This window comes from Hevea brasiliensis, chromosome 13 (assembly GCF_030052815.1).
Source record: "Hevea brasiliensis isolate MT/VB/25A 57/8 chromosome 13, ASM3005281v1, whole genome shotgun sequence".
NCBI lineage: Eukaryota > Viridiplantae > Streptophyta > Magnoliopsida > Malpighiales > Euphorbiaceae > Hevea > Hevea brasiliensis.
This window is the reverse complement of record NC_079505.1, coordinates 80,366,564-80,424,165: the sequence shown is the minus strand read 5'-3', so window position 1 is coordinate 80,424,165 and position 57,602 is coordinate 80,366,564. Positions and strand designations below refer to the sequence as shown.

General features: G+C 32.3%; 4 protein-coding genes and 1 pseudogene across 5 annotated transcripts; 2 read left to right on the top strand and 3 right to left on the bottom strand.

The window, feature by feature from the left end:
- Positions 1-8,807: 8,807 nt before the first annotated feature.
- On the bottom strand, positions 8,808-12,728 carry LOC110639185 (uncharacterized). 2 transcript variants are annotated; one of them, XM_021790022.2, is made up of 3 exons: positions 12,394-12,728; positions 11,925-12,047; positions 8,808-11,839 (listed from the first exon to the last, which is right to left on the bottom strand). In XM_021790022.2, exons 1-3 carry the CDS (start codon positions 12,629-12,631, stop codon positions 11,715-11,717), a joined length of 486 nt encoding a protein of 161 aa, XP_021645714.2. In that variant the 5' UTR covers positions 12,632-12,728; the 3' UTR covers positions 8,808-11,714. The 2 variants fall into 2 exon arrangements, with proteins under 2 accessions (XP_021645714.2, XP_021645713.1); XM_021790021.2 differs by having other exon boundaries at positions 8,808-9,337; positions 12,394-12,721.
- Positions 12,729-13,493: 765 nt separating this feature from the next.
- On the bottom strand, positions 13,494-15,374 carry LOC110639183 (eukaryotic translation initiation factor 5A). Its single transcript, XM_021790020.2, has 5 exons — positions 15,193-15,374; positions 14,586-14,708; positions 14,437-14,493; positions 14,266-14,340; positions 13,494-13,837 (listed from the first exon to the last, which is right to left on the bottom strand). The coding sequence occupies exons 1-5, from the start codon at positions 15,313-15,315 to the stop codon at positions 13,736-13,738; spliced, it is 480 nt and encodes a 159-aa protein (XP_021645712.1). The 5' UTR covers positions 15,316-15,374; the 3' UTR covers positions 13,494-13,735.
- A 2,788-nt stretch (positions 15,375-18,162) lies between these two features.
- Positions 18,163-19,265, bottom strand: LOC110639201 (uncharacterized protein At5g01610-like; annotated as a pseudogene).
- Positions 19,266-22,565: 3,300 nt separating this feature from the next.
- On the top strand, positions 22,566-24,625 carry LOC110639199 (protein WEAK CHLOROPLAST MOVEMENT UNDER BLUE LIGHT-like 3). Its single transcript, XM_021790044.2, has 2 exons — positions 22,566-22,710; positions 22,794-24,625. The coding sequence occupies exons 1-2, from the start codon at positions 22,600-22,602 to the stop codon at positions 24,417-24,419; spliced, it is 1,737 nt and encodes a 578-aa protein (XP_021645736.2). The 5' UTR covers positions 22,566-22,599; the 3' UTR covers positions 24,420-24,625.
- Positions 24,626-30,238: 5,613 nt separating this feature from the next.
- Positions 30,239-34,383, top strand: LOC110639182 (probable LRR receptor-like serine/threonine-protein kinase At1g74360). Its single transcript, XM_021790019.2, has 2 exons — positions 30,239-30,833; positions 31,051-34,383. The coding sequence occupies exons 1-2, from the start codon at positions 30,770-30,772 to the stop codon at positions 34,290-34,292; spliced, it is 3,306 nt and encodes a 1,101-aa protein (XP_021645711.2). The 5' UTR covers positions 30,239-30,769; the 3' UTR covers positions 34,293-34,383.
- The last annotated feature ends 23,219 nt before the right edge of the window (positions 34,384-57,602 follow it).

The following is a 57,602-nucleotide window of genomic DNA, read 5'->3' as shown; positions in this document are numbered from 1 at the left end:
TTTATATAAAATAAAGTAAGTATAAAATTTTTTATATAATTTATATCATATGAAATAATAAAGAAATAATGTGATGTGTTAAAAATAATAGATTTGAAAACAGTGGTTAGCATAATTTGACTCGTCATATTTATAAATAAAATTAATATATTAAATTTTTTAATTAAATAAATATATACATTCGGGTGCACGTAAAGATCACTCTTAAAATATTATGTAGTTTATGTGACCTTGGAGTGGTTTTGGTATCGGGTCCTTGTAGTTGTTGACTTAATGTGGACATTTGACGTGTTATCTTTCTGTATTATTATTATTATTATTATTATTATTATTATTATAAAAATTATTTTTTTATTCATGCCTTGCCTGGTTGTAAGGGAATTGATGACAGAGGGGGAAGAGAGGGAAAATTTTAAATAGGAATTTAAAAAAAAATTACTAATAACGTATTTTTGATAAACATTATAACAAATCACAGTAATTCAAAATTAATGATATAGTAATTAAAAAATTATGTTTAATATTAAATTAACAATATATATGAATGAGAGGAAAGAAAATAATAAAGAAAAATAAAAAAATAATAATTTAGATGTAAAATAATTTTTTCTAAAATATCAAAAGAAAAAAGAAAAGTTACTTTTTGAATAATAAAATTTTAATTTTAATTTTAATTATTTTAAAAGAATTTAAAAAATATAAAAATATTTTTATAATTTTAAATATTTTTCTTAATTTTTTAAATTTTATTTATTCTCTATTTTATTCTTATTAAAAGAAAAGGAAAAGGCTGGAAGGAAATAAAGCAGAGAAAAAAGAAAGAAAGAAGTAGTGTGCCTTCTTTTTTGTTTTTGTTTTTTCTTTATCTTTATTTCACAGTGGTTCCCATTTCTGACATAAATTTCATTAGTATGCATCAAATGGTGGAATGGGTCCACAAGGGCATCTTCTCTAAATTCGCATTCAAATATATATTCTAATACCTTATTATTACTTTTTTTTTAATATAAATTATTAAATAATTCATTAGAATGCTGCACACTTTTGGATGCTTGGGATTGGTGAAGCCTTTTTAAGATTTGATACAAATTAATGATGGAAGAGGTCTCCTTTAGTGGACATTGCATTGAAATTGGAAGTCTCATTTTTCATTAATTTATTCTAGCTTGGTTATATATATATATATATATATATATATATATATATATATATATATATTTATTTATTTAATTGTTTTTTTTTTTTTTTGGTTCAGAGTCAGGCGCATTTAGGGCTTTGAATGGCCAGAATTTTTCACACTTATCGGCCATTAAATGCACAACTATATGGGTTTGGGTTGGCCAACTCTCCACTAATTTTGCAACTAAGGCTTGCTTAATTATTAATGGAGATGACAACGGCGGCACTACTTATCCATTCATTGCTAAACAGTGTAATTGGATTTAACCTCTCAGATTTGTTATTTATGTTCTTCAATCAGATGTATTTTCTTCAGAATTTTTAATGTTATGGGTCATAGGATGGGTATATGAGGTGAGATTATTGATCTGAGTTACAAGTATTCAGTTTAATTTATAAAAATAAACTTTATAAATTAATTTTAATTTATAAATATTTAAAATTTTAAACAGTCATACGTGTTTAGTTAAAATACTTAAAAATGACTTGATAAATGATTAATATATTTAATAAAAATTAATTTATAAATATATTTATTATTAAAATGAAGTAAGAATTTAGATTTTTCTAGATAACCAATAAAGTATCCACTTATAGTTTGAGAATCTAATTTCTTTTTATGTGGATTATAAATTATTGCTTCCACTCGACAACCCCAAACATGCAGGTGCCTTAAACTAAGTTTCATTCCAGTCCATAATTTATAAGGTGTTTTTGAGACTGCTTTACTAGGAATCCTATTTAACAAGTATATAACAGTTTTAAGTGTATATATCCACAAAGATATAGGTAAATAAGATTTACTCATCAAACTCCTAACCATATTCATTAAAGTCCGATTTTACCTTTCCGCCACCTCATTTTATTAAGGAGTACTTGGCATATACCATAACTTTCTAAAAACTTTACAAATAGACCATGGCATTATCCCATTTCAGTGTGTTTTCCATAGTATTCACTACCTCTATCTGACCTTACTATTTTCACTTTTCTATCTAATTGCCTCTCAACCTCATTTATGTACACTTCAAGTGCATTTATTGATTGAGATTTTTTATTGAGCAAATAAATATGTTCATAACATGAAAAATCATCAATAAAGGTAATAAAGTACTTTTCTCCACCAAAAGATGGTGTATCAAAAGGCCTACATATATCAGTGTGTATAATTTTAAGAAGCTGACTGCTTTTTGTGGCTTCTTTCTTATTGTGTTTGATTTGCTTTCTCTTAATACAATCCACACACATCAAGATCAATAATATCTAAACTCGGTAGAATCTCATTCTTTATTGACCTTTCTAGTCTTTCTTTAGATATGTGACCCAAACGCTTATGCCACAAGAAAATAGAATTCTCATTTAGTCTACTAGGCTTAATTTCAATATTGCTAAGAGTGACAAGCAAGGATTCAGTAAAATTATCACCAAGTTTCAGTATATATAGATCATCAATAAGAATTCCAAAAACAATAATGGAATTATCATTATTATTAAATAAACTGAAACATCCATGCCCAAACTTAACATTGAATCCAAATTCATCGATAAAAATGACATTCTTAGAAATTGAAAGCACATAGAAGATTTTTAATAGGTCTAGTTGATAGCCATTATCTTAGACCAAAGTGTAAGTCTCTATGCCTTCAATTAGAGCCTTCATATGGTTCCCCATAAATAGGAAGTCTTAGTTGGGCTTTCTGTTTGGACCATAAGGAATTCTTTCATCACATTGGAGACATAAATAGTAGCATCAAAATCAAGCCATCAAGTATTATTAGGAACTTCAAATAAGTTTGATTTGAAACATACATAAGCATAAAGATTACCTTTATTTTCAAATCAAACTTTATTTTTCAGGCAATCTTTTTTATAGTGTCATACTACCATTTATTCCTTTCCTTAGCTTAAGTAACATTTGAAGATCCTTTCTTTTTCTTTTTAAACTTCTAAGCTTTAATTTAAGTCCCTTATTAGCTTCTTGACCCATAATGTTGACAGAATGAGTCCCTTGATTTTTCAACCTTATTTCCTCCTAAATTAGTTTATTGGCCAATTCATTACCATTCTTGGGTTTATAAGTTGACGGTTCGTAACCCCTAGTGACGGGTTTTAAAACCGTGAGGGCTTCGGCCCAGAGCGGACAATATCACTAGTGGGCCGGGCCATTACATTTGTGGTATCAGAGCCTTTTAAAACGTGTCACTAGGGGTTACAAACCACCAACTTATAAACCCAGCATCTCTCCCGTGTTTTGTCGATGTGGGATTTGCCTAGGGTGTTACAATCCACCCCCCTTATGGGACTCAGCGTCCTCGCTGAGGTTTGCCCCACCATCATTCAAGTTTGCACGCGAACCTGGCTCTGATACCACAAATGTAATGGCCCGACCCACTAGTGATATTGTCCGCTCTGGGTCGAAGCCCTCACGGTTTTAAAACGCGTCACTAGGGGTTACAAACCACCAACTTATAAACCCAGCATCTCTCCCGTTTTTTGCCGATGTGGGATTTGCCTAGGGTGTTACAATCCACCCCCCTTATGGGACTCAGCGTCCTCGCTGAGGTTTGCCCCACCATCGCCCAAGGTTGCACGCGGAGCGGCTCTGATACCACAAATGTAATGGCCCGGCCCACTAGTGATATTGTCCACTCTGGATCGAAGCCCTCACGATTTTAAAACGCGTCACTAGAGGGTTACAAACCATCAACTTATAAACCCAGCATCTCTCCCGTGTTTTGCCGATGTGGGATTTGCTTAGGGTGTTACAATTCTACTTATCCTCAGTAGTGTTATAGTTAATTTGAAATGGCTCATATTCAAGAGGTTAGGAATTCATAATGAACTACACCAAGAGGGAATCATCAACCGTCATCCTTAAAGTCTTTAGCCTTGCTACAATATCACTCATTTCAATAATGTGCTTTTGCATACTCTTTGATCCATCATACTTTATGGTCATAAGTTATGCCATTAGAGTACCAGTGAGTGACTTAGCTTCATAATAGAACATATCTTTCATAAGTTTAAGGTATTCTTTTGCATTTTCAGTTTGTGGAATTGTAGTCTTAATGTCATTGGCAATAGTCATTCGCAAAAACATAAGGCTCAATTTGTTTACCAATTCCTATTGCTTATGATATAACTTCTCTTCATCACTACTTGTATCCATAATAATAGCGAGTTAACTTTCCAATAATGCGAAGTCAAGGTTCAAGACACCTAAATAAAACTTGACTTCTCACACTATTCAAAGAAGTTCAACCCATTAAAACAATAACATGTTAAGCTTGTGAATGAAGAGAAAAGCTATAATATTATATTTATATGCTCAAAATAGATTCAGATAACTTTAACAATTAGAGTATATTATAGTTCTCCTTTGGGTAGATACTACAATATACTATCCTGAATTAAATACCTTTAAACTTGATTGGATAATAATTAACTTATATCAAATATATATATGTTGTCTTTGGACATCCAATATATATTTGATAAAATATTATTGTCCTCATAATTCTCACTATCATAGAATAATTGATTTACCTTTGGATAAAATCCTTAAGTTCTGATGACTAGTAAGTATCAATTAATCAATTTTTCATCATAGGCATCTATATGGATATTTGATAATTTTTATATCCATGTAAACATTATTTTATTTTAATTTGGCCACTTTGGTGACTAATAAATTAAAACAAATATCATAAAACATGCATATAAAATATGTATCTTAATAAACCTAATATTTATTCATTCATTAGGTTTAATTATAAATCTTAATTAGATTGGGTAGAAAACATAATTTTTTTTTTCTTTTAATTTATTTCTTTTGAGAAAATATGATCTTAAACTTAAATCATTTTATAACACGATTTTTCATCGTGTTAATAATCTTCATGCCTAAAATTTAATTGGGTCAAATTTTATTAATATTATTTTAATTATTTTAATCATTAATATTAATCATAAAACTTTCACGATCTACACTTTAATCCTACCTATATCTAATAACAAGTAAGATCTTTAATATTATGTTCATCACCATAAATTTAATGGAGAAATTTAATTATTCAAAACCTAGGGCTCTGATACCACATGTAAAATAAATCTTAATAAATCATAACAATCATAAACATAATGTGAATAATAAACGTAAGATTCAACCATCACCCTAATAATGGATATTGAACAAATAAATTCTCACAGATTTAGAAAGCATACCTGTTACTTAGTTTAACTGAGTCATGATAATAATTGAGAGGGACCATTTGATTCAATAAACTGATTTCTCCCTCTTGACCCTTCTTGATTCACACACAAGAATTTAGTGATGGAAGACTTAAGACTTTATGAAAGAGAATGTGCGTGACCTTATGGGTAAAGAGAGGACAAGCTCATTTATGGGTAAAGAGAGGACAAGCTCATATATATATATATATATATATCAAAGACTTAATCTGATACGTCTATCAAGTATCCTTATATAATTAAAATTATGATTTATTTTAATTAGAGTAATTCTTATACAATTAGGATTTGTATTAATTAAAATAAATATCAATTACTATTGGGTCACATTAAAAGAATTGATTTTGGCCTATATGTAATATTAATTACTGGACAAAATCTTACAAAATGAACCAACAAGATTAGTATGAGTAGTAAAAAATTTTGTATCTCTTAAATAAAATTGAGTGTTCAATCCTTGTGAATGGAAAAAATTCATATTGGGAGCGTTTTATCCTCATAATAAATCTCCTGGCGTGAGCAAACCTAATCTAGTAGGTTATGAGATATCTGTGATTTACCAAAAAAAAAAAAAAGACTAAAAATGAGATTTATGGTAAAATTTTAAAATTTAAATAAAAATAAAATAATAAAATACTATGAAATAAAAAATTAATCTCTCTCAACTTATTTTTTCTTTAGTTTATAAGTCAAAAAAATTATAAACAAAGAGATAAATTTATTTTTAGAACTTAACCTATTTTATTAAATTTTTCTGAACCTTTTATATAGAAATTAATTTTAATTAAAAAAAAAGGAAAACAAAAACAAAGCCTTAACTCCACTTGGATGATCCTTTCCCTTATAAAATTTATACATACATACATATATATATATATATATATATATATATATATATATATATATATATATTAAAAAGAAGAAAAAAGGTGAAGGCATTTTGCTTAATTGAGTGCTTTAAAATTTCATTATTACAAACAATGCCAATTTTAAATTAAGGTGATCTTACTAATAAGAAGTAGATGGGGTAGGAATGAGATGAGACCATGATGATCATGTACCTAAAATTATTCTTTTACAATAAACATGTAATTTAATTTTAATTATACTTAAATTGTTAATAATGTGAAATTATAAGTTTATTTATTCAATTTACAACCAGATTGTAATATTTAATACTTGTGCTAGTTTAACACATTGGATGGGTGTTTCAGCTTTTTTTGCTGGATTTATTATAATTACAAGGTTTATTTTAGGATTTGGCATGTGGCTTGAGGCACTGCTAGTCCAATGGACCACTGCTACTGCTCTCATATTAACCCATGATGGCTGCCTCCCATTATCCCTCTGCTAGTATAAAAGCATCCCATTTCACTCATGCACTTCCAAAATATTATCATAACCCCGAAGAACCCTTTTCAGCAAAACAACATTATTATTTCCCTTTCTTTTATCAAGAAGCATCTACCAAGTCAATCAAGAAATTAATCCCAATGCTTGTGTTTCAAGAGTCTTGATCTTGTGCCTTTTTATGCATTTTTCATTATTCGTTATTTATGTTATTACATTCTATAGCTCTAAGTAAAAAGATTTCATAAAGTTGAACCTACCAAAACCAATTTAAAAATGGGTAATACAGGAATCAATCAACTATGGAAAAAGAGAGGGATGATGGGGTAAGTCAAAGGTAGGTCTGGTAGTGTCAACATCCAAATCATTGTCTTGTCTAACAACTTCACTGTCATAAGTAGTTCAGCACTTAAAGTTGAGCTTAAAATCAACTGTTTTAGTTGGAGAATGCATTAATTTGGGAGTATGCACACCCATTATTAGCTAGAATCCTAGCTCAATTACCATACAACAACAGTGAAGTGATAACTGATGAAAATTAGGATAAAATTATCAACAAATTAATGGGTTAATCCCCATCATTTAAAAAATATACTGCTTAACAACATGCATAGAGATTCTTTTTGTGTTTGTCTACCTATTGTGCTCATCAAAATGATTGGCCAAAGATCTTTTCATTGTTTTTGGACAAATAGAGGAGGATCTAGATTAGTGTTGGCAGGTTCTTTTATCTTATATTGTCTTCTTACTTCCCCTGTAATAGTTTTGGTCAATGATCATTGCTTAAAGATAAAATTTGGACTTCCAAAGAACAATGGTAGCCAGGCTGGGTATCATTATTGTTTATCATTACTATGATTCAGAGAACGAGGAGGTGAGTATTAAAGAAAGAAAATGAGGAGCAAATTTAGGTGAATCAGACAGAATAGAGTAAAAGGATTCATATAATTGATTTCAGTTGTTTGGAATCAAGAATTGATTTAGTTTAGTTGAATATGAAAATTTTAAGGGGTAAAAGAATGGTTTTAGAAAGGAGACAAGTTGAAAGAGCGGACTTTCAAGGCCTATGATAAGGATTTATTCCCATATATGGTCAATGTAAACCCCTTAGTCAATACCCAAAGCTCTCTCTTTCTCCACCATTTTTCTCTATTATATTGGAGGTTTTAAGACTTTAAGCATGGTGGGTGGTTGGAATGGTCACAATCTGTCCCCTAATCACTTAAGAAATACAATTTTCTTTTCTTCTCTAGGTGGAAATGCCCATTGAGCTAGTTTGTGAGTCAGTTTCCAATAAACCCAATGGTCTATTTCACATATATTTCCATTCATGATTGGAAGGTAATGATGTCTTGTGAAGAAGCTCTTTCTAGAGGAGAAAAAGGGTAAACTAATTGTCATCTTTCATTGAAAGATATTAAGCATCCAACATGAACATCTTCTTTGCCTTTGCCTTGCTATTAGCCTCAAGTGAAAAATTCATAGCAACCAACACGTAGAAAATTTTCCCTGGTTGCTTTCCTTTCTCAAGAACACTTGATTCGTTCTTTAGTTCTCTGGTGTTGACGGCTGACCTGATGACCCTGCTTGCCAAGTGCTGGTCATTTTCCAGATTAAGCAAAAAGACAAAGCAGCGTAAAACCCACGTTTGTGGCATCATAACTTAAACTTGCCCAACTCTACAGGCATGTATGTATTATCAAATAGGTCAATTTGTTGTTTTGCATGTACACTTTGATCGTAGGAAGAATCTTGTCACATTCATTTGAAATGTATAAGCTAATTTCATAATTGTGAAATGGGAATGAAAAATTCAACCATACCCACCTAATAAATTCACTAATTTGTATTGTTTATCAGAACAGCAAATGTGCCTTACATAATCCAAAAACATAGTAATGCCGATTGCTATCATTCATCTCAAATCGAATCCACAGCCAAAAGAGAATGATTAGCATATCCTAAATTAACATACTCAAATAGTTTTTGTTCTGACTTTTTCTTTCTCGATGTTTGCAATAAAAAAATAAAAATAAAAAACTTTTGGTACCATTCTCATTGAGGCTTACAACTGATAATAGTCTGCAAAATATGCAAGTAAACCCAATTTCTCCCATCTTCACTAACCCACCATGGCCTGCGTTACAAAGTTAAGACACAGCCCAGGGTGATTTCGCTGTTTTGTTATGAATATTTCACAATTGGGCTTAAATGTTTCAAATGCTGCATTTTTTTTTCTCTGAACTTAAGGGATACCATTTCAGTCGATGGAAATGCCTGTGTCAGCTGCATATGAAGGTGTCATATGATCTCGGTAAGATTCATGAATTTAAAAAAAAAAAATTCATAGAATACAACATCCAATTTATTGCAGTGAATTTCCTTTTTGATGCTTGATGCTATAGCGATTCCTCACTGTATGGCAATTTGCAAGCAGCAGCACTATCTTTTGACTTGTATTGGCCAAGCATTTCAGCAACAGTTCTGCATCGACACTGGTTTCCAGGGCGAATCACATTCCCGTAAACAGCCATTTCAATTATGTCAAGCTCCTTGTCTGCAAGTTTTGAACACATGATGTTCTGATCATCAGTCGAGGTGTCAGAAGGGCAAAGATACAAACACATAGCACACAGCAAGATCACCATTTTGAAAGAATGATGTTGCAGGTAAGATGAGAGCTGCCCTTTTGGGCAGAAGCAGCAAGAGGCTGCAGGCCAAACGTGAATACTTGACAGGGCCGGAAAAAGCCTTCAGTTGAGACATCCTACCAACACTATCGTGTTCAACCTTTCATACTTCTGCAATTGCTTGTTTCTATTAAGACAAATAACCCAAGACACACTGGTAGTCTGGCACACCTGGTGTATCTCAAAGGTCGAAAGTGACACAAGAACCTTTGAATACAACTCAATTTTAAAAAATGCAGAAATTCATTTTTAGCAGTGCGCACCATAAATTCACTCTTTGAATTAGGGGTATAATCACTTTATACGTACGCATAGAATTTATCAGAATAAGAAAAAGGAAAGTTCTCATGACAAATATGTAGCCAACTAGCTATTTCTCTAATGATTTGGACAGAACATAAATGACAAAATGAGGTAAACAGTCTCAAGCATTTATATTTCGACAGAACATAAAGGACAAAATAATATGAACAGTCTCAAGCTTTTATAGCTTCCAAGTATCTCGTAAATGCATCTGATGATCACCCTAACAGACTAAAAATAATGCTGGATAAGGGAAGAAGATAAGAAGTAGCGCCATTCTTTCTGATTCTCACATGATGATTGAAAGGTGAAAGCAATACAACAGAAAAATTCAACAGAATTTTAATAGTTATACTCTTGATGCGACATATCATTGGCTACATTTGGGTTTTAACATAATGCATCAGCAGCCATATGTCAAATTTGGCTGTAACATTAGAATTTTCATATTTGAAAATTGATATAGAGACAAACAACTCATTATCTACTTCATAAATTCTACTTCAACTTTTCATCCATTTCACTGTCTATATAAAGGAATACTTTTCATCTATTTTAGGCTGCAAACGGAGCCAGAAAATATTCAGTATTACCAATTATGCAATGTACTTGATGCACTAGATAGAAAATTTCTTCTGTTTCAAACTTAAGGAGAATAATAGAATGCTAAGAAGACAGATAATAGAAGGAACAAAGAACTCCCGGACAAATTATGAACTGAAAATTTTCTCAAACTAAGGACTGTTGCTTGAACTGTTAAACACGTGCCAGAAATGAACAGGGTTCTACTTAAAACAATAAGATGTGCATGTCTATCCAAATTACAGAAAAAAAATATAAAAGGAACTTTAAAAGTAGAAAGTCCTCCAGCCTGGCTAAAGTAATAAGACCTTAGCCCTGAGCCTATTTAATAAAGATGACAAACCTGATCATCAGGAGGATGCTGATTGCCTGCAAGTTCTATCATGATCAGGTTTATCATCTTCATTGAACAGAAACAAAGATCTATTTCTTATCCAAAATTACATGAAACTTATTGAACATCTAAAAGCATTCTAAAATAAGATGACTGAAATTTAGATCCACAGAACTGAGAATGTTTAGAGGGGCATCCTGAAAGGATCTAGAAACAAACGAACAGTTAATTATGAGTTTTTCCTAGACTATTTACTTTGAATGAGTAAATCAACTGCATAAAAATAAAGTAAAAGGAATATGTGTGTTGAAATAGGGAATACCCAAAAATTTCAACAAGTACTAGCAAAAGATTTGAAGTTGACTTACTGTGTAAAGGATCATAGAATGAGACATATAAAAGCTGAAAGATTTGGTTAGAAGATCCCCAAGAAAACAAAGAATACAGTTTATTTTATCCAGTAATGGACCTTCCATGACCTATCCCTCTACCAGTTCCTGCATGAAGGCACTAGTTCTTCCAATTAACAAGAGACCGAGAGAGCAATTCTAATCTAAGACACATAAAAATGGGGGTGAGAACTAGAATTTTAGTATACGTACAAGATACAGTACTGCCCCAACGTGTGAGCGCCTTAAAGTGAAATGGTGATGCAGTCAAGGAATACTAGATGTAAAAATTATTTTTATTTACTTTTAATTGTAAAATTAAGATCTTTAGTCAGATTTTATATTATAATTAGAAAGTTTAGGCTTTATTATTTAGAAAATTTAATTAGGAAGTGATATTTTAATTATTCAGGAATTCTATTGTCTAGAGTTTCCTAGGTAGTGTTGATTTTATATTCCTACTTAGATTGGTTTAATGTTTTTCTTCTTTTGGAATTCATATTTACAGTAGTTGTAGGATTTGTTGTTAGTTTACGAAAAAGTATTTTCCTAGACAGCTTATTGTGATTATTATTGACAATTGAGACTTAATGTTTGGGATTAAGGTTTAGTTGTTGTTGCATTAACAATTAAGACTTAATAGAAAATTTGAGATTTATTTCTCTTCCCTTTTGAGTATTCTTTGTGTCCTACATCAGATGGGTTCCAAACATCATCCCTTACTGATAAGATTACTCCAAGCCAAATGGGCAGATGTAAACCTAAGAACAGACACAGTTACACAATCACAAATCACAATCCTTAGAAAAATACTAAAGAATAGAAAAGAGAATGAAGCAAACACACCAGTGAACTTTAGGTCACACGAGTAACCTTTCAATTGAGTTTTGTCCACCTCCTCTTTATCCGACTTATAATTATTGACCCTTGTTTGAAGTATTTGACAATTTTCAGCTGTAGATTCACCGCCTATAACACAAACCCAAATTCAAGCTGTGAAACCTGAGATTACTTTACAAATCTCTTTCTGGATAATAAGAAAACAGAACACTTGGAAATTATTTCTTGGACTCCATTAAACTTTATTAGCACAGAAACTATTTACATATTCTGAGGATATTGGAAATTTCAGACTTGAATTCGTTTCTATTTTGCCAAGGATGAGAGAGAGTCAAACAAGATTTCAGCTTTATTACAGCAAGCAAGTAAAGATTATGTTCAGTTGCAGTAATTCAGAAGGTAAAAACCCAGCAGCTAGAAATTCTAAAGGAGAAAACCAATAAAAAAATTATAGAGAAGCGTAGGGGAGGAGGACCTTTGGAGAAGGGTACGATGTGGTCGTATTGGAAGCAGAGGCAGCCATGGCAATTGCACAAGCGCTTGCAAACGATGTTGCCAGCAGCGTCTTTACGCCACCTCTCAGGGTGTCGACCAGGTACTGTTTCGGCGTTAGCCCAGCATATCTTTTTGGCATTGTGATCGAAGAATCTCGGTCTCCCCTCCCCACCGCTGGTGCTACTGCCATCCCGAGACCGGTGCGGCGAAGAGCTCATATCTCCCTGGGTTGGGAGAGAGAGAGGGCTTTCGATGGGCCAATGCCTATTGGTGATGATGTTGGAATTGGGTGATTACTGGAGAGCGCAAAATTCGTTTCACTTTTTTGAGGAGACCGTTGAATTGAGGCCAGCTGCCCATTGGGCATAGGCGCAAAGAGCAAAACTTTTGAGTGAAATCGAGTTCATTTTTTTATTAATATTGTTATTGTATATGTAATATGATATATAATACAAAAAATACTTAAAATTATATTAAAAAATTAATACTCAACCCCCCAAACGGGTAACGTTCGAGTTTGATTGAATTTTTATTTTTTTATAAAAATATTTTTGAAGCATTGAAAAAATAGATCAGAAAAAATATTTTTTATAAAAAAAATTAAATTAAAAGAAAATTACTTTTTAAATTTTAATAATTTTATTAAAATATAAGACTATTGTAACTAAATAATAAAAAAACATTTTTTAGAAAACCTATTTTTACAAAATTATTTTTATGTAAAACATTTTCTTATAAAGTAATTTAAATATAAAACATTTTTTAAAAACAAACGAAGCTCAAATCAAATTCAAATTCTACTTCACATACTGTAGCTTGTTTACAATATTACAATTTGCTTATTTTTCAGTTTTTTTAATTAGTCTAATTAATCAAATTTACGAATGATAATTCTTCAGATCTACAGTAGATGAACTGCCTATTCGTAATAAAAACAAAATCCAGATCACAAGTAAATCTTCAACTCACAAAAGATGAGAAATTATCAAAGAATACTTTAACAAAAGTAAAATAGGTACTATGGGCGCCAGAATCACCCAAGTGGGCTCAATTCTTTGTGTAGAAGGCGACCATCAAACATTTCCTTTCAACAAACTTGTTGATTTTGCTTTTAAAACATCTACCTTATAATCATCTGATGAATTTACAGGACTGAAAAAACATAATAACACGCCAGAATAGAAATTTTGTTTTCAGTTTTGATAACCCATCATGAGCATTTTAACTAGTCTATTCTTTAATTTTATAAACGGCAAGTTATGATAGCTTTTACAAAATCCCTTCCACTCAATAGCAATCAACATCTGCAAACCATCGAGAAATTACTTTGGGCCAATGTCCTTAAGAGCACAGATCTGCTCCTCCCCCATTGAAGACATGACTGTCACAACAAGATCTTTTCCCTCAGCAAAACCATCCTTGATCTGCACTCACCAATAAATGATATCAGTCTTTGCGATACAAGAATCCAGAAGAATTTAAAATCAGAAAAAAAAAGTGAAAATTTATTTCACACATTAAAGGAACTCAAAATTTAACATGCACAATAATTGTCCAACATTTAAACAGAATACCAACAAAGTTTTAGACAATCGAATAACAGTACAACTATGGCATAACAGTCTGTAGATCTAACTTTAGAAAATAGCACAGAGAATCTTAAATTAAAAATTCAACATACAGCCAATAATTTAACCAAAGAATTGAAGGATCCTGTTTTGCGAGCTATAATACTAATTGAAAGATAGTTTTCCTAATTACAGCTTATAAAATAGCCACACTCTGAACTCTATAGAATGGTACATTGGTACTCAAAATTAGCTCCCTGATAAACAATCAGAATTTAATATACCTGAGACAGAAGATTCTCATCAGTTGGGAGCCTCAGGTCATCTTTTGTGTTCCCATTTTCAGTGAGCAAACTCACCTGGAATTTGGAAAAGTTTAATTTAGCCAGAAATCATAACTATTAACTGGTGAACGCAAACAAGATAAGTAAGATGAGCGTGAAAATTGGACTTACAAATCCATCCTCAGAAATATCAATTAGCTGGTAGTCAGTACGAGTGACATGAGGAACCTGCAAAAACCAGGGAATTAGTATCATATGACATCTAGTTAAATATTCAAAAAAGGTAAAAGTGAGAAGATAATAAAACATAAATAACATACATCACAGTTATGGGAGGAGGGAACAATATCTTCAAGCTTTTTGGCATTGAAGATGTCTATTCCAACGAAATGACACTTAGCATGACCATGCTTTCCAGTCTTGGAGGTGGAAACATCAACAACCTATCACAAAACAATAACACAACAATGTCGCTACATGTCTCCTCATACATATAGGCAGTCAACTCTAGCTATATACAGAACTTCTCTAACCTATCACAAACCACAAGTCAAGAACAGAATATTAAAAATTGAGCTTAAATTACACAGAAAGTACAGAGGCAACACATCGAACAAAACAGAATCCCGAATTATTGCAAACAAAAATAAGTATCGATAATTTAAAAAAATAAATAAATAATAAAGCAAAAGCATAGATCTAACATTCAATTCCAGACTATAAAATCTGGAAAAAATTATTTTTAAAAAATCTATTTTTAATTGCTGAAGGCGTAAAATCTAAGAACATAAAACAGAAAAAAAAAATCCAGTTAACCACTGAAAACAACTACGCAAGATCAATTTCAAATCTCAATTGAGAAATAGAAAATAATAAATCGGAAAATTATCGAGAAATCTCTTTAACAAAAAGGTAAATAAAAAGAACCTTGCAGGGGCGATTCTTGATGACGATGTAACCATTCTTGCGGATGGTACCGGCTTGCTGCGGGTAGGTCTTGGACGCTCCGGCGTCGGCTTTGGACTCGAAGTGATGCTCCTCGTCTGACATGGTTGTTGAGGGATTTTTTTGTGGAGAAAGCACGTAGTAATAAAAAGGAAAAGGATTACCGTTGATGATTATATATATTATTAGGGTTGGGGGAATTACTTGGAGAATATTTCGGTGGGCCCGTCTATGTTGACTTATCCGCTAGATTTTGGATAAAAAGGCAGATTTTGCGTTTTCAGGAGGCCACGTTTCAAATGGGCTTGGGCTTGTGTGGCGCTTGCCCACCTTCATGAAAAAATTTTTCAATTTTTTTTAATAATAATTTTTAATTAGGTATAAAAATGAAAAAAAAAAAGTTCATTTTTTCATAATTTTAGCTGTTGATGTGGATTCAATGTGCTCGTAGGGTCTTTTCTATCTATATTATATGTAAACGTAGGAAGGGAGGGAATGTTAGCTTGTACAAATTGCCCTTCATTTATAAAATTAATTATAATTATATTTTTATTATTTAAATTAATTTTAAATTTTATATAAATTTAAAATTTTTAATTCTACTTATATTTAACTTCAATTAAATATAAATTTTATAAAAATAAATAATTAAAATAAAACATAATAAATAAAAATACAATTTAATCATATTACAATATTAAGTAAAATACTTCATTAGTATTTAATTTTTCACAATTATATTTATAATCAATTATTTAATAAATATATTTAAAAATATATTACTACAATTTAATTATTTAAAATAAACCTAATTGTTTATAGTCCTTATTTAGTTCAACTTCTCAGTCATGGATTTGAATTTTACTTATAATTATAAAATGTCTATAAAAAAATATTTTTTAATTAAATGCATTTTAATTTACAAATACTTTTAACCTCTACAAATTTAGCCAATACAAATACTTTTATCACTAAATGAAAAATCAAAAGAAAACGAAATACAAACAAACAAAATTAATCAATCATATTTTTAACAATTAATTTTCCATCAAATGGTTATTAATTTGGCAGCATTTAAAAGAAAAAATATAACAAAATTTATAATAAAGGGCATACCTGTTAAAAAATTGAACCTAACCTCAAATCCTATAGAGAGGTCATATCAAATTAAAGATATTATGGATAATAATTAGTTTTCTCCAATATCTTATTGATTAATTTGTTTAAGAAATTAATAGGTTTCTTCAAATATATAGTTGAATAAAATGAATGTATCATGTATATATGATAAGTTAGTTAGATATTTACAATATAAAATTTGTGATTTTGATTCTTCATAATTATTGTTTCCTATAAATTTATATTATAAAAAATTAATAAATAATTAGAAAAAAAGATCATGTGAATATTGATGATAAAATAATTTAATATAATAAAATTTTTATTAAAAAGTTAGAGAGAGTGAAAATAAAATAGTATGTAGCTTATATTTCAATTAATTGTTTTAACATATCACTAATCAATTTATAAGAAAATGATTTTTTTATTTATTTTTTAATTATATATTTTGATTAATAAAAATAATATTATATAGGTAATAAATTCTATTTTAATTTTCATGATTTTTATCAAATAATTACTTAATCTGACTAAAAGGTAAAACTTGTAAATAATTGTTCAAAAATAATTTATATCTAAAAATTTCTAATTCTATTTTATTAAAATATATATATTATTAATCAAGCAAATAGAAAAATAAAATTTAAAATATTTTAGTAACTCAAATAAGAACAATTTAGGTTATCAATTTGACAAATACTAATTATACTGTTAATATTTTTTCTTAGTAAAGCACATTAGCTGTTTGTCTTTTGATAATTCTATTATAATATAAGTAAAATTCTAACACTAGTTAAGGAAATTATAAAATTTCTTATTTGTATATAAAAATTTTAAATTTTAAAATAAAATTTTATTTTTATATTAATATTTAAAGAGAATAAAAAATTTTCATTATTTATAATAAAACTCACAAAAGTTTTAGAACTCTATAAATTGAAATGATTAAAGAATATGGATTATTAAAGCCTACTTTTTTTTTTTAATAAAAGTCTACTTTTTAACTAAAATTTATTTTATTATAACAAACACAAAGTGATAAGAATATTAATTAAAGTTGAATTTCACTCAAACTTTAGTTTTAGTAAAAATAAAAAATTATTATAATATAAATAAACTATTTGATTACTCTAATTAAACATATGTTCCGCAAAATAGAAAAAGTAAAGAAACATTTTTTTAACATTATACAAATATTATAACATATTTATAAAATTAAAATATGCATATAATTTGTTATTTTCAGTTGTCTCCTTTGTTAATTCCTGACAAATAAACTATCGTTAATAATTTTAACATGAGACAAATTAAATCAATAAATAATTTAATTTTTAATATGATTATAATTAATATAAATAAAATTTTAATATTATTCTAATAGCCATTCTACTTATGCCAAAAATTATATTATTATTAAGATCTAAAGTGATTTCTTTTGTATATATTTTGTGATTTCCATATAAGATTCATTATATATTTGTGTATATTTATATAGCCTTCATTAATTCATATGTATTTTAATTTTTTTTATATAATATACTGATTCTTAAGAAAATAAAAAATCTCAAAATATTTTAAGATTAGTTAGGTAATTAGTATGAAATTAATTTTACTAAAATGGCATATATATGTAAAAGAAAAAAAAATAATGAGTACAAATAATAAATACAATGCAGGTTGAGGGAAAAAAAAAAAGTAGTATATTTTAAAGAGAACTCACAATTTTACAAGAAAAGAAAAAATTATTTTCATGCGTTCCAAGAGTTTTTGCTTTTTTTTTTTATACAGAATTATTTATCCAGCAATTTGCAGTAAATGATAGATATACGCATGTCTCTGTCAAGAAAGAAATTGTAACAATGATTACTCTGCAAGAGTAATCAAAATTCTTCTACTTGAATGGCTTCACGAGGCAATTCATATGCATCTTTAGGCCTGGATTTCTTGACACCAGCAGTGAACAAGATTTTATCAGACTTGTAGCTCTCAACAGTAACGCTTGTGACTTTAACCCATGCAAGAACTTTTGTCTTCATTCCTTCTATTCCAGTGAGCCTTCCCCTTGACAATGTCCCCTTCACCCGAGTGGCATACCTTATGATGGATGAGTCCTTGAAACACACCTCACAGGCAGTGCCGAAGTAAACTATTAACTTCCCTTTTGATTCATCTAACTCGTAGCATTTCACTTTCTGAGGGATAGCCCAGGGGGAAGGTTGTACTCTCTGAGTACATCTGCCAAGGATTTTTGCGACTTACCTGCATAATAGAGTAAGTCAACTTAGTTCCATCCAGAAACTGCAGCATATGTGTTCATGGCCTTATATATGATCACTTGATTCAAAACAAGTTGCAGCAAGGCGAACCTTTCAACTTGTTGAATACCCATTTTGCCTTCTCTTCAACAGCATCTGACAATGTCCGGAATAATTTACACATAATTAAGAGTTAAAGAATCGAAGCAGCCATCTATTTTGGAAAAGCTGCGGAGAATTTCTCTCCTTTATACAGCAGATCCAACTCAACATTAATGCAAATAAATCTTTTTTCTTTTTTTTTTTTCAGCAATCTCCCATATGTAGAACTAAATCAACCAGAGTAGAAAGAACCCGTTAACTCTCTTCTTCAATTCAGATCTGAACACCCATCAAATACTGATTATGAGAATGAATTTTGAAAAATATGAAGACCCATTAAAGAGTTACACTTCAATAACTTGCCAAATGAATGAGATGAGAAAAAGTAGCATTGTTCATACTTATCAAACTTGCTAATATAGAATCAAGAAAACAAGATTTGAGAGAAATGCAAATGAAAATGAAAATGAAAATGAAGAAGATAAGACATACAAAAAGGTCACGAGAAATGGTGGAGAATTCTTCTTTGGCTTTCTTGGAAATCCAGAATCTCCCAACCTTTGTCAGTGCTTTCTCCATTTTCTTTTTCCTTTCTTCGTCACTACTCACACCTCTCGTCTCCCAACTCTCTCTCCGTGTCTCTCACCCATAGAACAGAGAATACTGCAGATAGGGCTGAGCAGAATTGGGTTCAAAATTGAATAGAATCAAGTCAATTCAGTTCAATCGATTCGGTTTTAAATTTCAATTGGTTCGGTTCAATTTTACATTATAAAAATTTTAATTATTTCGGTTTGGTTCGGTTTTGAAGAGAAAAAAATTAGTTAAACCGAACCGAACTGAATAGTAATTTATATATTCAAATCGAATCAAATCAAACCGAATCGATTTTTGAATTGATTTATTTTTATGGGAAATTTATGAATTATATTTAATTATATATATATTAATTGTTTAATTTCATTGATTAATGGTTATTAGTTTCAAACCAAAGTCAAAATTAAACCAAATAACTTGAAAATCAAGTCTAAATTAAAAAATCAATCAAAAATCAAAATCGATCAGTTTAAACCAAACCGAACAGAAATAGAGCGATTCGGTTTGATTCAATTTTTCACCCATTTCGGTTCGATTCAATTTCTAAAATTTAAAATTCGATATTTATAATTTAATTCGGTTCGGTTTGGTTTAGTTGGGTTGGAACCGAATGCTCACCTCTAACTGCAAAGGAGATCTATCCTCTTAATTGGGTGATAATTGTACCTTTTAATGTAAATAAAAATTTGAATTTGAATTTCCCTTCTTATTTCCTAGAAAAATATATACTTTTCATTTCTACCATGTGAGGATTAAAAACCAGAATTCTCCACCCTAATTAGAATATTTTAATGAAAACATTGCATAATCATGTTTAGATTTTGCTAATTTTTGTCATTCTTTTATTTGTTTTCTCAGTTATCTTTCACATGTAGCAAAAGGGGCAAACATTGTGTAAGCTTGATTTGAAAATGTAAATGATAGGATCTGGAGACAGCAATTTTTAATAATTAAGAGATGGAAAAAAAAAAAGTAGTTTGATGCTTGACTGATAATTAAAATGATAATAAGGTAAGATTAATTTGGAAGACAAGAGAGACAAAGACAGCACAACATATGGGTGCAATCTTCAATAATGACTACACGGCAGCTTGCCTTTAATCAGCTTTTCCATCCAATCCCAGGTATGTCACATTTTCGTTTTAAGCTATCTTTGTAATAGATTTCATTTCAACTGCTATTGAAAAAAATGTTCCCAGGCATGCAAAATTTAGGGTTCAAATTGGAGGAATTTTACTTAAATATCACTTCTGATTTAAATGTGAAATATTACTATTTAAAAAAAATTGACAAAATGTCTAGTTTGATCTGTGTGACAAATTCAAATTTGAGTCTTACTATAAAATAAATAACAAAAAATTAAGAATGATATATAGTAGTAAAGTTTGAAGGAAAAATAAAGATATATAGTAGTCAAGGGCTTCAGCCCATTGGGCCAATAATGACCCTCCAGCCCGCGAAATTTTCTATAAACAAAGTGGACTTAGGAGTTAGGAGTGGCAATTCGGATTGATGGGTCGTGTTCGTGTCGTATCAATATGTGACACGAATACAATTAAGAAATTTGAGTCTTACTATAAAATAAATAACAAAAAATTAAGAATGATATATAATAGTTAAGTTTGAAGGAAAAATAAAGATATATAGTAGTCAAGGGCTTCAGCCCATTGGGCCAATAATGACCCTCCAGGCAATAAAAGCCCGCGAAATTTTCTATAAACAAAGTGGACTTAGGAGTTAGGAGTGGCAATTCGGATTGATGGGTCGTGTTCGTGTCGTATCAATATGTGACACGAATACGATTAAGAAATTTGAGTCTTACTATAAAATAAATAACAAAAAATTAAGAATGATATATAGTAGTCAAGTTTGAAGGAAAAATAAAGATATATAGTAATCAAGGGCTTCAGCCCATTGGGCCAATAATGACCCTCCAGGCAACAAAAGCCCGTGAAATTTTTTATAAACAAAGTGGACTTAGGAGTTAGGAGTGGCAATTCGGATTGATGGGTCGTGTTCGTGTCGTATCAATATGTGACACGAATACAATTAAGAAATTTGAGTCTTACTATAAAATAAATAACAAAAAATTAAGAATGATATATAATAGTCAAGTTTGAAGGAAAAATAAAGATATATAGTAGTCAAGGGCTTCAGCCCATTGGGCCAATAATGACCCTCCAGGCAATAAAAGCCCGCGAAATTTTCTATAAACAAAGTGGACTTAGGAGTTAGGAGTGGCAATTCGGATTGATGGGTCGTGTTCGTGTCGTATCAATATGTGACACGAATACGATTAAGAAATTTGAGTCTTACTATAAAATAAATAACAAAAAATTAAGAATGATATATAGTAGTCAAGTTTGAAGGAAAAATAAAGATATATAGTAATCAAGGGCTTCAGCCCATTGGGCCAATAATGACCCTCCAGGCAACAAAAGCCCGTGAAATTTTTTATAAACAAAGTGGACTTAGGAGTTAGGAGTGGCAATTCGGATTGATGGGTCGTGTTCGTGTCGTATCAATATGTGACACACGAATACGATTAAGATAGATACGAATGCAACACGATTAATAAATTATGTTAAAAATTTAAACACGAACACGACTCTTTTATTATACGGGTTACATAATACAACACGATTAATATTAAATTGTATTAGGTGTATTCAACATGATATGACTCATTTAACACGAAATAACCATTTAATATGATTTGACACGACTTAACCCATTTAACATGCTATATAAGTGGGTACATGGGTCAAATGGGTTAGTGGACACGTGATATAAATATTAAATCCTGTTATAACCGTGTCATAAATGAGTCAATACGAATTCAACACAAACACGAATAAGCCTAATTTAAACTCTATATTTTCGGGTCGTGCATAAAATTGACACCCCTAATCTGACTGCTCAGGTGCTTACTTGTTGCCGGTTGCCACTTTCCCTCGAAACACAAGAAGTCAAGAACAAAAACATGGTTTTCTTGCAACCAAAGATTAAAGAATGAGAATAGCTGTAAACTTGAAATTGATCACTTCAAGGCATTGTCCCCTAGATTTATCGACAAATCTTGTACGGTGTCCAATTCTGACAAAGTTTTCCCTCTTTGTTTTCTCCAACCAACCAAATACGGAACACAGATTTAAGATACATCAATCCTCATTTCCAAGTTTTCTAAAGCAAAATTTCAGGTACTTTTTCTTCTTCTTTATTTTCCCTGGTCTCCATTATCAGCTATGTCTTTAATGCAGCTTTTATCTGTCGCAGATTAGCTCTATAGCTTGGCTTTTTTTGTGGGTGCAAAAATATGGGCGAGATTGATACCAAACCTATTGAACCTGTACAGGTTGCACTGACCATGTTTGGAGAAAAGAGTGAACAGAGGAAACACCGGCCTGGCAGTGGCTGCAGCGGTGATGTGAGATTTTTTTCATGTAGAAAATATTTACCAATTTTTTATGAGCTTTTTTCTTTTTCTGATGTTTTTCCTTCTACCAGCAGGAGATGGATAAAGAGAAGGATTTTGAAGGACTACGAAAGGATTTGGCTAATTACAAGGTGCAGCTGGAAGCCAAAGACGCTGCCTACTTGCAGCTGTTACATAAATTGGAGCACTACCAGAAAACAGCTGATGAACTTTCTACTCAGTTGAAGAATTCTGAGGTTGAGAGAGATGTCTGCTTAGAAGAACGTAGAGAAGCTAGATTTCGGATCGATGAACTTGAGGCCAAGATAAAGGAGATGGGTGATCAACTTTTAGAATCTGGAAAAATAAAGGAGCAGCTTTCACATGTTTTAGGTGAACTGAAGGCTGCGCAAGGAGAGTTGCTTAGTATGGAAATGGAACTTGCTGCTGCCACAGAAGCAAAGCTAAAGGCCTTGATGCAAGCAGAACTGATGGAATCTGCTGCCAACATGGAAAAGGAGAGAGCTGAAGAGCTTCTAAAGCGTGTTATTGACCTCAATGAAGCTGTTTTTCTGTCAAAACAGGCTGCAGAAACGGTTAAGTTCTCAACTTTATCTGAGAAAGATGCAGAGACAAAGGAGGCATCAGATACAGAAGCTCAAACACAAAAAATGTTGGAGGACATGAAAACACTACAGGAAATGATGCAAGAATTGGAAAATAAGCTAAGGGCCAAGTCTGTGTTCATTGATTCGCTGCAGGTGGAACTCAATCAAGCAAATGAACTACTTAGGTCATCTGACAAAGCTGTTTCTGTTGTCATAAATGATTTGAACCAGCTAAAAGCAGATTTGAAAGGCAAAGAGAAAGAGAACTCTGATCAAGCAATTTATATTGGGGAACTGGAAAATGAAATGAATCAGTTAAAACTAGAACTGAAGAATGCAAATGATGAGGTAACTCACTTGAACTGCGAGGTTGAAATGCTCACAGATAAGTTGGAGAAGGTAAAATCTGAAATGGAAGAAATCACGGAAAGAGAGAATGATGCACATATTGAGATATCGTTGCTGAAAGCTGAGCTTCATAAAGGAAGATCAAAAATTGCAGCAGCAGAGGCAGCTGACGCAAGAGCTGGGAATGTTAAATCAGGACTACATCTTGCAGTTCAGGAACTAGCAGTCGAAGCAGAAGAAGCCAAGAAAGAAAATCAAAGGTTAAAACAAGGATCAGATATGGCAGCTGAAGAACGCCTTGACATTAGCTTGGTGGGCACCGGGTATGAGAAATCTTTTTACGCTGTAGAAGCTGAAAAAAGTAGAGATGATAATGATCGAAACATAACAATTTCGCTAGAAGAGTACGAGTCCTTGATTAGTAGGGCTGCGAAGGTCAACCAATCTGCAGCAAAAGACTTAAATCGGTTAGAGAACAGGAATGAATTGGAGACACTCAAGAAAGAATTGGAAGTTGCAACTGCGAAAGTTTCAGAGTTCAGGACTCGTACCGAACAGGCAGTTACAAGAGCTGAAGCAGCTGAGAGAGCCAAATTAGCACTTGAAGATCAGCTAAGAAAGTGGCGAGAACAGAAGAAGAGAAGAAAGGCTGCATTAGCTGCGCTTAGGGAAGAATCATTATCGAGGGAGTATGGTTCTTCCTCATACGACAAAACACCAACAAATTATCAGCCATTGGGTAAGGTTCTGAACATGGAATACTAATCTTTGGACGTGAACTCTTAAATAATATCATTGAGCATAAATCAAAGTTTGATAATCATGGTCCTCAGTCATTTTGCTTGTATTAAGACTATCTATGTTCTGTATTCATAGTGCTAATCAAGCGGTTGTCTGCTGAAGATGCATTTCGGTGGCATATTTGCACCAGGGGATGCATCCTTTTCTTGGGATGTTAATGGGCCTTGGAATGGGACACTTATTAGCAACATTCATTTATGGGTCTTCTCTTCATTACCTTTCCTGACAGAAATTAAGCCTCCTTCGATGGAACTCCAGGCCCAGATTAATAAAAAAATAAGCAGTACAATCAAACTAAATTAAAATAAACCAAGTCGTTTGAACGGTTCTTGCAATTTCAAGAATCAAGAAGTCCAATTCCTCCCCCAAACAAAATACATTTCTTCCAATTTCAATAATCAAGCAAAACCGATGAAAGAAACTTCTGATGGTGGAAAAAGACCCAAGGTCATTGGTCTACATTTTGCATTCTCATAATCTTTAATTTTGACTCTAGGCCAACCAAACTTTGCCACGTAAGTAAAAAAAGTTCAAAATCAGACCCATTATTTGCTCAATTTATCCCACTAATAATTAAATTTATGAGTGGTCAAAATTTATATATATATATATATATATATATCACTCAAAATTGATTGATCCCTTCAAATTGATCTGAGATTTTGAATTAGTTAAAATCATTGGTAACTTTATCATACTTTTATTTAGTAAGTGAGTATTTTTTATATACATAAATAAGTTAATGAGGAAGAAGTGAAATTAAAATATATAAAAATAGAGAGATCAATTAAATTTAAAAATCTTATGCTTTATGCAAGTAGATCAATTCATACTTAGGCTCTATTTATTTCAAGGAAATATTTTCCTGAAAAAAATTTTCTGTATTTTTTAGTATTTATGGCATTCAATAAAATAATTTAATAGAAAATATTTTTTTAGTTAAAAGAAAAATTTAAGTCATTTTCAAAGAAAATGACTTTCTCTTTTTATAAAAAAAAAATTATTTTTTATTATTAAGACTTTAATAATTTTATTAAAATATAAAAGTACTTATGCATTATATAGCCACATATCATTAATTTAACATTTTAACTAAATAACTAAAAATTTTTCATATAAAATATTTATCACATATAAGTTATTTTTTTTATAAAATAAACTAAATCTTATATGAACAATATTTTTCTCTGTTATTATTATTATTATTATTATTATTATTATTATTATTATTATTATAGCATTAGCAATCAAGTCATGCCATTGGGGGGCAGTCCAGAATTGTCTAAAGATCATGTACATCACATGGCCATGCTATCTTGACCAAGACATGCATTAATTAAACAAACAATTAATCACTTTGATCAAACTTGAAATTTGACCCAAACAAAATTTGATGTTGTGAACATTCAACCCTAATTTTTTTATTCTTAAAATGTGAGTCATGCATATGTAGTAAATAGATTAAGATATATCAACTAATTGAGCTATATTAAGCGGTAGTATATATTAAATTCATTTTTTTTTTATTTTGTCAAAAATAAATTATTTTATACCATAATTATGAAAATTTTTCTATTTTACTAATTTTTTAATATATTATTATTATTATTATTATTTTAAACTTATGCTAAATCTTTATGGATGTTAGCTATTATTTTCCTCTAGTTTTAATATTTGTTATTTATTTATTTATTTATTTACATCACATGATAATGTTATTTAAAAATATTATTATTTGTTATTGCTTCGCGCTAACTTTATATGTGTAAATAGGAATTATAATAAATATAATAATAAGATAGGTGAGATTAAAGCAATAAAAAATTATGAAAAAATATTTTTTTTTATAATTATACCTTATTAAAAATTTTCTTCTTATAATAGATCTGCTCTAGCGTGCACGCAAATTTAAAATATACACAATCATACAATCACACAATATAAATATAAAAAGAGAAAAAAAATAATATAATATTTACATAATTTGACTGTAAAATTTACGTTCATGATAAGGCGAGAGAAAAAATTTCATTATAGTAAAAGAAAAGCAACATACAATATGTTTTTTGAATATCTCATAAATGGCATAAAATATAATATTTATATTAATCCACACTACAGAAGCGTTGTTCATCACTACTATCACATATCTTATTTTTTATTTCAATCAAATCATATATACGAAATGAGTTACAATTCAAATTTATAAAGTCATATCTAAAATTTAATCTAAGAATATAAAGGTGTTTACTAATTAATGGCAAGTTGCCAACCAAGACTTTTAAGGGGAATATAATTTGACCATCTTAGTATTGATTATTCTTGTTTGTAAATTTTATCAAATCAATCAATTATATATATTTCAATTATCTCTTCTACCCCAAATATTATTTAGTTTTACTCCATAACTTTCTGGAAAGCATATATTGTCACAATCCAAATTCTGGGCCGAACAGATATTAGGATTTGGATCAGTATAAAGCCTCCAAAGCCAGTAGTAAGCTTAATTGTTATGAGCCCAAACATAAAACTCATAATCAAAGTCCAATTTCAAAAAAATAAATTGATAGAGTCTAATCATAAATTGGACTATCAAACGGAGAGTTTTTAGCTCGCCCAACCTAGAAATACAAAATAACTGAATTTTGAGAGCTCAACTCACCCTCACTATCATCAAAGCAAATAAATAATCAAATGGGAGCTTAGCTCTCTCATCTAAGATAAGCCCTCATCTCATACATCCAAACACACCCACAATATGTTTACAAGCTCAAAAGAATTAAATTATTAAAGTCCTAACAATTTTAGAACACTACTAGCACATACGGCGTTCTAAATTTTGAAACAAGAAAATGAAATACAAATAAGCTGTTGCTGGTAAATCTGTGAGAAAGGAAGCAGGTTATTTACAAAAAGAATCCACTTGTCACCTGGGGAAAAATGATTGAATAGGAGTGGGCGTTTGACTCAGAGTAAGATATTGATTTTAAATACAATTTCTATAACTATCTAAGCCTAATGTATTTCTATGTATGAAATGCAACATACACACATATTTCCAAACAATTCAAATAGTATCTGCACAAAAGATAATTTGGAGCACTCACACACCCGTGTGTCACATCAACCATATCACATAAATATATATATATATATATATATATATATATATATATATATATATATATATATATATATATGGGAGTTGATTCTCTATACAGTTCTCTTAATTCCAACCTCTGTTAGCAAGATCAACATGAGCCGGACTTTCTCTTAATGATCCAAATGCGGGGTTCAGCGAAATCAACTCAAAGCCATACTTACCCCGACTTATCCACAAAAATGATCTAGTCCCAGCGAGTCAAGCTCCAACCGCTACTACTCGTCCTATCCATATCCATAATCACGCAGACACACGCACACAACTCCAAATTACCTTAAGGCGACATCCACAGTAATTTTATAAAATGCAATACAAGGTATACCTAGTATTTAACTATATACTTATATTTATAAGTGAATGCATAGGCATACCTTAAATATATAATAATATTGAAATTATAAATAAAATCAATATCTACTCACTGACTGATCGACTTGACTGCAGCTGGTCCGGCTGGAAGGAGAAGACGGCCGGCACCGATCACCTAAATATGCACACTGACATCTATGAAAAGACTGATAAAATTAACCAATTAATTTAATTAAATAAGTAATAATAATTCATAAGAAAGTGCCGAAATTTCAGCAGTCTCCCTTATAACTGGACCTAATCCTCCCGTAAGAAAACTCAGTAATAGCAACACACAGGGCCTTAGGCCCACCACAATAATTATAATGTCCATTTGAAGCCTACAAGAAATCTAATCTAAGTCCAATCAGCCAAACTCTAGCTCGGATCCCTAACTTCTCTACAGTTCAAATAATTATAAAATTCCAGATATTACATATATGATAAACAAAATAGTAAAATGCAAAGATTTCAATAGGATTAGTTTTATTTTATAACAACCCCAACTAGAAATAACTACCAACTAGAAATAACTATCACACCTAAAAAAAAAGCTAATTACACAATGGTTGGCAATTTGAGCCATCAATTTGATTTTGATTTCCTCGTATGATTAATACTTGCTGAAAGGTGACATCTCCACAAGTGATGGCTTTCTCTCATATAAACTTTCTACTTTCTAAAATGTTAATTTCATTTAAATTGAAGGAGATTGTTTCATTTACTTTTTAGAAAGTTAGTCAAAATAACAACTAAACAGGTTGAATTTTTTACTCTCTGTAGTAAACTTACCCTAATCAAATAAAGTCTTAATTTCTCAAGTCATAAGTATAAGATGTTATTAGAATATATATATATACTAGTAAAAAAAGTAAAGAAGATATTAATGGATATTTAATATGAATAGTTTGACATTCTCATTCTTTAAGTGAGGTAGAGTGTTCAATTTTCGTGCATAGAGAAAACACTTATTGAGAACGCTTTACCCCTTAATGAGCTGATTCGGCGTGAATGAGATTAGTTCTGATTTATTAGGTTATAGATACATGTGGAATATAAAAAAAAAATAAAAAGAAAAAAATGAGAGAGAGTGATTGGACTTGTAATATCATATATTATTTTAATTGATTATTATAAATATTATTTTAATTGATTAGTAGTTTTACTCTCTATCTTATTACTTAGATTCTAAAATTTGAGATCAAATAATTAAAAATATATATACATTTTAATTATGTACTTAAATTAATATATAAATATTATTCAATCCAAAATTTTAAAGTAATAATTTTTGAGTTCTTATTATGAATGTGTCTCTCGTTATCCCATCCATTTTCTGCGCGTAGAGGAGACAAAAGTGGTCTGACGTGGACAATTTCGTCTTCTTGGATGGAACTTCGTGTTAGAAGATTAAAAGCTTATTTGTTGTTACTATTGAAATTACGATTGATAAAATTATTTTTTTAAATATATTAATTAAAAGATATTAAAAGATAATTTAAAATTAAATTTAATAATTTTTAATTATAAAATATTAAAATAATAAAATAATTTTTTTAATTATTTTTTTAATAATTGATGTTTCTATTAAAAAAATAATTTCGACCCTCCAAATGCGATATCAAAATAAACACTAAAGTTCTGTGTTTATTTTTTTTAATAAAATAGATTTTATTTTATTAATAGCCATCACTATATTCATATATATTAATAATTTATTTAAAAATAAAATATAAATAAAACAACTATAGAAGGTACATTCTTTGTTTGGTTCCTGTGATTATTTCCCCAACTCAATAGCAACTTAGTTAATTCTACAATATAAACAATAAAACTAAAAAATATATTATAAAGTTAATTTTTCATAATCTAAAAAAAGTTATTTAATTGCATAAAAAAAGAAAGAACAAAGTCGAAATCTTGGATCTGAATTTCACAGATAACAATATTAATTGTAATTAATTAATTAATTAATTAGCAAATATAAGAATAATGTTGGGCAAATCACCATCACGTGAAAGACGAACAATATATAGTTGTTGAAATTGTTTCAAAGCAAGAATTCAAAGATTTATAATTATATTAAAATTATAGCTGCAATAATATATTAAAAGACTGTGTTTTGGTTTTTCAAACTTGTACAAAGAAGGAAAAAGAAAGAAAACCCATTAAATTCAACCAGCAAAATCTCTCTCTCTCTCTATATATATATATACAGAGAGAGAGAGAGAGGGAGAGAGAGAGAGAGAGGGGGGGAGATAAGCATATAAACTAAACTAGCTCATCGCTTGGCATTGTTGGATCAAATTGAAACCCATGGCCAAAACATACTTGAACCAGTCAACAAGGGAGGCTCAGAGGCCCCTGATTTGCTTCAAAGCCTCTTCCTTCTTTAGCTTCCACCTTAGGACTGCACAACATATTCCATCACAAGATCAAACCTCCACAACCTCTTAACACTGTTACTTGACAAGACACCATTCTTTGATCAATATTACATCACTTGTAGAAATTAACAAAAGAAGAAGAAGAAGAAGAAGAAGAAGAAGAAGAAACGGAGCAAGCAAGCATTTCTTTCAAGTTTGGTTTGGTCTAGTGGCAGGCATTGTACTCCCAACGACATTCGTGTGCTTTATATTTAGCATTTTTTCGAATGTCTATAGTCTCATTTGCTTGTAGCCCGCGATTATTTTTCATGGGATTGTGAACAGTAAGAATAATATTCTCTTTCCACAACAACAATAACTTATATAGAAGAAGAAGGAGGAGGAGAAGGAGAAGAAAGGTTTTGTCAAGATTAATAATGCCAGAAGACGAAACTGATTTCTGGCATGCTGTATTGTTCGTCTTCTTAATCTTGATTACAGGTACTATTCTATATTTATTTTTATTTCCTCGTGTTAGATGATGACTATATAGTTTTTAATGTTTTGGGCTTTTAATATTAACATTGTTACCAGTTTCCGATGACAATATCGTTTTTAGAATCCCAGATTCCCAGAAAAATGTTGTGGGAATCTTGGCCCTATCCGAGGAAGATTCTTTTAACCAGAATCTTTTTTTCTGTTAATTAATTGATTGCAGGTAAAGTGGTTGCTGGAGATTCTCTGGATACAGACAGGGAAGTCCTGCTAAATCTCAAGACTTTTCTGGAACAGGAGAACCCAATAAACCGAGGACAGTATTCCCAATGGGGCCTGCTGAATACCAACCTTGACCCCTGCAACTGGTCTGGAATCATTTGCACAAATGATGGTTCTGGTTCAAGAGTTAGTGGCATCAACCTTACTGGAAACAACATATCTGGAGAGTTGTATAACAACTTCTCTTCGCTGACAGCTCTTTCTCACCTCGATCTTTCTCAAAACTATATCAGGGGTTCGATTCCAAATGACTTGAGCACCTGTCAAAACTTGGCTTTTCTCAATCTCTCACACAACATGCTGGAGGGGGAGCTCAACTTGACTGGCTTGAATAATTTGCAAACTCTGGACATGTCCGTGAATAGGGTTTTCGGGGAAATTCAGTCCACCTTTCCAGCAATCTGTAACAAGTTAGTTGTGGTGAATATTTCAGGAAATAACTTCACTGGTAGGATTGATAATTGCTTTGATGGGTGCTTCAATTTGCAATACCTTGATTTGAGCTCGAATTTTTTCAGTGGGGGAATATGGACTGGTTTCTCGAGGTTGAAGGAATTTTCAGCGTCTGAGAATTTTCTTACTGGAGAAGTTTTGGGGTCAAGTATTTCTGAGAATTGTAGCCTGGAAGTTTTCGACCTGTCAGAAAACAATTTCACTGGTGACTTCCCAAAAGAGATCTCAAATTGTAGGAATTTGATCAATTTGAATGTGTGGGGAAACAAATTCACCGGACAAATTCCATCTGAGATAGGCACCATTTCTGGTCTTGAAGCTTTGTTCTTGGGAAACAACAGTTTTTCTCAGGTGATTCCAGAGTCTCTTTTGAACTTGAGCAGTTTGGCCTTTTTGGATTTGAGCAGAAACAATTTTGGAGGTGATATACAGGAGATTTTTGGGAGATTCACACAGGTTAAGTTTCTGGTATTACATGGAAATTCGTATACTGGTGGCTTATATTCTTCTGGGGTTCTCAAGCTACCCAATGTTGTTCGATTAGACTTGAGCTTTAACAATTTCTCAGGTCCATTACCTGTTGAAATCTCTCAAATGCCAAGCTTGAAATACTTGATCCTTGCTTATAATCGGTTCAATGGCAGCATACCTAAAGAATATGGGAATTTGACAGGCCTCCAAGCTCTTGATCTTTCCTTCAACAGCCTAACTGGGTCTATACCAACTTCACTTGGAAACTTGACTTCACTCTTGTGGTTAATGCTTGCAAACAATTCTCTAACAGGTGAAATTCCTCCAGAACTGGGAAACTGCAGTAGTTTGATGTGGTTAAACCTTGCCAACAACAAGCTTTCTGGGAGTATCCCAGCTGAACTGGTGAATATAGGCAGAGATCCAACACCAACATTCCATTCAAACCTGCAGAATGAACGCATCATAGCTGGCTCTGGAGAATGTTTGGCAATGAAGAGGTGGATTCCAGCAGACTATCCTCCATTCAGTTTTGCCTATACCATCCTTACGCGGAAGAGTTGCAGAAGCATATGGGATAGGATGCTTAGAGGGACTGGCCTTTTCCCAGTGTTTGCTGCAGGCACTACAATGCGAACACTTGAAATCTCAGGTTATCTTCAACTCAGTGGGAACAAGCTTTCTGGTAAGGTCCCTCGAGATATTGGTAAGATGCAGAGCTTTAGTTTACTGCATTTGGGTTACAATGAGATTAATGGGACTCTCCCTCCGCAGATTGGACAGTTACCGCTTGTAGTCCTAAATCTCAGCAAGAATGGGTTTTCAGGGGAAATTCCAAATGAAATTGGTAATATCAAGGGCTTGCAGAATCTTGATTTGTCTTACAATAATTTCTCTGGCACCTTTACTATTTTAAACAACTTGAGTGAGCTCAACAAGTTCAACATCTCATACAATCCATTGATTTCTGGCGTGATCCCATCAACTGGGAAATTGGCTACGTTTGAGAAAGATTCTTACTTTGGTGATCCACTCTTGGTGCTTCCTAAATTTATCAACAATTCCTCGGATTTTCCACCCAAAAATAGGAAGATTGACCGCAATAAGGGAGACCATATAAGGTGGGCTGGATTTTTGGCGCTCTTAATAATAACTCTAGCTTTCTTAGTGTGTGGAGTTCTGACATTCATAGTATGGAAGTTAGGGAAAAGTCGGCCAGACTCGCGAGGACATCTCTTGCAGGAAACTAGATACTTGCATGACTTGGCATCAAGTTCAGGCAACTCATCTCCATGGTTGTCAGATACTACTAAGGTCTTCCGTTTGCACAAAACAGCATTTACTCATGCTGACATTTTGAAGGCAACATGCAATTTTTCAGAGTGCAGAATCCTTGGGAAGGGAGGATTTGGAACGGTGTATGGAGGAGTATTGCCAGATGGAAGACAAGTTGCAGTTAAGAAGCTGCAAAGGGAAGGAATTGAAGGCGAAAGAGAGTTTCGAGCTGAAATGGACGTCCTAAGTGGAAATGGCTTTGGCTGGCCACATCCAAATCTCGTAACACTTTACGGGTGGTGCCTTGATGGTTCAGAGAAAATATTGGTTTATGAATACATGGAAGGTGGAAGCTTGGAGGATCTTGTGTCTGATAGAATGAGGCTAACGTGGAGGAGACGTATTGATATAGCGATAGATATAGCGCGAGCATTAGTATTCCTGCACCATGAGTGCCATCCTGCAATTGTTCACCGAGATGTTAAGGCTAGCAATGTCTTACTAGATAAAGATGGTAAGGCACGAGTCACAGATTTTGGCCTAGCAAGATTTGTTGATGCTGGAGATAGCCATGTGAGCACAATGGTGGCTGGCACAGTTGGGTATGTTGCACCAGAATACGGGCAAACGTGGAAAGCTACAACGAAAGGCGATGTATACAGCTTTGGGGTATTGGCAATGGAACTGGCAACAGGAAGGCGAGCTGTGGATGGTGGGGAAGAATCTCTCGTAGAATGGGCTAGAAGGGTATTGGGAAGTGCACGAAATAGAGTAGGTAGAGCAGTGATACCAGTTATGCTTTTGGGGTCTGGGTTAGCAGATGGAGCAGTGGAGATGTGTGAGTTACTGAAGATTGGAATATGGTGCACAGCAGAGGCACCGCAGGCTAGACCAAACATGAAAGAGGTGCTACCTATGCTGATAAAGATTTCAGGGAGCAGGAGGGATTTCGTTTATGGCTCCTCTTTTCCTCCCTCATTCTAATTCAGTGTTCAGATAGAAGTTGTTAAATTATTTCCACACGGGTACGTATATATACTAGACAGATTTTTATTTATCTGATCGTTCTTCTTGTACACAAGCATTTTTCATTCACAGAATTGAAAAGAGAATTTGTTCATCTTTCTGCAATTCCTTTAACCAACCTTAGGGAAGATTTGCTCGCTGTCATTCTATATCATTGCTTTGTGTAAGTTCGAACTTTCAATTCCATCTTCTCAAACATAAAGAAAACATGTTTATATATTTGTGCTTGGAGACTATCGGGGACAGCCTGAGGTTTTTAAAAGGAGGCTTTCGGTTTTAAGAGGAAGACAAGGTTGGGCAATCTCTTTTTGTAAATAATTAATTACGTATAAAATGTGTATTTTTTAAAATAATATTCATAAATTTTTATATATTAATAAAAATATATATTTTATATAAATTATTAATTAAAATATATAAAATTAAAAGTTCAAATATTATTTTTAAATATTAATATTTAAGTTTTAAATAAATTTAAATAATTTAAAATAAAATTTAATTAAATTTAAAATAAATTTAAATATTAAAATAATAATTAAATTTAAATTCAAATAAAATAAATTTCACAAGTATTTCATCATTAAAAATTCTGTTTATCTGGTTATAAAGAATCAAATTAAGCAAGCCATTTTTCTTGGCAAATTACTAAATGCTTTTGGAACATTTTTCTTGGCAAATTACCAAATGCTTTTAGAATACCATGTCACGTAGTTGAGTTGGTGCATCCCACCAATAATAATGAAACACATTAATAATTTTTTTCAAAAGAAAACTTAATAAAAGTAATTATGTGAAAACGATTTAGAAGATGTTTAACTTAATTTATAAAAATTAATTTATAAGCATATGGTAGTTATAAGATATTTTAGCTTATAAATATTTAAAATTTTAAATAATTTTATGTTTAGTTAAAATACATATAAGTAATAGACACATTTAGTTAAAAATAGTTTATAAATATACTTATTATTAAAATAATTAAAAATAATATTAAATTATTTTTTTAAATAATAAATTATATTAACTCAATATTTTATTATAATATTATCAAAATATATTTCAATTATATTACAATATGATTGAATTTTAAATTAAATAAATGAATATTTTATAGATAAATATTTTATTAAAATTAATAAAAATCATTTTAAAATTTACTAAAATTAATGTAAATATTTATTTAAATTATTGCAGGAAATGAATATGAAAATAAATACAATAAAAATATATAGTGAAATCATAAAATTAAATAAGAGTAAAATATTAGTTAAATTAAGTTACAAGTACCAAAATAAAAAATCTCTTCTCTTCAACTTATAAATTTTAAAAATATTTTAAACATAAAAGTCAGCTTAAAATTATAGTTTATAAGACAAAAACCTTTTTAGTTAATTTTTTTTTTTGATTTCCTATAATTTGTGAAAACCCATACACATTTATTATTTATTATTATTTTATTTTAATTAGCTAACAATAATTTAATATATTTATAAAAATATATATATTTTATTAGATGGTCTGCTTATTTATTTTTAGATATATATACTATTTTTGAAATTAAATATATATCTGCAATCTGAACAACCCAGTTCAATAATAACTCTTATCCCATTCTACACCTAATAGAACTCTTGAAATATATATATACCCTAATCATCTCTTCTGCTAAACTTTACTCTCAAAACCTGTTTGTCACCTCATTTTTCTATCAAATACTCTCAATAGAGAATCCATAAATTTTTCCTTCTCTATTCATCACATTCGATTCTGTTTTCAAGGTAAAAATTCTCATTCTTTATTCAATAATGGGTGAATTTGATTTTATTTTCTTTCATTGATTTGTTACAACTAACCTAGAAAAAATTTTTTTTTCTTTGATCATTAGTATTGAATTGGATTGATCATAATTACTGTTAGACAATATCTTTAAATTTAGATTTTATATATATATATATATATATATTGGAAACGTCCCTGTTCACTTCGGTGCCTCACTGTTATTATATATATATATATATATATATATATATATATATATATATATATATATATATATATATATATATTTTGGAAGCGTCCCTGTTCATCTCCAGTGGCTCACTGTTCATATATATATATATATATAAAAGTTATTTTATTTTATTATTATTTAATATTTTTCTTTTATATTTTGGGTATGCAGGAGATTCAAATATTCATTTTGTCAGCTGAAATTGTCTCTTTTATTGAATCTAGCTATTATTTTGGAGGTTCCAGGTGAGTGGTAATTATAGTACATGGCACCGTTTTAGTCCATTTTAAAATTTTTTAGCATTAAGTTGTTATTAAATGAAATTTTAAATCAATATTTTAACAATTATTTTATATGTGATTTTCTAGAGTTTTACTTTATTATTGAATTTTATTTCGATTTTGATTAAATAATTGATTTTGTCAACTATCTCTGCATTAGACCCATTAGGATTCCGGGAACAGGCCTTTAATGTATTTATATTGATTGATATTTGACTATAAAATTTACCGATGTGTTACTGAATTGATTTGAGATTTATTTGATTTTATTGACTCTCTGAAACTATTGAAATACACTATTGGAATTGCACTATCAGTTATTATTTGCTATCTGAAATTTTTTTATTGATTTTGATTGATCTGTACAAATTGATTTTCTATTTTTAATTGGTACCTGTGCCCAATATCTGTTTCTGTTATCTGGTCCCGCGGTGTGGACTATCACGGTATTAGGTTGCATTGTCGAGTCATGCATCATTGCAGTTTATGGTTTGCATTAGTATCATATGCATTGATATCTGTGAAGGAGGAGGAAGGTATCTGATATCTGGTAGCGCGCCTACCATCTGGCCTTTGGTGATGTGAGGTATCATCACCCTGGTGCACTGTACCATAAAATTTTTATTGAATGAATTTATTTTATATATATGTTTTATGAAATTATTTTATTAATGATTTTGACAGCATGAGCATGATTTTATTGAATAGAAATTTATTGTGAAATTAATCAAGCGTCTGCCTGTTCCTATTCCGTTGTGTGCTATAATTATCATTCACTGAGCATCTAGCTCAAACCATATTTTCTCTGTCATATCCTGCTTTAGATCAAGAGAATTCTGCGGTGATCCAAATATTCACCCATTTTCGGAGAGGGACAACTTTGATTTGTTTTCATGGTATGCCCGAATTCATATTTTCTGCTAATAATTAGTTTAGTTTATTGAGCAGTTTAAGTTTTTATTTGAAATCAGAGAGACTCATGCTTGCTTATAGGATATTTATGATGTTATTCAACATTTTGTTTATTTGGATTTTGTCTATTTTTGGGATTAGTAAGTAACAATATATTTATTCAAGATATTCTGCTAAGGCTTGCATGATTTAAGAATACTTAAATTATGCGCCGGTCACGGTTCAGAATTTTGGGTCGTGACAAAGTTGGTATCAGAGCTCGGTTGAGGTCTAGTAAACTTGCGGAGCATAGGATCCTTAATGTCTTTTCAGTTTATCATTGCTTTAGATGTCTGCGTTCTTCGTACCTTCTCACCTGTCTTAATTTGGCTCACATTTTCAAATTTAATGCTTGTTTATTAAAATGAATAGGTGCCTGGGTCTGTTACACGTAAGAGGATAACTAAGGCCAAGGGTCTTAATGGTGCAAACCTTGATCCAACAGGGGAGGTACCACTTCAAACTATTAATCAGACATCTGAACAGACGCTTATGGCTAAGACTGGGGCACAACCATTCCTTTGTTTCCCCATACTTTTCCATGATATTTAGTACACCACCTAATTTATTAGAGTATCTTTTATCTATATCAACACCTATGAGGAACGCAATAGACACTAATATGGTGTATAGGGGATGTATAGTTCACATTGGAGATAGGGAATTAGCTACAGATCTTGTTTCTTTAGATTTATTTGAGTTTGATGTGATTTTAGGCATGGATTGGTTTGCCACTTATCACGTTTCATTGGATTGTCATAATAAAGTTGTACTCTTTAAAATTCCTGAGGAGGCAGAATTTCAATTTCAGGGAGATCGCAGTATAGCCTCTAGTAATCTTATCTCCATAGTGAGTGCCAGACGATTATTACGAAAGAGGTGTAAAGGGTATCTAGCTTATGTTAGAGATGTTCAGGTAGTAGGTGCAGGTTTGGAGAATGTTGCAGTGGTTAAGGAGTTTCCTGATGTGTTTCCAGAAGATTTATCAGGTTTACCCCTGGAGCGAGAGGTAGAGTTTGGTATAGACTTAGTTCCTGGAACTAAGCCCATATCTATGCCACCTTATCGTATGGCACCCGCAGAACTTAAGGAGTTAAAGGAGCAACTATAAGACCTACTAGATAAGGGGTTTATTCGCCCTAGTGTTTCTCCATGGGGTGCTCCTGTGTTATTTGTACGGAAGAATGATGGGTCTTTGAGAATGTGCATTGATTATAGGCAATTGAATAAGGTAACTGTGCGTAATAAGTATCCTCTTCCACGCATAGATGACCTGTTTGACCAACTTCAAGGTGCAAAGTATTTTTCCAAGATTGATCTTCGATCTGGGTATCATCAATTGAGGGTCAAGAAAGAAGACATACTCAAGACGGCCTTTAGGACTAGGTATGGACACTATGAATTTCTTGTAATGTCTTTTGGTCTTACCAATGCTCCGGCCGCTTTTATGGATCTCATGAATAGAGTTTTCAAGCCTTTCTTAGATCAATTTGTTATAGTGTTCATCGATGACATTCTAGTGTACTCAAAGAGTAAGGAGGAGCATGAGCAGCATTTGAGAATTGTCCTTCAGACCTTACGAGAACACAAGCTATATGCCAAGTTCTCAAAATGTGAGTTTTGGTTAGATAGTGTGACTTTCCTAGGCCATACAGTATCTAAAGATGGGGTGTGCGTTGATAAGAAGAAAGTTGAGGCAGTGCTTCATTGGCCTAGACCCACAACTGTGTCAGAGATTCGTAGTTTCTTGGGTTTAGCAGGGTATTATAGACGGTTTGTTCAAGTCTTCTCTCGTATTGCAGCACCTTTAACTAAGTTGACACTGAAGAATGTGAAATTTCAGTGGTCTGAGGCTTGTGAAAAAAGCTTTCTGGAGCTTAAGACTAGTTTAACTACAGCACCAGTGTTAGCCCTTCCATCCGGATCAGGGGGTTATGTAGTATATTGTGATGCTTCTAGGATTGGTTTAGGATGTGTTTTGATGCAGCATGGATGGGTTATTGCATATGCTTCTCGTCAGTTGAAAAGACACGAGCAGAATTATCCAACTCATTATTTGGAAATGGCTGCAGTAATTTTTGTTTTGAAAATCTGGAGACACTATCTGTATGGTGGGACTTGTGAAATCTTCATTGACCACAAAAGTCTCAAATACATCTTTGACCAACGTGATCTTAATCTTAGGCAAAGAAGATGGGTAGAATTGCTGAAGGATTATGATTGCACCATACAGTATCATCCTGGAAAAGCTAATTTAGTGGCTGATGCTCTAAGCAGGAAGTCTTCTGGTAGTTTAGCCCATATATCTACCAAGATGAGGCCTCTGATTGGTGAATTACATGGGTTGCTAGATCAGGGAGTAGAGTTTGAAATCATAGCTGGATCATTCTTAGCACATTTTCGAGTTAGGCCTATCTTGACTGATCGAATTAAGGCTGCTCAAAAGAGGGATTCTCAGTTGTGTGAGATTATAGATAATATTCATCAAGACCAAGCTCAAGGATTCATGTTCAATGTGTTAGTAGTATGCCCTAGAGCATATCATTTAATATGTATCTTGTACATATTTTTATTAATAAAAGGCATTTCCACTTTTCCGTTTACATAATATATTTATGTGTAATAGAAAAGGTCCATTGATATTTTGTTAGAAATATTATTCTTAAGTTGTTAAGAATATGAGTGACAATATTTCTAGCACAAAGTATCATAAATAGGTTCACAATCGAGGATACTTCATAATAAGGACATAACTTATCCAGAAAGATTGTATTCATGTTTGTTCCCAAGTTATTTATATGAGATACAAATAAGATGGAATGGTAAGTCTCATGCCATATAACAAACATGATAGGCACTTATAAATGATAAGTAGGCCGAACCAGTGACACTTATGACAAGCACATGGAGTTTACTCTTGTCAATGTTTTGTCATAAATCATATCAGTGCATATAATCTTTAGACCTGAGATAGCACAGTTATCTTGTATATAGGTGGTTTGAGTTTGATACTGCTTTCATACTTGTACTATGTATGGGTATATGGGCATGTGTTGGCTCCTACTAGTTATATATGGAGGTAGGTGTTGATCAAGATGGAATCTGTTCCTCTAAGTAAATAGAGATAAAATCCTATGTTCATTTAATTGTTCTTGATGTTTCAAGTTTCTGGCCAGAACAGATAAATTTATTCAGAAAGAGTTTCTGATGAGAAAATCTTTTTAATCAAGAACTGGAATTAAAAGAGAACATAATATTCATAGCAAATGGAGTTTGACATAAACCATGACTTCAGCTTTAGTTGGGATTTTGTAACAGAGAGATTCTAGTGCATGGTAACATATGATTATAGGTTCATTTAAGGTAAACCTTATTACTAATTGAGTGGCCATGGCATGCTATGCTAGGTGTTAACCATGGTCTATGAGGTTCATAAAATGATTTAGAGAAATCATTTATGGTAAGAAAGAGTTCTGATGATATTAAGAGTTGATATCATGTCTCATTGCCAATTAGTGATGAGCCTAGTAAGTCACACACATACACAAGTTATCACCTATTTAAATATGATTTAATTAATTAATTAAAGAGTTTAATTGATTAATTAAATAGGTTTGGTTTGCAATTAAATTGCAAAGTCCCTAGCATGACTTGAAACCAAATCTAGATTATTGGATGTGTAGTATAAATTAAATTTATATTTAAAGTGTTTAAATATAAATTTAATTGATGAGAAATTAATTAATAGAGATTAATTAATTAATTAATTTATATTTGATATAAATTAATTAGAAGAAGAAAATAATTATTTTGGGTTCAGAACTCAAAATTAAGACACAGGGGCATTTTGGTCATTTCACAGTGTGACACGTGGCACCATGAAATGGTGACACATGGGATTACACATAAGCTTGCCAAATGTTTTTTAATCATGTAAGATGATTAAAATCAAGATTAAATATAGGTTGGACACTTGGCACAATGTGATTGGGTCACTTAAACCTAGAGCTAATCAAAGGGTGACATGTGGCAAGGGTTTAATGTGTTAACCTAGCTATTTAAGTGTGGTTATGAAAAGAAAAAAATAACCAGCAGCCACTCCTCTCCTTTGTCACGCCACTTTGAGGGTTTTCATCTATTCTTCTTCATCTCTCATCAATTCAAAGAGATTAGCCATCAATCTCTTGAATTAAGAACGCTAAAAATTGTTTCTAGTGTCCTGTTTACATCTCTAATCTCTTAAAAGGCAGAACTTGAATTTTTAATTAATAGAAAAAGCTTTAGAAGCTGTTCAAGGGCTGCCATAGGTGTTCTTGGTGTGGACAAGCTAAAGGGACAACATCTGGTGTCCTGAAGACGAATCTCAAAGGCGCAGACACGCTGCAGTGCATCAAGAGGTTAGTGTAATCGTTCTTGATTTAATCTAGGGTTCTAAAATTAATCTGATTAATTTTAAAATCTTAAATGGCAAATACAGATCCAAAAACATATTAAAAGATTTTTAATATGTTGTTTATCTTTGAAATCAAATAGATAAAAATAAATCTTGCATGATGCATGTGACCCTAGGTAAAAATTTTTGAATTCAATGGTATAAACTTGTGTTTTTCACGCTTCCGTTCCTTCAATTGGTATCAGAGCCACTATATTTACCATTTAGATTGATGTTTATATGATTTAATTGTGTGTTTGATCATGAGATCAAAAGTTTATTGCTGGTTGCAAAGTCAAGGTGGCGGCACAAATGATGAACACCATGGTGCGCATGGTTGATGCATCACAATGGTGTGCAAAGGTAAATGGATGGTGAATGTATAATTGTTGTATGATCTAAGATCCATTTTATGTCTAATTAAATTGTTTAATTAGAATTTTTATCACACAATTAAATTATGATTCAAATCAGAATTTTAAATATTGTTTGAATGTGATTCAAATCTGAATTTTAAAAGTTGTTTGAATGTGATTCAAATTTGAATTTTTAAAGTTGTTTGAATCATATTTAAATCTGATTTTTTAAAATTGATTGAATAAAATTCAGATCTGATTTTTTAAAAAATATTTGAATGTGATTCAAATCTTATTTTTTTAAAAATGTTTGAATGTGATTCAAATCTGAATTTTTAAAGTTGTTTGAATGTAATTCAAATCTGAATTTTTAAATTTGTTTGAATGAGATTCAAATCTGAATTTTTAAATTTATTTGAATCATTTTCAAATCTGGATTTTTAAGTTGAATATGAGATATTCAATTTAATTTAAGTATGTATGTTTTATTTAATTGTTAAATAGTGATATGCATGATGGATGATCATGGACTATAAAAGACCAATGTGATTGGATTTATTTCTTCTATGTTTCTTTGGGATTGTAAATTAATTTATTTATTTTAATTTATTTTGGGCATGTATTATTAAGTTTGTAATAATTTTTGGGTTGTAATTTCATTTATTTAAGTTCTTGTAAATTCGCCTTGGTATGCCAAGGATTACCATGTAATATTGGATTGCAAGAAGTTCAAGGAGGTCAAGAGCATTGGTGGGACCAGTGGGAGGAATTCAAGATCAAGTGTTGATTATGTACTCCTTCAGCAACTCTTGTAAAATGAATGAATGAATGAAATGCACCTAGGAATACCCTGATTCAATTCTTGGTGGCTCAGAATTGAATCCCTTAGAACGTCCATGATCATACCATATTTACTGCTTATCCCTGAATGCATGAGATGTATGGGAATGTATGCAATTATATGATATATGCATGCTAAATGGATAATGTGCAAAGTGAGACCTTAATAGTAATTAGAATGACCATAAAATCTTCCAAACAAATGATTAAGTTGGAAATGCTATAATTAAAGTAATTATAACATAGGCCCTCCATTGGAGCAATTATTTTAAGAAATTTTAAATAGTTGCATAAGATGCAATTAATTTAAGAGATTTTCTTAAGAATAATTGTTAAGCATGAGATGTTGTAAATATGTAAATGGTTTAGTGGCCAATATTGGATGTACCTGAGGACATTAAAATTGTTTGCATAATTACTGGCTCAATGGGATCAACTTAACTAATGCAAGATAAGTCAATAATGGATGTACCTGAGATTTTGAGCATTAGGGGCTAGGTAAAGGATTAAACCTCACATGACATGTGATGGGCAAGGAGTTGCTCACTTATAGTTTATTGTAATTCCAATAATGGATGTACCTGAGGATGATCAATAGAATTATAAGAATTCAATCACCCATTAGAAATCCATCCAACTAGGATTTCCGTTTTCTACTTTGGAAGTGTAGAATTCGCTAAGTTAGTGGGAGGACCAATTTGATTAAAAGACCATAATCATTTTGGTTAATTACATGATACATTTACTAATTAATCTGGTTATTTCTGCAATTAATCTTTTGATAATAATGAGCACAGAATAACCACCACCATCCAATATCATTGCAAGCATACTTGATCGCAATAGGTTGATAGGACCTAATTTCTCTGATTGGCTAAAAAATTTGAAACTTGTCCTGAACCTTCAACATATAGGATATGTTCTAGATTCAAATGTTCCTGGTCCCTTACCTCCAGAGGCCACTCAAGAGGAACATGAAACTTTGGACAAGTGGAAGGAGCATAATATGAGAGCTAAGTGTTACATGGTTGCTTCCATGAGTAATGAGTTACAGAAGCAGCATGAAAACATGCAGAGTGCGAGTGAGATCCTCCTTCACCTACAAGAGTTGTATGGTGAGCACAGCAGGAATGCTAGGTATGAGATATCTAGACAGCTATTCCGTATGGGGATGTCTAAGGGACAAAATGTTGGGGATCATGTCCACAAGATGATTCAGCTGATTGAGCAGTTGGAACATCTTGACTTCAACATGGATTTCCAACTACAGACGGATTTGATCCTTTAGTCCCTTCCTGAGTCTTTTGAGAATTTTGTGACAAATTTCCATATGACTAAATAGGAATGCACCTTAGCTGGTTTACTCAACATGCTGGTTATTGCCCAAAAGAACATGCCGGGCAATAAAGGAAAAGAGGTAGCTTTGATTGCATCTTCTTCTACTGGAAAGTCCAACAAGAAGAAGGGCAATAAGAAAAAGAAACCTCAGATTCTTGGTCCTTCCAAGAAGCTAGCCAAACAGAAAAACAAAGATCAAAGTTGACAAAGGTAAAGGAAAGTGTTTCCACTACCAACAGGAAAGTGTTTCCACTGCCAGCAGGAAAGTGTTTCCACTGTCCAGAGTATAGCAATCTAAAAGAATGCAATGCCATGATGAAAATCAACTCAAAATTCAAAATATATTTGGCACTTAAGATTAGGTCATGTTGCAGAAGATAGGATTGTAAAATTGGAGAAAAAGGGGATTTTATCCTCATTGGGCTCTAAGCCTACTCCAACTTGTGAATCTTGCCTTCAGGGTAAAATGACTAGATCACCCTTTGTTGGACAAGGGCTAAGAGCTGAAAATATTTTGGAGCTAATACATAGTGATGTATGTGGTCCATTTAAAGAAATAGCTAGAGGGGGCTTTCATTATTTTATTACCTTTACTGATGATAAATCAAGGTTTGGGTATTTGTATTTGATGAAATACAAACATGAATCTTTTGAAAAGTTCAAAGAATTTAAATCTCAAGTAGAAAATCAAACAGGAAAGAGTATTAAAGCTCTTCGATCAGATCGTGGAGGTGAATATTTGAGTACTGAATTTGATCAATACTTGAGAGAGCATGGCATTGTTTCTCAGCTGACTCCTCCAGGAACGCCACAGTTGAATGGTGTATCTGAAAGGAGAAATCGTACCCTATTGGATATGGTACGTAGTATGATAAGCTATACTGATATGCCAATCTTCTTTTGGGGATTTGCATTAAAATCAGCTTTGTATATTCTGAATAGGATTCCATCAAAATTAGTTTCTTCCACACCTTATGAGATATGGCATGGAAGAAAACCAAGTCTTAAGCATGTTAAGATTTGGGGTTGTCCAAACTTATATCAAAAAGTCAACAACCGATAAATTGGAGACTAGATCAGAAAAAGGTTGATTTGTTGGATATCCAAAAGATAGTTTTGGATATTATTTTTATTTGCCTACTTCACAAAAGGTTGTGATAAGTAGAGATGCCACATTTCTTGAACAACAGTTTATTCAAGAAGGAGGCAAAGGAAGGCAAATAGAGTTAGAATTGGAGAGTTCTGACCAACCAATGATCGGATGGATATAGATCCATCTAGTCAACCTATACTCGTTGATGAAACATCTACAGCTGTTCCTCGAAGAACAACAATGGTATCTCACCCACCAGTGAGATATGGTTTTCTTCATGAAGAAGAACAAGAGTTGTCTACTCATGAAGAAGTAGATCATGGAGATGATCCACTTACCTATGAAGAAGCTATATCAGATATAGACTCTTCAAAATGGATTGATGCTATGAAATCCGAGATTGATTCCATGTATAAGAATCAAGTTTGGGATCTTGTTGACCCACCTGAAGGTATTGTACCTATAGGGAACAAATGGGTTTTCAAGAAGAAAATTGGTTCTGATGGAAAGGTAGAGACCTATAAGGCAAGGCTAGTAGCGAAAGGGTTTCGCCAAAGGCAAGGAATCGACTATGAGGAGACTTTCTGCTTTGTTGCCATGCTTAAATCAATTAGGATTTTACTAGCAATAGCTGCATACTATGATTATGAGATTTGGCAGATGGATGTCAAAACAGCTTTTCTCAATGGATACATTGAAGAAAACATTTTCATGGAACAACCTAGGGGATTTGAATCCCAAGATGGTTACAAGGTATTCAAGCTAAAGCGATCCATTTATGGGTTGAAACAAGCTTCGAGGAGTTGGAACATCCGTTTTGATGAAGCCATTAAATCCTTTGGTTTTATCAAAAATGAGGATGAGCCATGTGTATATAAGAAGGTTAGTGACAATGCTATCACTTTCCTTGTCTTATATGTGGATGACATACTGTTGATGGGTAATGACACAGGTATGTTGACAACTATAAAGGTATGGTTGTCAAATACATTCTCTATGAAAGACTTAGGGGTGGCAACCTATATTCTTGGGATTCACATCTATAGAGATAGAGCGAAAAGAATAATTGGTTTATCCCAAAGTCTATACTTGGAAAAAGTGTTAAAGAGGTTTAACATGTTTGATTCCAAGAGAAGATTGTTACCAGTGAGACATGGTATCCATCTTTCTAAAGAGATGTCTCCAAAGACACCTGAAGAAAGAGATAAGATGGCCAGGATTCCATATGCTTCGGCTATTGGAAGTTTAATGTATGCAATATTGTGTACTAGGCCGGATATCGCATATGCTGTTAGTTTGACTAGCGGTATCAATCCAATCCAGTTTGGAACATCGATAGTCACAAGAATATCCTTAAGTACTTGAGAAGAACTAAGGATTTATTCTTGATTTATGGAGGTGGAGACTTGCAATTGGATGGTTATACTGATTCTAATTTCCAATCAGATATCGATGATAGAAAGTCTACCTCTGGATATGTGTTCATTTGTAATAGAGGTGCAGTCAGTTAGAAGAGTTCCAAACAGAGCACGACTGCAGATTCCACTACGTAGGTCGAGTATATTGTCGCATCGATGTCGCAAAGGAAGTCGTTTGGATAAAGAAGTTCGTGATGTAACTTACAAGAGTTCCTTCCATTGAGTGAGCGGCCCACTACACCGTGACAACAATAGAGCGATACAAAGCTAAGGAACTAAGGTCTCACCCAAAATCCAAACACATAGAAAGACACTACCACATTATCAGAGATATAGTTGGGCAAGGCGATATAGCCATGCAGAAAATAGCATCAGTTGAAAATCCAGTTGATTCATTCACTAAGCCTTTGTCACAAGCTCAGTTAGACTGACATCTTGAGAAGATGAGTCTAAGATATTGTAATGAATGGCTCTAGTGCTAGTGGGAGATTGTTAGTAGTATGCCCTAGAGCATATCATTTAATATGTATCTTGTACATATTTTTATTAATAAAAGGCATTTCCACTTTTCCGTTTACATAATATATTTATGTGTAATAGAAAAGGTCCATTGATATTTTGTTAGAAATATTATTCTTAAGTTGTTAAGAATATGAGTGACAATATTTCTAGCACAAAGTATCATAAATAGGTTCACAATCGAGGATACTTCATAATAAGGACATGACTTATCCAGAAAGATTGTATTCATGTTTGTTCCCAAGTTATTTATATGAGATATAAATAAGATGGAATGGTGAGTCTCATGCCATATAACAAACATGATAGGCACTTATAAATGATAAGTAGGCCGAACCAGTGACACTTATGACAAGCACATGGAGTTTACTCTTGTCAATATTTTATCATAAATCATATCAGTGCATATAATCTTTAGACCTGAGATAGCACAGTTATCTTGTATATAGGTAGTTTGAGTTTGATCGCTTTCATACTTGTACTATGTATGGGTATATGGGCATGTGTTGGCTCCTACTAGTTATATATGGAGGTAGGTGTTGATCAAGATGGAATCTGCCTCTAAGTAAATAGAGATAAAATCCTATGTTCATTTAATTGTTCTGGATGTGACTAGTTCCTGGCAGGACAGTTAAATTTATTCAGAAAAGAGTTTCTGATGAGAAAATCTTTTTAATCAAGAACTGGAATTAAAAGAGAACATAATATTCATAGCAAATGGAGTTTGACATAAACCATGACTTCAGCTTTAGTTGGGATTTTGTAACAGAGAGATTCTAGTGCATGGTAACATATGATTATAGGTTCATTTAAGGTAAACCTTATTACTAATTGGGTGGCCATGGCATGCTATGCTAGGTGTTAACCATGGTCTATGAGGTTCATAAAATGATTTAGAGAAATCATTTATGGTAAGAAAGAGTTCTGATGATATTAAGAGTTGATATCATGTCTCATTGCCAATTAGTGATGAGCCTAGTAAGTCACACACATACACAAGTTATCACCTATTTAAATATGATTTAATTAATTAATTAATTAAAGAGTTTAATTGATTAATTAAATAGGTTTGATTTGCAATTAAATTGCAAAGTCCCTAGCATGACTTGAAACCAAATCTAGATTATTGGATGTGTAGTATAAATTAAATTTATATTTAAAGTGTTTAAATATGAATTTAATTGATGAGAAATTAATTAATAGAGATTAATTAATTAATTTATATTTGATATAAATTAATTAGAAGAAGAAAATAATTATTTTGGGTTCAGAACTCAAAATTAAGACACAGGGGCATTTTGGTCATTTCACAGTGTGACACGTGGCACCATGAGATGGTGACACATGGGATTACACATAAGCTTGCCAAATGTTTTTTAATCATGTAAGATGATTAAAATCAAGATTAAATATAGGTTGGACACTTGGCACAATGTGATTGGGTCACTTAAACCTAGAGCTAATCAAAGGGTGACATGTGGCAAGGGTTTAATGTGTTAACCTAGCTATTTAAGTGTGTTTATGAAAAGAAAAAAATAACCAGCAGCCACTCCTCTCCTTTGTCACGCCACTTTGAGGGTTTTCATCTATTCTTCTTCATCTCTCATCAATTCAAAGAGATTAGCCATCAATCTCTTGAATTAAGAACACTAGAAATTGTTTCTAGTATCCTGTTTACATCTCTAATCTCTTAAAAGGCAGAACTTGAATTTTTAATTAATAGAAAAAGCTTTAGAAGCTGTTCAAGGGCTGCCATAGGTGTTCTTGGTGTGGACAAGCTAGAGGGACAACATCTGGTGTCTTGAAGACGAATCTCAAAGGCGCAGACACGCTGCAGTGCATCAAGAGGTTAGTGTAATCGTTCTTGATTTAATCTAGGGTTCTAAAATTAATCTGATTAATTTTAAAATATTAAATGGCAAATACAGATCCAAAAACATATTAAAAGAGTTTTAATATGTTGTTTATCATTGAAATCAAATAGATAAAAACAAATCTTGCATGATGCATGTGACCCTAGGTGAAAAATTTTGAATTCAATGGTATAAACTTGTGTTTTTCACGCTTCCATTCCTTCAGAATGATGATAGAGTTCTTCGTTATGGCACTAGACTTTGTGTCCCCAATATTGATGAGTTGAGAAGAGAAATCATGGAGGAGGCACACCATTCTGCTTACACAATACACCCAGGTTCAACTAAGATGTACCGTGATTTAAGGGAGAATTATTGGTGGGGTGGCATGAAGAGGGATGTTGCAGACTTTGTTGCTAAATGTTTGACTTGTCAGCAGGTTAAGGCAGAACATCAGAGACCATCTGGGTTACTTCAGCCATTGCCTATTCCCGAGTGGAAGTGGGAGCATATTGCCATGGACTTTGTTGAGGGTTTACCTAGTACACGAGGTGGTTACAATGCAATCTGGGTGATAGTGGACAGATTGACAAAACCTGCTCATTTCCTTCCTGTGAAGACTACATATGACTTTGCTAAACTTGCACAGTTGTATATAAACAAGATTGTTAGTCTTCATGGAGTTCCAGTTTCCATTGTCTCTGATCGTGGTGCTCAGTTTACTTCTCGATTTTGGAAGAAATTCCAAGAAGCTTTAGGAACACGAGTAGACTTTAGTACTGTTTTTCACCCTCAGACGGATGGACAGTCAGAAAGGACCATATAGACATTAGAGGACATGCTTCGTGCATGCGTTATGGATTTTGGTGGCTATTGGGATCATCATTTGCCTGTAGTGGAGTTTGCTTATAATAACAGTTATCAGGCAAGTATAGAGATGGCTCCATATGAGGCATTATATGGTCGAAAGTGTAGGTCACCGATTTGTTGGGATGAAGTTGGAGAAAGAAGGCTTACTAGACCAGAGTTGATACAATTAACTTCAGAGAAGGTTCGACTAATTCGTGATCGACTTTTGACTGCTCAAAGTCGACAGAGAAGTTATACTGACCCTAAGAGTAAAGATGTAGAATTTATGATTGGTGATCATGTATTTCTGAGAGTTTCCCCTATGAAAGGAATCATGAGGTTTGGGAAGAAAGGGAAGCTTAGGCCTCGTTTTGTTGGTCCATTTGAAATTTTGGAGAGAATTGGAGCAGTTGTCTACCGTTTAGCCCTTCCACCTGGTTTTGCATATGTACATCCAGTTTTCCATATTTCTATGCTTAGGAAGTATGTACCAGATCCATCTCATGTTTCACAACCTCAAACCATGCAAGTTAGGGATGATATGTCATATGAGGAACAACCAGTAAAAATTTTAGATCGACAAATTAGGAAACTCCGGTCTAAGGAAGTGGCTTTGATCAAAGTCTTGTGGCATAATCACTCAAGTAGTGAGGCCACATGGGAGGCAGAATCTGAAATGCGAGCCAAATATCCTCACTTATTTGATTCTTCAGGTTAGAATTTTGACTATTCAAATTCGGGGACCGAATTTTTTTTTAAGGGGGGAAGTATGTGAAAATCCATACACACTTATTATTTATTATTATTTTATTTTAATTAGCTAACAATAATTTAATATATTTATAAAAATATATATATTTTATTAGATGGTCTGCTTATTTATTTTTAGATATATATACTATTTTTGAAATTAAATATATATCTGCAATCTGAATAACCCAGTTCAATAATAACTTTTATCCCATTCTACACCTAATAGAACTCTTGAAATATATATATACCCTAATCATCTCTTCTGTTAAACTTTGCTCTCAAAACCTGTTTGTCACCTCATTTTTCTATCAAATACTCTCAATAGAGAATCCCTAAATTTTTCCTTCTCTATTCATCACATTCGATTCTGTTTTCAAGGTAAAAATTCTCATTCTTTATTCAATAATGGGTGAATTTGATTTTATTTTCTTTCATTGATTTGTTACAACTACCCTAGAAATTTATTTATTTTTTTTCTTTGATCATTAGTATTGAATTGGATTGATCATAATTACTGAGACAATATCTTTAAATTTAGATTTTATATATATATATATATATATATATTCGACAGCAATTGAAGCGTCCCGTCCCTGCGTCCCGTCCCTGTTCATATATATATATATATATATATATATATATATATATATATATATAAAAGTTATTTTATTTTATTATTATTTAATATTTTTCTTTTATATTTTGGGTATGTAGGAGATTCAAATATTCATTTTGTCAGCTGAAATTGTCTCTTTTATTGAATCTAGTTATTATTTTGGAGGTTCCAGGTGAGTGGTAATTATAGTACATGGCACCGTTTTAGTCCCTTTTAAAATTTCTTAGCATTAAGTTGTTATTAAATGAAATTTTAAATCAATATTTTAACAATTATTTTATATGTGATTTTCTAGAGTTTTATTTTATTATTGAATTTTATTTCGATTTTGATTAAATAATTGATTTTGTCAACTATCTCTGCATTAGACCCATTAGGATTCCGGGAACAAGCCTTTAATGTATTTATATTGATTGATATTTGACTATAAAATTTACCGATGTGTTACTGAATTGATTTGAGATTTATTTGATTTTATTGACTCTCTGAAACTATTGAAATACACTATTGGAATTGCACTATCAGTTATTATTTGCTATCTGAAATTTTTTATTGATTTTGATTGATCTGTACAAATTGATTTTCTATTTTTAATTTGTCACGACCCAACCTATGGGCCGGACCGGCACTAGGACCTGGGCCAGCTTAAAGCCCCCGAGGCCCGTAGTAAGCCTAACTATTCCTCAATTCCTTAACTAGGCCGAAAATTTAGTGCCAATATGCACATAAAATAATTTAAATTAAACTGTTATAATTATATTTCGCCAACTTAACCTGAAATTATCGTAAACAAAAATTAGGGAGCCCACTCAACCTCATACCTCATTTATAACCATTTAAAACTCAGAAAATTTTTCTTTTTAGAGATTAATACGCAAACTTGAATTCATACAATTCGACAAAGCTTAATGCTACTATTAGCACATATGAGCTCTAAATTACAAATTTAGAGAATAATAATACAATTAAATAATCGACGTTAAACTCGCGAGAAAGAAAACAGGTTGCTCAGAAATAACTCCTCCGTGGCACGGAAAATATTGAACAGAGTGAGCGTTCGACTCGTAGAGTAAAATATCAATTTTAACCATAATCTCTATAACTATCTAAAACTAATGCACCTGTAGAGTGAGATGCAACATCAACAACATTTTCACATCATAACATCAAAAGGTAATTTGGAGCACTCACACACTGTAGTATCAATCATAACATATGGGAGCCGATCCTATACGACTCTCTTAAATCCAACCCGGTGCCAATTACTCAAGCTCGGACTTCCACTTAATAACCAAATCGAGGGTCCCAATTACTCAAGCCGTGACTACCCCTCGAAGGATCGGGTCCCAGAATTACTCAAGCCGTGACTACCGCCCCTATCCATAGTCCACACCACATCACACGCACGCCAACGCACGCACACTGCTCCAAATTACCACAACAACATCCATGGCACATCAACAGTTATGAATGCAACATAAATCGTGCCTAGAGTTTAACTAAATAAATATATGCATATAAGTGATGCATGGGCATGCTTGAACATATAATAATATCGAAATTACAATTAAAATTAATATTCTACTCACAGACTTGACGACAATCACTGTGGCGGTGGCGAGGAAGAAGGTCATCGGCTCACGACAATTTTATTACAATCATTTAATAAATTTGACTCAATACAAACAAAGAAAAAGACCAATACGTCCTAAGTCGTGCCGAAAATCCGGCAGAGTCTCCCCTATACCTAGGACCTACCCAACCTGCAAAAAGGCTCAAATAGCACTTCTAAATTCTCAATTTCCACAACCACATCTCATCAATATCACATGGCCCCTCCTGGGCCCTCCAAATCAGACAATACTCAAAATTTTAAAAATTACGTTTTAGTCCCTATAATTGACATTTTTCAAAAATCCACTCAAACAAGCTCTAAAAATTCTAAAATTTTGCCCCGCGGTCCTTAATAATATTATAAGGCTATGGCAAAATAAATTGTAATTTTCTAATCACCCATGAATATTTTATTCAAGAATTTTACTCAATTTCCTAAGTTTTCAACAGCTAACATATTCTTAATTCAACCCAATTTAATATTTACATATTTAAACTTCCATCTTCAAGCTTCAACCAATTATATAAAATTTAATTATCTTAATTTCAAACAATCTTATATGCCTATATGCTAAAAATCTAACTAAAATCCATCCATATTTCTCAAAAATATTCTACGATCACTCAAAAATTCAACTAACACCATAGAATATCTCCAAATAATTTTACTTTCATCATATATTTTTCTTAGAATTTTTCTCCAATTTTTCCTGTTTAAGAAACATCAGTATTTATGCTTCACGCATGCAGAAATAATAGAAATTGTCTTACCAAGTTTATCTGTGTCTCAAAAATTCCAAAAATTTATGAGGAAGCCTCTGAAGTTGAACCATCTCCATAGCTCATCGGCCATCACGCACCACCGCAAGACGGTGGCGGCCGCCGTCGCCGCAACATTTTCCGAATCTGATCATACCCCCATGTTCCTCTCCTCTTCCTCAGTCCATATGTGGTCTCGGATCGTCGATCCAACGGTCGGATCGTCGTAGATCTGACGAAAAAGCTTGAAAAACCCGAAACTTCTCTCCTCCATATCTCACTCATCCGACCTCCATTTGCTTCAAAATTGGTATCAAAAGAAAGCTCTCAGAACAAGCTTTCCAACGCCACCAGAATTTCATAGATCGGACGTCGGATGAAGCCGAATCGCGCCGGAAAGCCGCCCATCAGGCGCGCGTTTTCTCTCTCTTCTCCCTCTCTTGCCGCTTACGTGGTCCTAGTGGTCGCCGGAGGGTCTCCGCCGGTGGGGAGCTGCTTGGGACGCCGGCCGGTCCCCGGAGAAAGGAAGAAGAAGAAGAGAGGGAAGGAAAGGGAGAGAAGAGAAATGGGGGGGGGGGGGGGGGGTTGCCACGACCCGTTTTTGTTTTTTTTTTTTTTTTTTTTTTTTAAAAACTGCTGTGACAGTGGGAAACCCACTGTCACACGCCAATCCCATTTTTCAATTTTTTTTTTTTTTTTTTTTTTTTAAAGGGTTGTTACATTCTTCCCCCCTTAAGAAAAATTCGTCCTCGAATTTTCGAAGAAACAAGAGATATGGAAAAGAAGATTATCGGAACAAGTGCAATCATTACTCCTCGAGCTATTCAGAGATTGGTAAAACATTTATTCTTCAAACTCTTCGTATATTATATATGACATTCTACCAGTCTCTGATTCTACTATAGTGTCCTATTTGTCATCATCTCTTTCTAGAGATGCTCTTATCTCTTGGCTATTCATTGACCATTCTTCTGACACTTCAGGTATTCATTATAACTCTATTACTCTCGACTTGATATCTGATAACTTTAATTAACCTTGGCGCTTACCTCACTTTTATTACGCCCTAACGTGTCTCTTGGTGACTTCAGTCATCATTCCTTTGTTTTAATAATCTCTGTTTTCCCCAATGACATAACTTATGTTCCTTATTCCATGGTATCCTATGAGTAGCTTTCCTGTAGCACCTAATCTAGGCATCTTGTTCGAGATCTTTACTCTTCCTATGACTTCAGTGGTCAATACCTATAAATCTTCTCCTCCCATGATACTTCAAATTTTTAATCTCTTTTGTGTCATTACTAAGGTACTTAGACCAACCTCTATCGATCTTATATAACTAGTCAGGTAGAGTCTCCTCCAAGGGCCAAGTGTATCATTTATCAATATTGAAAAGTAAACTGGGTCTCTCCTTCTAGGTAACAAAAGTGTTTATATTCTCTGACAACTCAACCCATGCGACTTATCAATTCTCACTCCTTCTCTGGAATATAAATATCTAGACTTCTTCCTATAGCTTCTTAGTATGTGGTCTACTTCTGACACATTGGCACTCAGATCGAGGCTCTACTACTCCTTTAATCTATCATCTCATAATAACTTGTTTTAAACAGCTCTTGGTGTGTTCCTAGCATACCTATTCCTCCTTATCCTCATCATTATAACTAGCTCTATCGAGCTTTCTTCCTATCATTTGAGTCTTATCCACTTCCTTTTCCTATTTTTGCTATTGTTAATATCTTTTCGACTTGCTCCACTTATTCCTTAATCTTAATCCTATTTCACCCTTACACCTTTTTCCTTCAAGGATGTCCATCCCATCATCAACTTTAACTTTCATTTTGTTTCTTAGTCTTATCTTGATTACTAGTTCTATTACTTCAGGAATTCTAACCTTACGATTTACTCCTACCAGCACATTCTTCACCTTATGTAACACTTGTAATTAACCATAGAAAATTTTCCTTGTATCCCCTTTTTCTAACTTAACTATCAGAACATTATCATTCCCTACCAGCCTTAGTAGAAAATTGCTTATCCTGGATGGATATGAGCCCCTGAAACTATAAGTTCCATCTGAACTAACACGGCTGTAGAAAATGTATACCATGCCTTAATTCTAAACAAAACACTTCATGTGTTCATTCTCCTTAATATAATCACATATACTGCCTATAGCTTTCTAAACTTCAACCTCAAATTATCCATCAGCAATAATTTCATTTATTGAAACTCATCTATAAATAGTATTTCCTCTAGCTCATAGTTTAAAACAGTCGCAAACCTTAGTACCTAACTCAATTTAACTCCTGTCATTACTCTGATCGTCCTTTCATACTTAACACTAGGTATGCACTTACTGTCATTCTCATATCAGGAAATTGCATATGAATTGGTGCCTATTAAAATCTCAAATAACTAGGTCTCCTTGCCTCAATTTCTGTTCCTTATACAGCCCTCTAGAACCAATAGCACAAACTAAACTTGGATAGAAAGAAAAATGTCCTCTTATATTCAACTACGCCGGATTGTCCATATAACAACATTTAACCTATGTTTCTTGGTCTTTCTCTTAAAATTTCATCATCTCTTAGCACAATTGTGCTCTACCTATAAGATATCATCTGCATGAACACTTTACCGTACCATTGTCCTTCCTGACATAATATTTTATAATTTATTAACTTTACTTATACTCGACCAATGATTCATATCTATCATCGTTTATATTGTGCCCTTAACTTTTGTTGATTCCTGAAAGATTTCTCTCACTAATAAATTCTTCCAACACTAATTCCACCCTTATCTATGGTCATTAATTTGATCCTTGAACTTTCTAGTGATTTATAACCACCCAGACTTGTCAATTTTTTTTTTTTTTTTTCTACCCCTACTGTTGTCCTGTCGTTATTGCTTCACTACAAAGTGATTCTATTGATCACACTAACAATGTTTGCCTGACATTCATAACGAACCTCTAACTACCTTCTCACTTTCTCAAAAGTCTAAACTAAGCATATGTATCATTATCTATAATTCTTTCCACTCATCATACCTATTCGATCCCTTAGATTAACTTTTATTCAACTTACTACTTACTAACTTTTTTTTTTTCTACCTAATTAGATAGTCCGCAATATCATCTCACACCTTCTACTTTTTACTCATTATTATTGTATTCCATACCTCCATCACTATTCTCACTAATGTGGTCCCATTTTGGGTTTTCCATCCTTGTCATTCTCCTTGCCAAGAATAACACTTAGCCTACCCTATGTCTTAACTTTGTTCCTTTTATTATGCACCATTCAGGTTGTCCTTTCATTTATTTCCTTTGTCTTATCCAAAATAGAACTTAACTATTCTATCCCTGGTTCCATTCTTCTTCCTAACATGACAGCTGTACCTGCTAACTATATCTTTCAGAGTCTCTACCACGTTATCACATATCTGTGCTACTCAGATTTGGTCCTTTGACCACTCTAGCTAGTACTTCCACTGGCATTTAGATTATATTGCATCTGTAATCAATTATCCAAACCTTCATTCTGCACTTCCTCTATCCATTGGCCTTCTATGATTTAT

Excerpts from the sequence above, each read along its gene's own strand:
- LOC110639185 (XM_021790021.2), bottom strand. The coding sequence starts at position 12,631 with ATGAGCTCTTCGCCGCACCGGTCTCGGGATGGCAGTAGCACCAGCGGT. Across the intron at positions 12,048-12,393 it reads CATCGTACCCTTCTCCAAAG|GCGGTGAATCTACAGCTGAA; the intron begins GTCCTCCTCCCC and ends TTTGTGTTATAG. Across the intron at positions 9,338-11,924 it reads GTGTGACCTAAAGTTCACTG|ACAAGGAGCTTGACATAATT; the intron begins GTGTGTTTGCTT and ends CAAAACTTGCAG.
- LOC110639183 (XM_021790020.2), bottom strand. The coding sequence starts at position 15,315 with ATGTCAGACGAGGAGCATCACTTCGAGTCCAAAGCCGACGCCGGAGCG. Across the intron at positions 14,709-15,192 it reads TCAAGAATCGCCCCTGCAAG|GTTGTTGATGTTTCCACCTC; the intron begins GTTCTTTTTATT and ends GTTTTGTGATAG. Across the intron at positions 14,341-14,436 it reads ATATTTCTGAGGATGGATTT|GTGAGTTTGCTCACTGAAAA; the intron begins GTAAGTCCAATT and ends TCCAAATTCCAG.
- LOC110639199 (XM_021790044.2), top strand. The coding sequence starts at position 22,600 with ATGGGCGAGATTGATACCAAACCTATTGAACCTGTACAGGTTGCACTG. Across the intron at positions 22,711-22,793 it reads GCAGTGGCTGCAGCGGTGAT|GAGATGGATAAAGAGAAGGA; the intron begins GTGAGATTTTTT and ends TTCTACCAGCAG.
- LOC110639182 (XM_021790019.2), top strand. The coding sequence starts at position 30,770 with ATGCCAGAAGACGAAACTGATTTCTGGCATGCTGTATTGTTCGTCTTC. Across the intron at positions 30,834-31,050 it reads CTTCTTAATCTTGATTACAG|GTAAAGTGGTTGCTGGAGAT; the intron begins GTACTATTCTAT and ends AATTGATTGCAG.